Raw genomic sequence first — 51,607 nt, forward strand, 5'->3', positions numbered from 1 at the left:
TTTGTGAATTAATACTCGGTAGGAATCATGATCAATATTTATCAAATTTAATTAAGTGCCATATCCAGAGCATTCAGTATATTATTTGCATATTGCTTCACCACATCTGTTGAGGCGACATTGGTATAGTAGACAAGAGACCAGTGTAGTTGTCCTTGAACCGTTACGAGGTTGTGGACAAATAAATGACCTTGATGATGCTGGGCTGTTGCTGCGTACATGGCATATACATTGAAAATCTCTCCTTCATACTTGTCAAGCTGTTTGGCCCTCCCCATGTTGGATAAATTGAACATTGTACCATCCCTACCAGCAACTGATTCATTTCTTGACATAACATCAGTAGGTGATTTGATCTTCCCAGACTTTAATGCATGCAGCATTAACTTTATGATCTTCATAGGTCGTTTTTCATTCACAGCCATATGTACATGATCATTGAGTTCTTTGGCAAATTTCCAGAATTTATCAGCACTGGTATCATACTCCTCCGCAACGTGGATTGGCAACTGTGCTCCAGAGGCATAACTCCCAAGACTGTCAATGGGAACCTCCTTTCCAGTTGGGATGTAATGGCGCATATTGACATTAAAACCTGAGCTCAAAGTTTCTGGTTTGGTGATTTTACCCGACTGGAGAATCCTTGTTAGTCCAACTGCCGCTGCTGCCGTTGCTGCTCCATGAACAGTTGTTTGGTGTTTTCGGCATGCATTGATTAGCTTTGTTGTAATATCCTTCGATATGGCTATTGGAAAGATACAAGTTCTGACATCGCCAGAGTCACTTGCTGCCTTCAATTTCTTCAATGTTTCTTTCATCTTTGATAGGTCTTTGAATTTGGCCAAGAGGGACAATGGTACAACTTTCATCAACAGTTTTTGCCACCATGGAATTCCTAGTGCTATCTCAGGTAACAATTCCGACATTGTTAAGGGAAAAGACGACCTTTTGGCACTGTTATGTATCATTTCCTTTCCATGTTTGACAAGTTGGTTTAGTAATTCCAACAACTGGTCTATCAATGACATCATTGAAGTACCATCAACAATACCATGGTGAATTGAAAACACGAGACCAATGTCCTCCTCCTCAGGAGATGATGCAGTTTGCATTGAATCTCTTTTCTTCAGTATTGTCATACGCCATAGAGGTCCTTTCTTTGAGTCAATCTTCATGGACTGCTCTGATGATACAACATCTCCCCATTCTTCTAAACTTCTGTCATCAATTTTCAAATTAAAAGAATTCTTGCTGAACCCCTCAATCTCACGGAAATACTTCAACGTTTTACCAGACTGTGGATCTACAACGTCTTCAATTCTTGAACGAAGAACAATATGCCTTCTAACAAGTGATTCTAATGCACTTGATAACAGATCAAGGGTGAGAGGTACTTGGCATTTTAGTAACAAAATTCTGGTGATATGTAATAATCCCTGTTGATTACACTTTTCCATCAACGTTTCAATTTCATCAAGTTTTCTACCAACAAATGAGATATTCCCTTCTGAATTGCTAAGTACCTTCTTCTCTGTGCACTTGGCATTGGAATACTTATACAGTATTATGGATATGACCACTATTACCACACCAATTAAACAATTGGTAGTAGAGATGACTCCAAATAAGGTATCCATATCAATTGTTTTTAAGTTGCAGTATCTGGAAATAGAAGATATCATTAAAATAATTTTTTTTTTGCTGTATTTCATAGTGATGTCAGGCAGATAAGTCCAGTTTTTAGGCAGGCCCACTAGTAGATTTGTTTTCTATGAGAGCTGCACACGAGATGACACGAAATGAAATGATTGATTTGTATGTGATTTAGACACTCTGAAAAAGAAATATTTTCCTAGCCATTTTTTTCACAAAATGTCGTATGAGTTGCTATCACATGTACAGGGACAAAGTTCAGCATGTTCATGACTGCTATGTTTTGTTATTATTCTTGTATAAATGTCTAATTACGAAAATGTTTCAGTGTAGAAGGACATCTATGAATTGATTCTTTAACGGTTCACAACTGAGTTACTGCTTAAAACTTATTATGAAATATCCGAAAGTTTATACCTACCTCAACGTTTCTGTTAGCTGCCAGGGTTAATGCGGATGAATACCATGAATATGTAGACTTTGTTATCTAGGCTAGTCTGGATGCCAATGTGGTCTCTAACTAAACCACGTCTGGTCAAAGTCCCTCAATCAGCATAAAAAGTTGTCAGTCAGTGAACCCCAACTGTTATAGTGACATAAACAGTGTATAAGTAGCACCCTGAGCTGACAAATATACTATATTTGGACATTACATAAATGCCCCAATAAACACTAACTTCATGAGGGACTGTGTTATGGGTTAGAAGTTTATGATTGATTAACAAAGACATGATGTTAATGACTGTGTGGGTGGCTGTAGCTGAATATTAAATTGCATCTCAGGACTTCTAGAGTGCGACTTTGACTATATTGTGAGTGGAGGTGTAATTGGTAATGATACTGTATAGGAACTAGACTATATCTTGGCTGTCTCTTATTTGGTTGAAGAGTCTTGTAGTGGAGCCCCTAGCAGTGAGAGTGGTTAGGCCTAACGTAAACTAGACTGATTTGAAAGTGGCCATATGGCCATGGATGAGAAATGGGTATATAGCAAAAGATTGATAAATGGGGAACTAGCATAAGCTTAAAGACATTTTAGTTGCATGAAGCTTCATTCACACATTGTGCATAAATGCTGGTGAAGAGGGAATCGGATTGGATATGCTACGCGGATTGTTCTGGGATTGTCTGAAAGATATCGTCCTCAGACGTTATATTTGGCGTTGCTACCACTCGTCCAATATGCGTCATCAGACGATATCTATCACTAAATGATAATGCATTGAAAAGAAGGAAACTTCAGACTGGGGTATAACATGGACCCCTACACACATACCCACAGTGTATTACACCCGGGGAGGGGGCTACTCCCCTTATATGAGTATACGTCTATGTGCCGCCCTTTGGGGTGCATTTTATAGCCCTTTTGGTCTAAAATGGGGTCTGTTTTTTTCGAGTTGAAGAGTCTAAAATGGGGTGTACTTTCCATTATTTTTTATTTTGCTTGGTCTAAAATGTGGTCCACTGTCCTTACCAAATCGTAATTGCCATTAATTGCCCCAAAATGTTGCCTCCTAAGGAAAATGTAGTTAGGTCTAAACTTTCATCTTTTAGAAACCTGTAATGGTCTAAAATGGCGGTCTTGATTTTTGGTCAAAGTGGGTCTAAAATGGGTCCTGGGGTTTTCAGCACTGGCCACACACCCCTACCAGAGTTGGCCACTGGTACCGCCCCCAGGGTATTACATACCAATTTACAGAGAGGAATCTCATATACCTGTATAGTACTTTATCAGTTAATGTGTATATATCTAAAACTAGGCGATATTTATTTAATTCATATTATGATGGCTAAATGAATATATGAAAACGTATGTATGTTGTATGCAGAATTACTAAATATCCAATTATAAGCACAAAGCTGCAGTTTAAAGTCACGTTTTGCTGAAATAATTTCTTACAACTTCAAATTAAGCTGCAGTGTTCAACAAAATGCCAGTATAAACTTTTTACTGTTTTCTTTATTGATGAAAATGCTCTTTTCTAAATATTTTATAATAATTGAAGCCAGCAAGACCAATTCGATAATTCTCTCTCTCTCTCTCTCTCTCTCTCTCTCTCTCCCTCCCTCCCTCCCTCCCTCCCTCCCTCCCTCTCTCTCTCTCTCTCTCTCTCTCTCTCTCTCTCTCTCTCTCTAACAAATTTTATTCAAATTTTGCCAAAAAGTAAAGTATACAAACCACAAGACACTCACAAAAACACCGGACAGAAAGAAAAAAAGTTCGATTATTACGATCTTACACTTTTATTAATAAGTTAATAATGACATCATCAAAAAGTACAACTCAAATGACTAAAATGTTTTGTACTTACTATTTCCAGTAACTTTCCTTTCTTTTACTACTATATATTCTGATTAACATTTTTATCACATTGATATGTAAATTTTTCAAAAGTTTATGTAATTGCTGAAATAGCCTTAGTCATTTCATTCAATCCAATTCTAAGTGGCTTCCACCAACGAAAGCAAAAATTCGCTGAGTTTAATTTTCAGATATATATCTTGGTGCTATTTGAAAAACATAATATATATCATATATTCAGTAATGTTATTGCTGCTTTTATTATGCTGGTATTATTGTAGTGCTAATTGTATTCATAGTTTTCATGGAGAATAAAGCAATGATTCTTTCATTAAAATATGTGTCACATTGTCAGATAAAAACTAACACGTGCACCCAAATTCCCTATCCCATCCTCACTATTACTGGATAAAAACTACCCTGAAAGCATTTTAAAGGAAAGGCCAAGAGCCACCTTTTATAACTTCTAATGATTAATTACTTACATTGTTCAAATTTTCTTATGAAAAATATATATCATAGTACAGAATAGTCTGTAAGATACAGATATTCATGCCACGCTATCAGCCAGCACTCATCCTGATAGGTCTGAACAACACGACTTATCTAGCAGTCTAGGCACAAAATTGTTTTTGTTGATGTATTTTGCCATGTTGCCCCTTTGAAAGTGCCCTTTAGTGTTCATCTAAGGTAAATGTTATCAGATCTTGTGATATACTTGGTTAAACAGCTGATAAAATAATCTTCATACTGAGCTAATGGTACACCTACAATTCATAAGAAGTCAGGTGTATTTGAATCAAAATTGTTGCACCATATTGAGAATACCAACAATTCAGCCAGCCTGTAGTTTTGAAAGTGACCTTTTATGGTGTCTAGGGTCTAAGAACAAGGCCATATGGGTAGGAACTACCTCTACCCATGAGAGAGAGAGAGAGAGAGAGAGAGAGAGAGAGAGAGAGAGAGAGAGAGAGAGAGAGAGAGAGAGAGAGAGAGAGAGAGAGTGTGTGTGTGTGTGTGTGTGTGTGTGCTCTCAGAACAACAGAATCTAAAACATATAACAGAGATAAGTAAATAAACTGAGCTGTATTCACACATTGGCCCATCACCATGCACCATCTTTCCATTCCCAGTCAAGAGTGAGACTGCTGTGGACGGCATTAGCTTTTTAAAATACGACAAAACCAATTCATTGGTTTATGTATCAACCCTGCACTTTAAAACAATTGAAAAGTTATTGAAATATATTCATTCCGGAACAGTACATTAGAAACTATACTGATATTTTGATGTTTTGATTTGTGAATTAATACTCGATAGGAATCATGATCAATATTTATCAAATTTAATTAAGTGCCATATCCAGAGCATTCAGTATATTATTTGCATATTGCTTCACCACATCTGTTGAGGCGACATTGGTATAGTAGACAAGAGACCAGTGTAGTTGTCCTTGAACCGTTACGAGGTTGTGAACAAAGAAATGACCTTTATGATGCTGGGCTGTTGCTGTATAGATGGCATATACATTGAAAATCTCTCCTTCATACTTGTCAAGCTGTTTGGCCCTCCCCAGGTTGGATATATTGAACATTGTACCATCCCTACCAGCAACTGATTCATTGTTTGGCGTAATATCAGAAGGTGATTTGATCTTTCCAGACTTTAATGCATGCAGCACTAGCTTCATGAACTTCATAGGTCGTTTTTCATTCACAGCCATATGTACATGATCATTGAGTTCTTTGGCAAATTTCCAGAATTTATCAGCACTGGTATCATACTCCTCTGCAACTTGGATTGGCAGCTGTGCTCCAGAGGCATAACTCCCAAGACTGTCAATGGGAACCTCCTTTCCAGTTGGGATGTAATGGCGCATGTTGACATTAAAACCTGAGCTCAAAGTTTCTGGTTTGGTGATTTTACCCGACTGGAGAATCTTCGTTAGTCCAACTGCCGCTGCTGCCGTTGCTGCTCCATGAACAGTTGTTTGGTGTTTTCGGCATACATTGATTAGCTTTGTTGTAATATCCTTCGATATGGCTATTGGAAAGATACAAGTTCTGACATCGCCAAAGTCACTTGCTGCCTTCAATTTCTTCAATGTTTCTTTCAACTTTGATAGGTCTTTGAATTTAGTCAAAAGGGACAATGGTACAACTTTCATCAACAGTTTTTGCCACCATGGAATTCCTAGTGCCATCTCAGGTAACAATTCCGGCATTGTTAAGGGAAAAGACGACCTTTTGGCACTGTTATCTATCATTTCCTTTCCATGTTTGACAAGTTGGTTTAGTAATTCCAACAACTGGTCTATCAATGACATCATTGAAGTACCATCAACAATACCATGGTGAATTGAAAACACGAGACCAATGTCCTCCTCCTCAGGAGATGATGCAGTTTGCATTGAATCTCTTTTCTTCAGTATTGTCATACGCCATAGAGGTCCTTTCTTTGAGTCAATCTTCATGGACTGCTCTGATGATACAACATCTCCCCATTCTTCTAAACTTCTGTCATCAATTTTCAAATTAAAAGAATTCTTGCTGAACCCCTCAATCTCACGGAAATACTTCAACGTTTTACCAGACTGTGGATCTACAACGTCTTCAATTCTTGAACGAAGAACAATATGCCTTCTAACAAGTGATTCTAATGCACTTGATAACAGATCAAGGGTGAGAGGTACTTGACATTTTAGTAACAAAATTCTGGTGATATGTAATAATCCTTGTTGATTACACCTCTCCAGCAACGTTTCAATTTCATCAAGTTTTCTACCAACAAATGAGATATTCCCTTCTGAATTGCTAAGTACCTTCTTCTCTGTGCACTTGGCATTGGAATACTTATACAGTATTATGGATATGACCACTATTACCACACCAATTAAACAATTTGTAGTAGAGATGACTCCAAATAAGGTATCCATATCAATTGTTTTTAAGTTGCAGTATCTGGAAATAGAAGATATCATTAAAATAATTATTTTAAAGGAAAATGATAAAAATAATCTCTAGAAGCATATAATATATGTTGCTAATACCTGTATGTTCTATTAATAAACTCATGGACTCCTAGATACAATAATTGTACTGTTCGTTTGTTTTTCTATTTTTCATTTTGACATCTGGCAGATAAGTCCAGTTTTTAGGCTGGACCTAGATTTGCTAATTATTGTTGCCTAGGAAATACAAAGTCAGAATCTGCCGGGGGGGGGGGGGGGGGGGGGGGGGGCATCTTGTCACTTTTGAGCATTTTAAATATCAGCTGTTCTTTTTTTTGGCCATACCCAATCTACAATTTCACAACTGTACATTTTGAAAATCAACTTACTTACAAGTAAATTGATTCTCTATTATCCCTTAAACTGGGTTACATATGTTAGCATAAGGTGATTTGACCCTAGTGTGACCATAACACTAACTTCACACCCACTGTATTATTATTTCTACAGACTTTTATTCCCACCGCTGTGCGGCTTATGAATGATTCATAAACTTTGTGAGTGATGATGATTGTCTTAGTATCGTTTTGTGTCTCTGCATATATTGTTTTGTATATTTGTTTGTATTTTTTTATATATTGATGTATTGTATTTGAGCCACACCTTTAATTGCCCATGTCTGGGATGAATAAAGTTCTATTGAATTGAATTGAATTGAATTTTAAATAAGATTTTAAAAATTTTATACATCCAAAATACAGATACATCATTGGAATTGAGTGCACATACCAACAAACACAGCTGAACTTGAATGGAAAGTAACAACTAACATAATATAAGGCATAAATGAAAACCCAAAGTAACTTTTTAAAAAAAAAATATTCCTATGCAATGTGATGTTACTTCTATGAAGTATCACTTGTGAAAGTCTGTGAAAGTGATAAAGGAAGGTAAAGTCCTTGTTTCTTGTTGTACAGTAATTTAACAATAAGCTGGGGGGGGGGGGGTCAATGTTCATGGTCAAATGTCATTTCTGCCTGCTTCCAATGTCCTGCGTCAACTATAGTGTACTGGCTAGTGCACATGTTGACGTGTTCTCAAGTTGTCAAGATACATGTATACTCATACCGCTAAAAGAATGTATACTACAGTGTATGATGAAGTAAACTGAATCTTTACAACAACAATAACAACGTTACAAAGCGATATAGAACAACTGGTTTAGGTTGAAACATACATCGGCGAACGTTTGTAACCCCAGCCCCGTCATGCCAGTTTCACGCTTACTCACGATTTAGACATGGTTTCTTGAAAGTTCTGTGTATTCAGGGTACAAAGGCAATCATTTTCAAAGGTAACCAGGGCGTGCTTTTCAAATTGATTCCGTAAAAATCCCGAACCTGTCTAGCTGCAATACTTGTAGCGTTTGATGTGATTTTGATGGCTTTTTCGTCTGTTTTGTGCCTTTTTCGTTCCGACGTTTAACCCGAATCAAACGCTACAATTCCTCTAATACAAATGCAAATAGACAAGACCACATTGAAAAAGTGAGCGAGGGGTCAGCGTACTATCCGTTTCCACAGGGGCGTGTAATATTTCATAGATTGTTGTTTTCCAGGTCTACAGTCTAAATATAACAACCTTTTGATTGATATATATAATATTTCTTAGTAGTATAGAGATTGATACATTTGTAGCAGCAAGATTCGTACGATATTTTCCTAAGAAAACGGCATTCTAAGCAATAAGAAAACAACAATCTATGAAATATTACACGCCCCTGTGGGATGATCCGAGTGTACAAGTAAATGTTTACGTAGCCATTTTCACAAAACGTCATACGAGTGGCAATCAAAGAGACACAGTTCAACAAGTTCACTGCCATGTTTTGTGATTACGAAAATGTTTCGGACATCTATGAATTGACTGCCTAAAACTGATTATGAAATATCCGAAATTAGACCTACCTCAACGTTTCTCTGTCTTTGCAGCAGACTCGACTGTGCTGAACGTAGCAGCCACCTCGCCATCAGTTCACAGTAGCCTCAATAGCTCAAACCACAGACACCCGTGACCGTGCTCAAACTATACATAGCTTGTCCATCGGACGTACTAGCATGCTAGTACTTGATGAATATTATGTCCTGGGACATGGGAGCTGAAGCCCCCTAGCGGTGAGAGTCTGGGTAGGCCTAACCGAGACTAGACTGATTTGACATGGTGAGGGCCGGGTATGCATCTCAACAAATTGCAAAATATTAATAACTGTTTAAAATGTTTGTTATTGTACGTACAATAACAACCATTTTTGGACACTTTTAGCTTATTACAAAGTTTTGAGTTTAATACAAACACAGACTTGGTCCATTTTGTTTCATATTGATTTTTGAAGAAGGACGCCATGAAAAAATCCAAAATATTTAAATGACAAATACTAATATAAGTAAACATAAAACTTAAATTAAGCAATGTCCACTTTCAGACCCCTGTGCATAGCCAATAAACTTGACTGTCTGGCTTAGCAATGCTGTTTGTGTCTATTTTGCTAAGTTTTTTTTCCCAAAGTATGACAATCATATGAAGGGGAACACATAGCAAAGGCCAAATTTTAACATATTTAAATCTCCTGAAGCTGCAATCAAACGGAACATTTTGAAAAGGTTATATCAGGTACAATAACTTACTCATAATATCGTACACCTGAATAGTATTGAATCACCTGTGGATAAATGTATTTTTTCGTAGCTGTATATATGATAAATCGCATCCAAATATTAGCGCCCTCAACGGAGATCACGATTTTACTTATGCAATATTTGTGGCCAAGATATCACCAGTAAGTATTAAACCTGTACAATGTCTAAATATGGGTAATTTTAACAAATTCAGTGAATAGATCGTGGTTGTCTGATCGGAAAATTATTCTACAATTACAAACATGGCGACAAATTAAAAAAAAAACAAGCCTTCCCTCCAGATTTAAACTGTCACTACACCACCAATGGATAATATCGACCACGATATATCTACAATGTCCTTTTATAAGTAATTGACCAATTTCTAATTAATATACCTTTGATTACTTGATTGAAAAAATATCCCAGTTGCAACTAGTGTAGATTTAAAGGGTAATGGTAACTAGCATAAGCTTAAAAGACATATAAAGTTGCATGAAGCTTCATTCACACATTGTGAGTAATCATGGTGAAGGGTGGGGGGGGGGCTCAGATGAGATACGCTACGCGGATTGTCGACATGTCCCGGGCCGCGGGATTGTCTGAAAAATACCGTCCTCAGACGTTATATTTGGCGTCGTTACCACTCGTCCAATATGCGTCATCGGACGATATCTATCACTAAATGCATTGAAAAGAAGGAAACTTCAGACTGGGGTATAACATACTAGACCCTACACGCATACCCACGTACCCAAGAGACAATCTCCGTAGCGTTTCTCATACACCGTCCTTTTCCTTTACACTAATCATTGATAGTTCCTCTTTCAATTAGAGTCCGCCTGTTGATAAACCATTGGCTGTCTTTAAATATTCTCCGTTCAATGTAAAAGTTACTTTGTCTAAAATCTCATAACTTCTGTGTTGACCGCCGGGGGTTGACCTTTCCTGGTGACCGATAAAAGAAAGTCTGATCTGATCTTGTTTTGGTAGGTTTTTCAGTGACCTACATTGTTATAAAATATTATTTAAAACCATACTCAGAGTAGTAGTGACAGGTAACGACACACTAATTACCTAATTCACTCACCCAGCTATCAATTTTATCCAAAATTAAAGCATGAATTATACGTACACCATGTAATTTTACAAAAAAAATGAAAAGGTATTTTAATTATCAATGTCATACATACATTACACTTTTCCAAACAGAAGTACCCATTTAAACGTAAACATAAAATTGTACGAATGTTCTCATTGTTTTCTAAAAGGTTATTTTTCTTGTAAAACACGAAACTAATAGTATATTAATTTGCCCATTGCATTTTCTACTCTCGTCATGTTTATATACTCTGTGTACATGATAGAATGTATGATGTAGTTGTACGTCTTGTATGTTGCATCTCGTCTCGTCGCGTCGCTTGTGTGTGTGGCGTTGACCTAGTTAATTCAAGTCAACAAGTGGTTACACTGTTTGATACAGTGTTGCGAAAGAAAGCTGACGTCTTTACATCCCGTCTATTCGATTTCCACGGTCCCATATCGTACGCGTACCGTATCTCGGTATTTTCTTTGTTTTATTACCGCCTATGTTTCGCTGAAAGTTTTGTGTATGAGATTACGCCAACCTTGGGTATTTTCGTTTCGTCCAATCACATTCACTCTGAGCTAGCTTCTGCCAATCAGATTCATATTCACTGTCAGTGCGCGTAGTTTGAGTGCAGTCATTATCTGTACATAGCCAGACATGTCGCGGAATGCAGACTGTACATAACCCCGTGATAAAAGGAGCAGTAGGCAGAATTTTGGCATGTCCTTACGATAATATTTACAGCCACGGTTGTGTGAAGTTATTATCAACAGATACGCCGAAATGGTGAAAAATTTTGTTCGAATTGGTGAAAAATTTTGTTTGAGAAGTGGAAAAACAGGATACGGAGCTGGATTTCAATGACAAAGGACTCACTACGCCAGAACTGATCTAGTCCTGCTTCCATGACGGTGCACGAGTCTGTATTACTGACTTGACTCTACAATTGTCAGAATCGAGTCCCGAATTCCTCCGTATGCAAGCAGGACTAGAACTGGTCATGCACGGGATACTTCTTAACAGGTGGTTCGTGGCGTGACCCGAGTCTGGGTACTTTTAAGGCTGTCGTCAGAATTTACGGTAAGGAGGGAGTGGGCTGATGAGCAATTAGGGGGAAGCAGGAAAAAAAATTGAGGGTTCAAAGTTGGGGCATAAAAATTCTGATGGTCTGGAAGGGGGGGGGGCAAATATTTTGCTCATGCTTTTAGTCTGGAAAAGGGAGAGGGGCAAATATTTTGCTCATGATTTTAAACAAATCAAATTTAAATAGAGTAAATTTTGAAATTTCTAGCAGCTTCGCCACAATGACTTCTAAACACCTATATTCAGTGATGAGTTGGGTGACAGCCATGTTAATGTATTTGTGTACACGTGTATGCCCCGGGTTAGCTCTGGATGTATATTGTATATGCTATGAGGTTCGACATAAGGGCACTATATAATTACACATTGAAATATGTGTAGCTGGGAGGGGGCTACGACAATTCTTGGGTTTATTTCTGGGAGGGCATGACATTTTTTGAGAGCTTGAAGGGGAGGGGGCTGCAGAAAAAATTTGACCCCAGCCTAAGAACGAACATTTCATCAGGACTACATTAAAGTGTAAAATAACATGTGTAAAATAACACGTTTTCGACTTGTTCCGATCTCTGGACTAAAGATGCTGCTGCACAAAGTGTGTATAGACTAATGTATATGGTGAATGGCCATTGAACTTAACTTTTGCCTGACGTCAGCATGCTTTGGTATCTATATAGTACATTCATCATCTTTAAAAGTGGTTGTTGTAGACTTGCTAATGGTGAATAGTGTGCACTCTTGGACAATATCAACTTTGAACGTTGACTGAAAACACTCGGACTTGGTACTGTATTGCCAAATGAACATTTGCGTGGCAATATCCATTTGATTGCCATTGATGAATAGGTCAGCAACCGTAAGTTAAACAGAAGTTTATATACATCATTCGTTTAATTGAAATTACTGTCATTCTATTTATGTTAGAGAGTGACCACCGTCATTCCACTTTCTTACACTGTAATAGAGTAGAAGGTGTCATTCAATTTACTACATGCAATATAGGGTGTCATATCAGCGATTTCATAGAGTAAATGCTGTCATTCGTTTCATTGAAATTACTGTCATTCCACTATCTTACACTGTAATAGAGTAGGTGTCATTCAACTTACTACATGTAATATAGGGTGTCATTTCAGCGATTTCATAGAGTAAATGCTGTCATTCGTTTTTCAAAGCATTGGATTGCTGTCATTCCACTTATGTTATAGCGCGGCGGCCGTCACTCCATTTGTTTAATAGTGTAGAGGGTGTCATTCAATTAACTGAATGTAGAAAAGGGTGTCATTCCACATACTGTGAGTGCCTGTCGTTCGTTTTCTCTCATTGCCCATATATTTATCCGTTTTCGGAGAATGACGTACATTTATTATCAGCAATCACATTAGATGCATATTGATTTTCCATTAAATATGAGTAAATCAAATCGATGCGAAAGTGTTGTTGCATGCCTAAGGTTTGTATTGAAGCAAAACGCCTATTTCTAAAGAGTCGACGATTGTGAAATGGCGAAAACGAGGACAGAGGCACTATCCAAACCGAGATAAATATTGAAATGCCACGCGGTTTATTTCTGAACTATGTTTTCAGAACCTTTGAAGAAATTACTTCACCAAACTAGTATTTTACATGAAATCATGCGAAGGAAAACTTCTCTTCATTCGTCTATATATATCGTGTGATGTCTGCCATGACAATGCCGAGTGCAAGTACGTCGGAGCAAACCACTTTCAAGGGGTTGTCAACGAACCTGCTAACAAACACCACGGCACATGCCTTATCACGTATACCCCAGACATCCAATACTAACAGACGCATTTTCTGGACTGTTATTTTTCTAAGTGCTATCGGAGGTTTCTTGTCGCAGGTTATTTTACTTTTCCTACATTTTAACGAAAAACCTGTATCTGTATTTATTGACATGCAATTTGAGAAGAAACTGTCATTTCCAGCAGTCACTGTATGTAATCTGAATCCAGTCAGGTACAGTATAATTAAACAAGATCATCATATGGATGAAATACTTGGTGGTACGTCGAACACTACGGGTAACGATATGAATGGCATATCAAACGATACAACTAGTGACGCTGGCGTAAACTCTGCAAGGAAACGGAGAGATGTTGCACAATACATTATCGGAGCAGTGGAAAAACGTAAGAGAGTTGCGAGAGCTTTTTTTGGAGCAGGTGGTGGTGGTGGTGGTGGTGGTGGTGGTGGTGGTGGTGGTGGTGAACCCCTACCAACGTCAATACTACAGACTACTCCTCCCCAACCCCCTTCTCCAGGTGGACCTCAACCGACATTACCATCACCAACTGGAGCACAGGAAGGTGGCGGTGATGATGTTGATGGTGGAGGCGGTGACGATGGTGGCTGTGGCGTTGAAGAGGTGAGTACTTTATACAAGGAATTTAATTTATACATGATATTCATAATGACAACATAAACTTGAAGATGCGTGTTGTGTAAACGCAACACAGGTCCAGTACACAAGAGGTATCAATATTTCACATTCATGTTATACTTGATGAAAGATAACAAATGTATCTTACATCTTTCAACTCACCAAGCACTTGTGAAATTTGAGTTAAATTCTGTGAACAATATCTTTGTAAACTATCCATCTACTCCTCTCCTTCATTCCCAGTGTCCACCTGAATGGGAAAACTGGGAAACCAGACAACTGCGTTATATTGAAAGAGATCAGAGATTTAAGTTCATTGAGAGGGTACAAAGAGAGATCGCTTCATTGAACTACTCGTCACGCCATACGCTCGGTCATCAGATAACTGATATGCTCGTCGAGTGTTTTTGGCAGGGCTTCCCGTGTAGCCCAAAGTGAGTGAATTTTTTTCAATACTCATAAAGTATGATATTTACCTATACTTATCAGTCAGGATCCACCATCGGGATAAAAATAAACGTCATTTTCTTTTTATACCAGGATAATTTTGTTTATCCCGGATAAATGACCTTTTAACTTCTTGGTGCACGTAACAACGATATGTCATGATGCCATACGATTTATACACACAGTTGTGAAAACAGATTTACTGTCAAATACCTGTAATAAAAGTTTCTGTATTATTTTGATTTTGCAGCAATTTTACGTCATTCTATAATCACATGTATGGTAACTGTTACACTTTCAACTCGGGGATAGACAGTGACATCCTGACGACCAATAAACCTGGACCCTTGTATGGTAAGTTATATGAGAAATCACATTGAGGATTGTCATGTATAAACCTGTATTTTTCCCGGGCCCCTAAAACAGTTTCTTCCTTGTGCTCTGCATTTTTGAAGTACACATGGCGTAACACTTAAAATAAAATATGTCGTCTGCAAATTAGGTATATTTTAAGTTATATCGCTAACAGGAACACATGCGCAAATCTTACACTGCAGTAATTAGTATGTATGTATATGTGATAACCAGTGTTGGTTCTTTTGTTTGTGCGTAAAGACATTGTTTGTAAACGTACATGTCTATGGACGTTCTCAACCATCCAGGTATGAAGTTCATAATGAAGTAATGATAATCTATCCTACTGGACTTGCTGTTGTTTTGATTGGCAACAGTTTCACATCTTATCCTGGACGCTTCTTCGGGCCGACTGATAACGACGTGGACGTACAGTTCAAGTGCGTTTGTGGTGGAGGGTCGGAGAAGACTTTCACAGATCCCTTAGTATGACCCAAACACTTGTCCCGATTATTGATGATTCGTTGTTATTCTAACAGAATTGATTCAGCTAAAGTCAAATAATTCATGATTCCATTTTATTTGTATAGATTGGAATTGAAATTCAATTTAGTCCACTTAGTGACGCCGCAGTGACGTCATTACCTACAGAAACTTAGAATTAGGTAAAATGTGCTAACCAGTGTCGATACCATTCGATTATTCTATTACTATCGACATCAAATACCTTAGTTTTGTTCAGTGTGGCGTTCATTGATTTCGTTACATTTCTATGAAAGGCTCCCAGTTATTTGATTGTTATGCCGCCATTACGGTGTTCCAGATGTAAGGACAGTTTTAGTTATAAACACAGAAGATGTAAAGACTGTGGAAAGGATTTTATTCCAGATTGCTCAATCAAGTTGAAAGAGAATTTTATTTAGTTTTAAAAATAATCATAAAATAGACAATTTTCTTTTATTAAAATCATGAGAGAGCTCAGATCATTGCTCTAGGTAAATTTGAGAACAGTTATTTGTAGGTCTTGTAATGATACTGTATATCAACAAAATTTTGTCAAATGTCGTTATTGTAACAGTCGGATTTTGTTGTTATAATCACACAGAGGTACTGTTGTGTAAAATCCATATTAAAACCAGCGAGGGGCAAGCATTTACAAGCGGAACTTGTTACAAGATACAAATGAGGAGTAACAACACTTGGCATAGAGATTTTTTATTACATTACATAAATTGATAAGAACAGTGTAATGAAATTCCAGGGGAATTTTTCATTTGTGAATTTGAACTATTATCTAAAAAAAAACCACGAAATTGTTCATATCAAACAATGATATAAAACCAAAAATATAATACATATGATTCCAGTTCTCGCAACATGCTGTGCCAAGTGCTATTAGTCCAATTCATTTTTACTTTCCCTGTTTGTAACAAGTTCCGCTTGTAAAGGTTTGTCCGTGTGTATTACATTCCAGGACTGAGTCTAACGTTGTATGCTGAGACATCCGAGTACATAGGTGAAATGCAACCGTCGACTGGTTTCCGAATTGTTCTTCATAATCAAGATGTGATGCCATTCCCAGAAGACGAAGGAATAAGTGTGTCTCCCGGATTTGCTACCGAAGTTGGCGTCAGAATGGTACATATACATTTTATGTCTTGTATTGAAGTCAGAGATATAAACTATGAAATGGGGCAAATAAAAAATCGCAATCGAAAATAGGTATGATAGACACTCAGTAAACTATTTTCGTAAGCCAGGGCAGATTTTTTCCCTAACTCAATAATACGAGGCGGTGCTTCTGTAGAGTGGTGTACGTATAGAATGACATTGACCAGTTCTTTCATTCGGCGACTGTTGACATCTCAGTATATTTCATGGTTGTAATATTTTTGACCACTTTAATAGGTTACAATAAAGAGAAAACCACATCCTTACGGTGACTGCCTGGATCAAAGCGACCCCAAAGCAACGGAAAATATATTCAGTCACTTCTTTGGTACCAAATACAGCATCAAGGTAAGCAAGTCACCATTTTCATTGTGACTCAATATGTGCTAGAATCATATGTTGTTCTCAGAAGCCGAAAATCGACCATTTACGCAGAAGGAACGCCTGGATCTTTCAGGCTGCTAGTTGTCATAATTGAATAGTTACAAATTATAAGCAGAATTACTTATGCCCATCGTTGTAAACCACAGCCTCTTGTACGGAATCGTCTAGATATTTCGCAGTGCAACAGCTCTGGTTTGTGAGAATGCTCATGTCAGAATTCTCCAAATTATTCATTCAAACCATGGAGGCATCTTGCATGTAAACCTCCTTGATGTACTGTAACGGTCCAGTTAATTGAGTCATTTTTGTATTCGATATGGATTTTTCGGATCAAAACTTCTCAGTTGGTTGTTTTTAAATTTCAAGTTTGTCTTCTTCTTTTTCTTGTTTGTTGAGTAGGCCTGTGAAAAGAATTGTCTGATGGAAGCCATACTTGAAGAATGTTTGTGTGCGGACCTACGGTTTAAATTTAATGATGATATCCGGGTTTGCGGCGGACCTGCTGACGGTAAGCTGTTTACATGATATCCGGGTTTGCGGGGCCCTATTGACGGTAACCTGTTTATGTGATGTCTGGTTTGTGGGGAACCTGTTGATGGTAGGATATTTACATGGTGTCCGGGTTGGGGGGGGGGGGCTATTGACGGTAAGTAGATTACTTGATGTCTGGTTTGTGGGAACCTGTTGATGGTAAGATGTTAACATGGTGTCCGGGGTTACGGGGGGGGGACCTATTGACGGTAAGTTGATTACTTGATGGCTGGTTTGTGGGGGACCTGTTGATGGTACATGGTAAGTTGTTTACATTATGGCTGGTTTGTGGGGGACCTGTTGATGGTAAGATGTCTACATGGCACACATTAAGAAATAGACAGCTTTTGAAATTGATAACTTTAATAAGAAGTTTCCGTGAAATTTCCATTTACGAAAAACAGATGTAACTTTATCCTTGTAATGAGCCAAATAAAAACGTCGTTAAATACAAAAATAATATCTTTACATGATGTCCATGTTTTGGAGGACCTGTTGACGGTTAAAATGTTTACATGATAAAGAGAACAAATAGAGGACATTTGATTTGACTCTTATTAAAAGCAAGAATAAACATTAGTTTGTGAATGTGTTCTTCGGAATCCCATAAATTGGCAGACTCGACTACATTAACTGAAGATAGTGAATTGGCGCTTCATATCTAATGTGAGCTTATGTGTCTGTGTGATTTCTTTTATATAATCACAAACTGGTGTTTATTCTTGCTTTTAATAAATGATATAACAGAATCATTTTGTTTATAAATCACAACTTGTTTTTATTCAATTAAACATAATTTCATATTAATGTAAATTTGTAGAAGTGTGCTATAGTAAATATTTCACTTTCATTATTCATTGTTTACGTGTATTGGTCATTATCAATTTAGTACCTTGTTATTCTTTAAGCATGTTTTGTAATTTACTTGATTTTTATTATTTATTGAGTTTATAATTTATGAGTAATTTAATCAAATACACATTAAATTCGTCAATGGTTTGTTTGATGGATTCATCGCAAATACTTCCCTGGTATTTCCCTTTGGTTATTATATTACGTTACATTACATTTCCCGTTCTTCGTGTTTTCATTGCTGGGTTCGAACATTATGGTTGACAAGACGCATGCGTAATAGATGTGGAAGAGCGATACGAAGACGATCGATTGGTCGGTGGGTGTTATTGTCCACAAGCGTGTTCGTAAGTAGTGCCGTAGATTTGTGTGTGGTCAATTACGAAATATTGATTATTCAGAAACTGCCGATATGCGTTTAATTTTTATAGGTTATTTAACAATTACCCAATTTTTTCAAGCATTTATTTTGTCGCCTTAAGATTTACTCAATGCAATAGCTTATGTATTCTCCGAGTACTAATGAATACATTCATATGCTAGAACTTTTTTTCTTACTTTTTTACCCATTTGACCACGTGACTATGTTTAAAAGACATACCTGTGTGATTTTTAGGCTCGGATTTCTTTCACTTGAAATAATTAGCAGTTATTAATAACTTTTAATATTAAACAACTCCTTTACTTCGAATACGATTGCGGTGTACAAATGAACCTGGTTATCGAACAGTGACTACATCTTGCCATTGACCAATCAGTGCATTTGGTCATTAATGACCAATCAATGCATCTGACAATCGAACAAAGAGTACACCTAGCCATTGGCCAATCAGTGCATCTGACAATCGAACAACCAGTAATCAATTAGTGCATCTTGTCATTGATGTCCAATAAGTGCATCTGGTAATCGAATGGTCGATGCATATGACAATCAACCAATCAGCACTCAAATTGTTCATATAGATCAGACTGACTATAAAAGTAGGATTTGGGCAATAAACGGTCAGTTCAGTTCAGTTCAGTTCAGTTACAAATGATTGATTCAGTTAATATAGATCATGTACTGATCTGTGCTAGCTTTCGTGATTTGTTTGCAATAGTCACGTCACCTTTGCTTTGTTTTGCAGACAGTCTATATATCGATATACAGTCACTAGTTCTCAATGGCCAAACAATCATTACAAGGTAAACAACGCATGACTATGTTTTATAACTGCCTATAATAACTTGTGTGTGTGTGCGTGTATGTGCGTGTGTGTGTGTGTGTGTGTGTGTGTATGTGTGTGTGTGTGTGTGTGTGTGTGTGTGTGTGTACGTGGAGAGAATAGAATGGTACAAGAGTAGAAACTTCTTGTTTAGATGCAGTGCATGGAAGGAGTACTTTTTCTCGTCATTGTTTCAGCGACAAAGACTAAGAAAAATCGGTTGTTGCCATAGATATGCAAGATTCATCATCGTAGCTTCTAATCTTACAAAATCCAATAAAATTCATCACAAATCATAGCCGCCAAGAATAATTGACGAAATGTAGTGTATGACCTTTGACCCGGAGAGACCAAAATCCTACCGGGAAGTGCTGAAATTAGTCCTAAAGGGAATGGGCCAAAAATTAAACAAACACAAATTTCGATCATCGACAAGTACAATCTCTCTATAGGGCTATAACTTTCACTGTTTCGTCCAAGGATAATTAGCATTTCAATTATTCTCATCCATAAACAAACTATCTATGGGACTTCAGTGTTATTTCCTTATTTTACCTTTGATATGATTTTCAAATTGGGAGGTAAACCCAAAAGAAATATGAATAACGACTGACAGAACTCACTGATTAACGATCATATTATTGACGTCAAGGAGAATCACTATTATGCATGTTTTAAAAAGATTATAGTTTTTCGCCTGAGGCAGGTTGTTGCAAAGTTATTGTATCAACCATAGATAGGACGTTGTGGGAATACTTTTGACTATTGAATACATTGCGCTAGGTATCAAATATTACAAAGCAAACAGATGTTTCCTATTCAGAGAAAATGTTAAACTGTCCGAAACATTAAATACATACATATTTTTTGAATTTATATATATATTTGTGCGTGTGTGCGTGCAGTGACGTATCGGTAGGTTTGAATGTGAATGATAAATTCGAGAGAGAGAGAGAGAGAGAGAGAGAGAGAGAGAGAGAGAGAGAGAGAGAGAGAGAGAGAGAGAGAGAGAGAGAGAGAGGGAGGGAGGGAGGGAGGGAGAGAGAGAGAGAGAGTGTGTGTCTGTCTGTCTCCTTACACGCACGCACACACACACATACATACATACATACATACATACATACATACATACATACATACATACATACATACATACATACATACATACATACACTTTGGGTATTGTAATTAAAAGTGTTCAATTGGGTTTCTCCTAAAACACAGGACACAGTGTTACAGAAGATAAGCCGAATAAACAGGAAATTGAAGAAAAAAGTTAAGGAAAATCCACGCTTCCAGACGTAGGTACACTTTCTCACAATGTGTGGTAACTTGACAATGTCCGTTTTTTTCCGTTTTGATATGATACTATATAGGCAGATATCTCGACTGTCAGATAGTTGCGTAATTTTGAAGGCTTATAAAAATCAGTACTCTATTCGGTTGAAAGGAATGCTCATGTGACAAACACGTGACCTGAAATAACTTAGCATTGCCAACTATAGAAATGTCACCCGGGTCCGAATGTAAAGAATATTGTTCTTCTAGACCATCACTAAATATAGAATCCCAATAACGCATTTATGGTGAATCCATTGTGACCAGCCAGTATCTGTTAAATTTGACTTTGGTATTGATTGTGTATATTTTCAGTGAAAACGTTGCCAAGGTTACTGTATACTTCGAAGAATTGAATTTGGAGAGGATATCTGAATATGCGGCCTACACTGTAAGTATATTAGTACTAATGTATTTTATCATGGAGGTATAAAACTCCTTGGTTGTATTACATAATAAATACATTGCTTTAGGTTTATAGTTTCAGTAGTACACAGATAACAGAAGACTTGTCAACAGTACCTTTTACAAAATATGTCGCAAATATCTTGTCAACTTATAAACATTTTCTTCAGAGACATTTGAGAAGAAAGAAAAATACCCCCGATAGCAAAAAAAAACATGCAGTTATTAAAGTGCTTTTCTATGTAACCATATTGTACATTAATGTAATGTACTAGACTTAATAATACCCAAAATTTAGTGTCCGGGAACAAAGTACAAACACAAATTGGTAGAATTTCTTGGTAGTGAACGCATTAAGGTGTTACTTTCCCCGACAATAAAATTGCCTCATGGAGAATATAAACCAAGTCACGTGTTTTGGTATGTCTTCACAATGACGATTCAGACTTACAATATACAAATCCTATGAAGCCTGTAAAATGTTTAGTTTTCCAAATGTCAGGCCTCCCTTCATGTTTTGGACTTTCAGTAGCTATATCAATCTATGGCCCCAGTGTGCCACTCGACAAAGCAACACATGGCCTTATTACCAGATAACTGTTTGAGATAAAAAGAATTATGTTCAATGTCCTCGTTTTCGAAAGCACAGTGCAATACAGAAGTGTGTTTGTCATTTATCCTGCCCCGTAACGTTATCTCGGCTTCCTCTGTAAACCAATGCAATGGGAAAATGTTCACATGTACATGTACTTGTTACTCTTTACAGCGCCCTCAAACTTGTTTTGTTTTATTTTGTATAATGTGAGTATGTGATCATGCTTATCGTGATACATATGTTTTTGGGCTGGTCACTTTTAACCGACTCGGAGGACGTGACGTGGTTTTTGTTTTGGTATTAGGGGAATATTATTATTATTTTTTAATACAGTCGATCTGTATTTGAAGTTGGTGTACTTTTGTCTTTGATCATCGAATCTCGGGGTGTCCTTTCCACAGAAAACTTGTCTTCATCCACCAGGGATGAACACGTATTGCTTTTATCGGATTTAAGGTAAAGGTACCCATAGTAAGCTTGCGGACAATAATGAACCGGAGACTGGGTAGTAGGTGTGATTGTCCATAGTTCCACTTTTCAACACTTCACACATATCCACCAATCTCATGTTGACTTCTTCTCATTTACAGAGTGCAAGTTTAGTGAGTGACTTAGGGGGTCAGATGGGACTATGGATTGGGATGTCGGTATTGACTTTGGCAGAACTGGTTGAATTTGCCTTTGATGTACTTCGTTTGGTCTGGTCCAAGTTATTTAACCCGAATCGACCTGCCAGAACCACTGTTGTACACGCATTCTAACCTAGACCATTCAACACTGGAATAAAACTAAAATATAAATTTAAAGCATACAAAGAGGCCAATGTGGCTGGACAGTGCCGTAAAAGTGTATCTAGGGTAGTATGTATTGGACAGTGCCGTACAGCAGTATTTTTTTTACGACGATGGTATTATTAAAGTTTTAACCAATCATGGACAGTTTTTGTTTGAGTTTTAGCCAATCATTGGTAGCGTCTCATGATATCAAACCTGCCATGTCAGGTCATTTTCGCACGTAGAGCTATTCCATGAGTGCTACATAACGATAGTTCGATACTCAATTTTAGTTAACCAGCTTATAATTCTTAACGATTGTACTTGAAATTCTTTTACAAAGGGTTCTTTGCTGCCATACTTTTATATGTCACTGTGTATATGTAAATAATATTTACTTGGGAGTCGCAGTAAATTTACGAAAAGTAAAATTTATTGTTTAATGGCGTTTATTACTTGTAATGGAAGTTGAAAGATTTATCTATAGACATCAAAATCCGGCTATGCAAAGTACACTTCGAACAAAAGTAAGGTACAACTTGTTTTTATCGTCATAATCATTAATACCACCACCACCACCGTCGTCGTCATTAACACTATCACCACCACCACCACCACCATCGTCGTCGTCGTCGCTGCCGTCATTAACGCCACAAGTATCTCATCGCCGCCGTCGTCGTAGACGCCATTAACATCATCATCGTCGTCGTAGACGTCATTAACACCATGTGCACCACCACCACCACCACCACCATCATCACCATCTTAATGGACATTGCGGGCTAACCCTTTCTTGTCTTTTCTTTTCTCTGCTTACTCAAATATAATTACAACGGGAATACTTTATTTACCGTAATTTGTCCGAAATATGCATTGTGTAAAGACCGGACATATTGGAAAATGTCGTATTACAGGACACCTGCCACTTTGCTTCATTCTTTTCTTCGGTGATACATCCTCTTGACGGTGCGTCTTAGACGGTGTTTTGTTTTTGACATTGAATAGTGTGTGTGTGTGTGTGGGGGGGGGGGGTGTTCGTTTGGCAAAAGCCCAAGTTTAACTTCTAAATGTCGACTCGATTCAGTTGCAAATTACCTGACCCACAGGCGACGTTATTTAACTCACTTGATCTTTAGCTATAAAAAACCCCCAATGATTTGATACGAGTCCTATGACTTACACAATTCTCAGAGGAGAATTTATACTCAATACATCGCCCTCTCGTGGTAGGGACGTAGCGTGCCGGTACCAGGTGACTCTATAAAACGCCATCATTTTACAGGTACAGTGTGATGATAACAACACAACCCTGGCTGGATTTTAGGCCGAAGTCAAATTGCAATGGATCGTATGACGAGGTCATCATCAACAGAATACAATGGTTTTTCAGTATGACAAACTTTCAGTTTTTTATTAGGTAGGTATAAACCTCGCACTTTCGTTTCGGACTTTTCCTTGAGGTCATCTTGATTACGGGCGGAAAAAATGCGGAAAAAATTTTTGTCTGCATGTTATTCTGTTCCCTCGATTCGTTTTCGATTTAATATAGCCGAACACAGTACTTCGTGTATTTATTTGCTCTCAATTGAAAAGTTACCATTTGTACACAATATAAATATATTTGCTACACACTGGTTACCAAGGGAACATAGAGATAAACTATATCTATTTACTAGATAATACTTAGTATTATATTATAGTACTTTCACCCACAAACAACACACACCATCCACCAATCCATGTTGGTTATTTGACCTAGCTTCTCTCGTTTCATAAAGTGTATGCTATCTGGACCTGTTGCCTTTCTTGCAAATATAGTATTAGTTTACATTTGTAATTTTGTGAGATCAATCTTTTTATTATCGATCAACAAGTTCCTCGATTTTGGGCAATCGAAAATTTATGTCAGCGTCGGATGAATTGGATGACTGGTATATTTTATAGTATTGTCAGTCGTACTGTTTAAATTCTTAGTGTTTTTTTTTTATAATTTGGTGGCAGTGTGTTCGTGTATGATGTCATTAAGGGTGTACACAATACATGTAGAATACTTACATAATCCACAGAACAACACCATCATAAATTAAAGTTTTACAGTTTGGAAACCCATCGATTTTCAACGACCTTCGACAGCCCACTGTCTGGGTTTGGAATTTCAATCAACTAAACCTTGTCGTGTAGTTTTATCATTGTTTTGTGTTGCTCATATAAAATAAACCTTGTGTATTAATGTTGTTACAGATCATAAATATGTGGATCCCATGTTTTGAAAGTCGTCCTGGTCTCCTTAGGATACTATACCTACGGGTCACGATTCATTCCTGTCACCTACTCGTTCAATTGTCCTCGCCCTGTACGATCAACACAGTCTTTCGCCCATGCCTCTAATTATCTTGATTGTTGATACAAATAGATTTTCAAAGTATATGTATTCTTTTATTATTCTTTCTTCAAATTCCAGACCTGGTCTTCGACTCAAAAGTAATGAGATACAGACCGTTGACGGCGCTGTTTTTCTGTGCTTCCCTTACCCTCGTCGTTTGGGTGCTCATCTTCTCAGGTGTTGCTACAATAGCAAAGGAACGTATAATTGAAAGGGTCAACATTGTCGAGAGAGAGGTCGAGAAAGAATGTGTTTGTCCTGAACGACCGGTACGTGCAGTAAAAGAAAGACGGAAGCCGAAAAACACAGACTACGAGACTTTGGAGGAATGCCTTGAAGAAAATGATCAACTGTTCCTTGAAGAAAATGCCAAGATTTCAACAATGTTTATTGACTATTTTAATGATATTACAGATGCTCAAATCAAAAACTGTTTGGAGCAACGTCGATCTAATGGATTTATAAAAGAAGCGGCATTTTTGTTTACATCCTGGGGTTACAACGAATCCTCATTTCGCAAGCAAATCATCGTTGATGTTGGAGCCACTCCACGCATGCGGGGTGTTTACTTTAAAGACGCTAAACTTGTGGCGATTAGTCCTGTTACGTCAAACTCGTTACTCAGATTTTCAGCTGAAAATGAAAATCAGACATGTAACACGGATTTCAAAAACAAAGATGTGGTCTGGAAACTGTTGCCACAGTTTGCAGAGCAACGGGCATGCTCAGTGGAAGGCAAAGCAGCTTTTGTTTATTCTATAGATTTCCTCGATCATTTAACCTTTGACCCTGAAAGAGCATTTGAAGCTATGGAGAAGCTCTTACTACCTTGTGGACAAAATGCTACCATGGTGATATCAGCTGACTTCAACGATGAAAAAGATGGCAGTTATCATCACAAACTCTCGCGTGATTGGATGATCTGGATGGCAGCGAGATGTCGCCTAGTTGTTGCCAAGACAATGGAGCAGAGATTGTATATGTCTTTCAAACGGTCCTATAAAGGTTCGGGAACATCCTGGACCTATTTCTTTAGAAGAAATTGTGATAAAAGGTTCAATCCATATTAGATAAATTATCACGTGATCAGCCATAGAATATTGTCTTCAAGATGTCAACTGTATATTGGTTGAGTTTATAAAGATAAGCAGACTTGTAATTCACAAATTAAAACAAACCCTTTCTTCATTTTTTCTTCTTTGTCTTGTGTCTTGTGTCTTGTGTGTCGTCTTATGTCCTGAATTTGATACACAACAAGACATTTTTTCTGAAAGGTTCGTTTTATCGACCACGTGTTATGATTTCTATCAAATTAATTTGATTGCATTGTATGGCAGACGATTTCATTTCTACTGCACTTCCTCTGCCGCCCGTGCATGTACCCCCTTTTTACTAACCCCCCCCCCCCCATATCTCTTTTGCTCTCGACTAGTCTGTATATTATATATATATATATATCATCCCAGCCTCCGTCTGCCCCTTTTCTCAAGAGTAGTTCATACTATGATCTCAGATTTACTTACAACCCTTATCCAACTGCTCTCGAGAAGTCCAAGACATTTCAAGGTCGAGTGGAAATTCCAAGAGTAAGATTAAAACAGACAAACTAACATCAAATTATTGAAACTTTGAAAGATTTCATGTATGCAAGAGAGAGTCCCTTATCTCCAAAATCCCAAAACAGTAGATAACACAATCTAATATTTATAGGATACCATTATGCGACATTAGTTCCACTATTATTGTAATTATATGCAGTCATATGCATATTGCCAGTTGATACGTGTGATTTCCACGTTGCGGTCTCGTGCAAACCCGTCGAAATAACTAGGGCAAGTATCGATGACATTTTATAACATCATATGTATAATAACACGTATGGAAATAGAAAGAAGTTCTCAAACATTGATCAGGTGTTCGGGGTCGATTTGACCTGTGTTTTGTACAGTCAGTAACTAACTGGGGTAGTGGCCAGTAGATTAGCTAGCTTTTAAATTTGACATTTTTTGGGTAATCTGTAAATCACTTCACGTCCATTCCTGCTATTAAATGGGAGACAATTGTTATTTCTTCTCCTTCATGGCTTAGTTTATCGCGTTTCATTCTAAGTTCGTTTACAGACACGTTAAGCAATGTTATAAAGTTCTGAATTATCGTTACAGAAACCCTATAAAGTATTATGTTCCGTTTGCAGTGACGAGATCGATTGTCCGATTCAATGCAACATCGATCAAAGCCAGAGCGTTTTGTAACATGACGACTTTCCGATTTTACATCGGTTACGATTCCTATTGATATTCAAGGTAGTCATTGTACGACCGTGGCAATCGACTCTCTGGCGACAATTTTATTGCAGCTAATTTGTTTGTTGTCGACATCTCGAATTTCGTCCACGAGTTATGGTTGGAAGGTCCGCAAATAGTCATCGAAGACCATTTATTTCGATCTTTCTCTACGGAATGGAACACGAGAGCTGACCTGACCCCCGTAAATCACTAGTAAAGGACTTTTTCCTATCATACTCTACGAGATTTCTTGTTCTTTAATGTTTCCTTAAGCACCTTTAGATCACCGACGATAAATTTCCATCCTGACATTTTCAAACTGGAAGACAATCTCAGGTCTAGGTTGTTTTTTCCTACTATTATCAACACCTTTAACAACTTGACGTCATGCTTACGTCACATACGACTTGTTGGATAATGAGAGAGAGAGAGAGAGAGAGAGAGACAGACAGACAGACAGACAGACAGACAGACAGACAGTCAGTCAGTCACACAGACAGACAGACAGACAGACAGACAGACGGAAATAAAGCTAGTGAAAGATATACGCAGACAGAGACGGAGAGAGATATGATTATTGATATGATTCTTGTCAATGGCGTTTTTGACGAAAGATGAAATAAATTGACGAGAAAAAATGTTGAAAAAAAAAGTTATAATCAACAGACAGTCGAGTGTTGCGAGTGCTATTTTGTTGAACGAAGACACACAATATTAGGTTCCATAAGCACCAATCATTATCACTGACTTGTCCAAACAACCCTCGATGTGACTTTATCCCTACATCAAAAGGTAAAGGTGATGATTCAAACGATTTACATTCTGTAAATTTTACCGATAGAATCATGTGCTGGAAACAACGCTTCGTTGTAGTAATTGCGTTTAAAAACGGCTGGCATGTCGCATGTCCGACGAGTTTAACACCTCACAATTTTTGACACAAATGTCAGTGTCATTACGCGACACCGTGGCCTTTGAATTTCATGAACACCCCCCCCCCCCCGCATATTCACGCATAAGGGAAGAAACCATATGCGAAGTCATGAGTACCAACATTTACGAGATAGCGCCCTCATGCGCTTCATACTCTCCAGTATTTTTCCGGATCCGCGCGTGTTCCTATTCGACCACTCCTCGTTGCATTTTAAGGTACGAGTGTTGTTAGATAGTATGTTTAATATCAATCATTTAAGGATTTGTCAACATTTCTTCTACAGGCGTTATTTACGCGAACGTTTCATTTAGCCAGTTATATGTTATCATATTATCAAAATGGTGACACTCGATGACAATTCACTCACAACACAGACACGGAAGAATTTGTTTCTGTGCTCAAAAGTACACACTGTAGCGAGCCAAAGTGATTTTTTTCCGTTCTTGCGAAATATTGTCATGAACTAGATAATGCATCACGATCGCTACGGAAAGACTTTTTACTGTTGTCGCAAGGAGGCCTGCTGATTTTACGATGACAGTAACTGTGTCCATTCGATCGCACTCCTGTTCCAAAAGTTTGTGTAGTAGTGAATTCATGAAAACTTTTTTTGTTCACCTCAGGACACGCAAAGTAAATTCTACCGGGACTTGCGCCCGAGATCTTTCAAAGCATTAATGCGGACCGTCAAGCATTCTGTAATATGGGTGCTGTCTTATAGTTTCGTAAAAATACAAATGTACGTTGTATTAAGTAGTTACTTATCTCTAGCACTAGATTCATCTTGAACCGCCCCGCTAAACCATGGCCTATACAGTGTCAATATATGACCGTAAAAACTACCAAACATCTTTCAATCCTACGAAATTATTCCCCAAATGCGCATTATTTTTCCAACACTGCTCTAAAAGTAATTAAATATTGACGAAAATCTACTGTCATATATCCAAAAAGATAAAAACACTTGAATTACGTGTGCACTTTCAGTTTGTTGGAGCACTGTCGAAAATTTACCACCCGTCGTAAACCTGCTCATTTGCTTGGACTTCTAAGCAAGGGTAAGAAACTCAAATATAATTGTGGCATAGAGGTTTTGAAAGCACTCTGCTGCATGTACTACTCACAGCCGATATAATTCGTCAACACAAAATCTTCCCGCCAATTTAGTTCGGCACTAATTTTCGTTTTACCGCAACTTTTCGGCATATCTCGTCCTTCTCCTAGTCTAGCACTACAAAAGATAACGCCCCTCTCTGAATTTTTGTAAACTTTTTAGTAAATAGATCGTATAGAGAACATCAAAAATATACATTCGGTCAAATTTTGTTCCGTGCCTAGGTGTCTTATTTCATCAAAAAATATCTCGCCAACGGGTGAGAAAGTGCGGTATACCGCGAAAACGTTTTTTACGCTATCAAATTCCCTGCCTCATCATTGATATATTTAATTCACACCTATGGAATTTCGTTTCCTTTGCAATAATCCGAACACTGAAAAAATTATGAAGTGTCAGAGAGTGGATGACGTCATTAAGTTTCTCATAATATAGGGAGCGCGGGAACGAGCATGGTATAATTCGTTTTCGTTAGTCCCCGAATCACTTGCGGTGATAACATACTAGTACTATCAAAATGTGTTAATTCTAGTGCTGCGATTACGTAATAGACTAAAAATTACGTTATTCGAATATGTTTTCTTGACAATTTGATAGGTGTCTTGTCAGTAGCTGATAATTGTTAAGTAAGCTTAATATAATGTAATATAATAATAATATAATGTAAGTTAAGTTACCATTCAAATGAAACTAAAATAATCAAAAAATAATATAAGATAAATAAAGCGCAAAAAACTACATGAGTGAAATAAACTGAAAATCCCAATGAAACCATCTAGAGTTGAAAGGGGTTTATATTCTGCCCGTCTGTCTGCCTGTAGTGTATGTCTGACTGTTTGTCTGAGTTCGTTTAAGAGAAGTTCAAAAGTTGAAATATAGTATGTTTATTATATCACTGTCATGTTTAATTCGTGTCTGTAATACAGTGTGTTCTTGTACGTTCACTGGCTATCAAAGATCTCAATTATGTACTGACGTCACAGCAATGTAGAGGCAGACGATAACATCCACAGACCCCCCCCCCTCCCCGCCATGAACTAAATTCGTCATCTATTTACACATAAATACACTTTTTTTACTGGTTTTAGAGTTGACATTGTATCTAAAAATCATACGCTACCCACAGATGACCTTTTACCGTTGATGAATGTTTGATCAACATTCAACCGGGCTTTTTCGGATAAACTGTGTATTTTCTAGATAGTTAGGTTAAAGTGTAAACCATTTCATATCCATCATGGAGGAAGTGACCTAAAACATTTTACAGTATGGGCACAATAAATGTTTCAAGCTCCGAAGTCAATGGCAGGATGAGATGGGTGGTTGTCCGTCCTTTTATTAACTTTGTATGTTTTTGACTTCTTCACTGAAACCGCTTACCAGTTTGCAATAGGGAACTTGCAAACCCGCCATGTTGAATGTTGCGTCATGGGAAATGTGATAATAAATACTAATGAATTGGTATTCTAAACAATACTGTTACATTGTTTGCAACCACGAATGATCAATTCATAGTCACCCTGACCATTGTGGGAGGTTTATTTTATCGGTAGCTCCACTGAGATTAGGTATTACAATAACCACAGATAATCCCATAGTCCTTTGCGTCTGAGCATGCTCAGTCTGAATTGCAAGTTCCCTATTATATTTGATGATTTAGTATACATATTTATTCATAAAATGATGATACCTGTCATTTCCTATTTTGCTGATTTTTCTCCGAAACCAATCACTAATAGTTTGCATCGATACTGGTATGTGTATATCTGCATATATGATAGAATCTATTAAGATTTATTCAGGGTTGGTGATTGTCATTGTATTCTTTGTGATTTTGTTTTTGTACTTTTAGTCCAAAATTATATCATAATAATTGAGCGTATTTCTTTCCTTAAACTACTTGTCGGTTTTATTTTATATATGACGATTGACTTTATATACTCATGGATAAGTCTGTTCAAATTCTTCATAAAGAAAACTATATCTGGCAATATCTATTTTTAGAAATTCTATTATTTTCGTATTTTGTCCAAAACATTTCTTTTTACTTTCGGAAATCCAAATTGGTATATTCTGCTATTTGATTAAGCCTAGGTTTTTGTTTATTTGAATTTTTATAATAGGAGGGTGTTGGTACATTTTCTATTCATATTTTGTGACATTTTCTGTTCAAACGATAATCATATCTTTATTTGAAGAGAAATCGAGGTTTTATTTATTATTGAGTTCATAGTCAGTATGTTGTGTTTGTAGTTTAATAAATTAACTTCATTTAGTTTACTTCGAACTTTTACTTTTCATCAAAACCACCACAGTGGAGCTATTCTGATCAACAGATAATTTGATTACACAAAGCAAACAGCTAAAACATGTGTTTTTTCACAGTAGTATCGAAAGTACACTGTAGCTACAAGCTGGTTTTGAATTTAAAAAATATAGTAAATAGTTTACTTATCTCTTCTAGCATGGAAGTATAAGTTATACTTCCATGCTTCTAGTAAGGATGGCATATTAGCAAAGATGGGTGGATGTGACTGATGAAGTAGATGTGAAGGAAGGGGAGATGATAGGAATCCGCCCTACTTGAAAAGAGTTTTGAAATTCTAGAACTAAAATAATGGCAATTACTAGTACCCCTGACATAAGCATTTCTAAATTGTTTTTTTAATGAAACAATTGCTAGATTGGGATGATTTCAAATGCTGAATCCCAGTTGAACATAAAGTCGATATTAGATCGATCCCTGTCTGTCTGTCTGTCTGTCTGTCTGTCTGTCTGTCTGTCTGTTAGGTACCATTTGTGTATGTATGTGTGTGTGTGCATATATATATGTGTGTGTGTGTGTGTGTGTGTGTGTGTGTGTGTGTGTGTGTGTACGTTGAGAGAATAGAATGGTACAAGAGTAGAAACTTCTTGTTTAGATGCAATGCATGGAAGGAGTACTTTTTCTCGTCATTGTTTCAGCGACGAAGACTAAGAAAAGTCGGTTGTTGCCATAGATATGCAAGATTCATCATCGTAGCTTCTAATCTTACAAAATCCAATAAACTTCATCACAAATCATAGCCGCCAAGTATAATTGACGAAATGTAGTGTATGACCTTTGACCCGGAGAGACCAAAATCCTACCGGGAAGTGCTGAAATTAGTCCTATAGGGAATGGGCCAAAAATTAAACAAACACAAATTTCGATCATCGACAAGTACAATCTCTCTATAGGGCTATAACTTTCACTGTTTCGTCCGAGGATAGTTAGCATTTCAATTATTCTCATCCATAAACAAACTATCTATGGGACTTCAGTGTTATTTCCTTATTTTACCTTTGATATGATTTTCAAATTGGGAGGTAAACCCAAAAGAAATATGAAATAACGACTGACAGAACTCACTGATTAACGATCATATTATTGACGTCAAGGAGAATCACTATTATGCATGTTTTAAAAAGATTATAGTTTTTCGCCTGAGGCAGGTTGTTGCAAAGTTATTGTATCAACCATAGATGGGACGTTGTGGGAATACTTTTGACTATTGGATACATTGCGCTAGGTATCAAATATTACAAAGCAAACAGATGTTTCCAATTCAGAGAAAATGTTAAACTGTCCGAAACATTAACACACACACTTTTTTTAAATTTATATATATATTGGTGCGTGTGTGCGTGCAGTGACGTATCGGTGGGTTTGAATGTGAATGATAAAATGAGAGAGAGAGAGAGAGAGAGAGAGAGAGAGAGAGAGAGAGAGAGAGAGAGAGAGAGAGAGAGAGAGAGCGAGAGAGAGAGAGAGAGAATGTCTGTCTGTGTCTGTGTCTCTGCGTATGTATGTATGTATGTATGTATGTATATATATATGTGTGTGTGTGTGTGTGTTCGCGCGTGCACGATTTGGTCTGTAACTTGTGTTGTCTTCTTTAATTTCGTCTTATTTTATCTCTTCATTTACTTTATTAATCTATTTCGGGGTATCATCAGTTCCACATTGCAAATGATTCCAATAAGCGGCTTTGGGTGACCAGTAATACCAGATTTCGAACTCCCATCGTTGGACAAGCACACAACCTTACCTGCCTGTCAAACATCTGGCATCCCACAGTGTCAAGTGCAGGATTGAATTAGATGAAATAGAATAATTAAAAGATGTGTAGACCTACAGACAACTGTCCAGTGTCATGAGATATACGATACTAACAACAATGTGTACCTTAGAGCAAACTTAGTTACAGTAAACCATGGGGGAAATGTACCATGGGCATACCTATGTAATGCCCTGTTAGTTTAACAGTAAGCATAGCAGTTCATAGTACAAGTCCAAATGAGCTGTGTCAAATTATAGCTGTGATTTTTTTTCATCTCTCTGAGACGTATACGGAAATATATGCTTTACAGTAGTATGTGTTCTAAGCAAATCGGCTTAACGTGCCAATAACTTATTTGTTTTCTTTCAATGCGTGATCTGAAATTATACCATACGTCCGGCGATCAGACGAAATCACCCTTCCTAAAATATGAGACTAACATAGTGTCGGCGACGAACCGACTGAAATTATCGAAAGAAGGAATGACATTTCATTTTAATGAAAATACAGAGTTATGTTGCATCTTGAATAATTAAAACACGCCGTAAAAGTTTTAACTTGGGAAAATTGAGTTTATGCCAAAAGGGTATTGAAAGTAGCAGAGATGCGCAAATAACAATAACAATGCCATCAAACGTTATTACAGTATGGAAAATGAGTATAATTCATTTCACGGGATATATTTCATATCATCTTATATTTACGACTTCCCATGGAAAACAAATCACTCATTGTGTGAACATCACATTTTCCCGAGAGAAATTCACACGAATTTATGCGACGGAGATTGAAAACTCGTTCTTCGTGTGGTTTTGGCGCCAAATCGAAATCGCCTTTCGTGATGGAATTCAGATGACGACCAGAAATCAGAGACGTATTCATGATACGAAAGTAAATTGTGAAATAGGTTCCTTTGTACGGTTACACTTTTATTGCTACTACGTCGATAAAACTATTAATCTACCAGGGTCTGAATTGTTGTCTTTTTTTTTAATCACTTACTCTAAGTTTGTTTTTGTACAAATGAAAGGCTTAACATAGGTAACCTGAAAGTCAATTAACAATAAGGAATATTATCAAATTGTTTTATTGTTAGTTCTTTGTCGCACTCTGGCTATTTTAGGGATATTCCCAGCTTAGCTGATTTCAAAATGTACAAATAAGGGACAAATGAAAAGAAAGTAAGAATGTGGAGTAAACAGAACAAACGAGACAACAAACAAACAAAACAACGACGACGACGACGACGACGACGACGACGACGACAACAACACAACCTAATGTTGTGACTTTATGGAAGGTCTACGTTACCATAGTTACAGTAAAAAATATATGTACCACTACAGAAAGTGATTACTTCTTTAAACACGTGAGTACTATTCGCGTATTTTGAAGTTTAGTCACACTGCGTAATCTCTCAACACATCACGATAATGATATTGATAAGAGTACAGACTTTCACACCTTCCTTGGGACATATCGCTCAAGAATTATGTATCTTGAATAAAACTACAATAAGCTTATAGGTGTAAGTGAGATGCGTTTTCATTATTATTGCATCACTTCGTTTGTAAAATACATTGTGTGCTATTTAAAATATTGCTATGTTATATTGCATGTCGTTAGATCTATAATTCACTAAAGCTATGGTAGTTGGAAGAGAACGTCGTTCTTATATGAAACGCAAAATCAATGGTTTATTTTGACCCGTAAACTAAACAAAAATTAAACAAATTACATAAACCAGGCGTGTTATCAATCACATCTTCACTTACTCTCTGATGAGTGTTAGTAACGTGTTTAACTTGTCAATTTCAAAACAAATACTTGTGTATGTTCGGTAACCGTTTCTATACATATTAAATACTCAATATCTATTTTGAGTTATGTCTCAAGGTATATTTATCATATAATACATCTTGCATTACTTTCATCGCTTGTCTTGATTTACTTCAGGGGGTATTCGAGTTCACTTGGTTATCTTACAGATGTTCCTTTCCGCCTCCCTAAAAATTGACATCCCACTCATCTTGAAATCCGAACATCTGAGCTTGATATCATCATAGTGCGTATTACAGAGACAAACATCGTCAGAGATTAAAAACAAAAAAAGGACTATTTTTAACGTTTGTGTTTTTTACCAATCTATCATGTAAAACAATCTGATCGCGGTCGCTTTGAGACAGCTAGGCGCGTTTTATCTTTGATTTGATGAAGTCTACGTAATTCAGATTTCGCTACTCCATATATCATTGCAATGAAACCAACAACGTTAATGAAAATGAATGTTCCGATCATAGTAGAGGTCACGTCTATTGATGAACAAAACAAACTAAAGGCAATTTTACGGAGATATGGACTACGTGAACGTTTCCCCTAATGTCGATACATTTTTGCTTTAATTTCACTAAGCCATAACTTCCCTCAGGCCTTGCTCGTATATTTTTTGCGTTGTAGCCACGTTTTAACACGAGATCCCTGGTGACTTGTGCAATGATAATATAGATCTAAGCAAATATTTCGATGGTAGAGAAACGAACCAGACATTCAGAAATGAACTCTCATTTGGCCAGATTTTATCTTTGTTTTTTTATGCTGTTTTAATGGGCACTTTGTTGAATCCGCTCCGAGAACAATACCTAGAGCGCATTTGGCATAGACCGAGACGACGCGACCCCATTAACTCATTACTCAAGAAAAAGCTTCAGCAAAACTACGTTTCACGCGACCTGAATCTTCTTCATTATCATTATCATGGTCAATGCTCATAATTATCTTTATATGGATCACCCCTAGATCTTAAACGGAAAGCCAATATTCGCTGACAGGAGATTGGTTTGATGGACACAGGGACGGGGAATTAAAATACCAGGATTTAGAAACTGACATTGATTTTGTGTTGTTAGCAGTTCGGTCGGTCTCAATGTGCCTCACAGACGAAAGAGATAACACAAAAGTGATATATATTGAAAGGGCGGAAGACTGCACTGAGTATGTTTTCATGTTAGTGCTTATAAATGCATCATACTGCTCTCGAACACCTGCGTCACCGAGCGAAGATCAGGAGATTGTAAAGGACGCCCTCGTGCGGTGTGTTATGGTTAGCTGGAACGGTTTATGCAACCTGCCAACGAAATGGTTTTTGCGCTGCGCTGACGCGCCTCACTGTATTTCCTATACTTAGACAAGTACAGACTGAGAGAGAGCATACGGTTGTGCCTGGGTCGTCACACCTTTTGTAATTATTTGACGGAATTTCATTTAGTCACCTCCCAAAACACCTCAAGGAATCGCAACAACAAAAAACCACCACAATAACAAAGAATTCGTATCAATGTGTGTGGAGTTTAACGTTATAATTGTTGTTGATAGAGGCATGCGTTGGAAATCATTACGTGCAAGAAATAACACCAACCTAAGATGCGGGTTGTTTTACGAATAACTTTCATAGGAGTCCCCCTTCCAGTACATAAAATCATCCTCTCAATTACATCTTACGTATGATATCTTTCCAGGCGATGATTGAGAAATGACAATAATTATTGCAATATCTTATCGCCATATCTTTTTACGCGACATATCTGCAAACTAATTACAAAATTAATTCGCCTTGCACGATTTTTTTAGATTAATTTATGACGTAGACATAGCCATTTTAGAAATTTAGAAAAGTGGGACTCTTTGAATTCAATTCTATACCGTTTTATGTCTTCGAATTGCGTGTTAAATTCTAGCCATTTTATCATATAGATGACACTGTCACTGTTCACAGTCTTCGCTGTTGATTATATCGACTGTTAACGGTGACAACGCGTCGTCTATGTGACAAAATGGCCCTAAACGTCAAATATAGTTAACGAACATTACGACGCGTAGACCAAAGGTATGAAATACTAATAATGAAATGCTACAAAAAATTACATAAACTAAAGTCATTTACTTCGAAATTTCAATATCATAACATTCTAATTATATAATATCATATTTTGAGAATGTAAGAGTATTTGATTGTCCCAGACTGGTGATATGACGATAGTTACTTTGTATGTATGTATGTATGTATGTATGTATGTATGTATGTATGTATGTATGTATGTATGTATGTATGTATGTATGTATGTATGTATGTATGTATGTATGTATGTATGTATGTATACTATGTATGTATGTATGTATGTATGTATGTATGTATGTCTGTCTGTATGTCTGTCTGTCTGTCTGTCTGTCTGTCTGTCTGTCTGTCTGTCTGTCTGTCTGTATGTATGCCTGACTACCTGCCTGTGCGTGTGCTGCCTGCTCGTCTGTCTCTCTCTGTATATATCATAATCACAATTCGTCTTTCACCACGATGCTGCTTTTAATAATTTAATACTTTTACCGCTTAGATTTCTTTGACATGTAACCATCATGACAATAAAACTTAGTGGTTTAATGTCTTAGTGTATAACTAGGGTTACACAATGACAATTAGGTATGCGTGTAAAAATATACCAGTTATAAAACAACGCAGACCCCCACTTCTTGTATCCATAGACCCTCCACTAACGTTAGTGGAGGGTCTATGTTGTATCTCAGTTCCTGTTGAAGGTGTGGAATCTGAAAGTGTTTGCAAGTACAAAATTAACACCCTTTAGGTAATTAATTAGGACCCAGAAGATTTTGGCGTCGATGAAATACAAATTTCGAAACCGATCTAATGATACATAAACTTTGATATGTCCCAAAGAACGTCTATGGAAGACAGAAGCCAGGATTTCCACGACTTTCAGTATCGTCGTTATAAAATATAAAATCGAGTGATGTTTCTACAAGAGTAAACTTTAAATTGCGAAGTGTTATACCAGGGATTATATCATTTATCATACCCCGTGAGATCTATTGCGTATTAATATGAAGAAAGCAACTTCAAGGTCTCATTTGCTAATAAGTAGAGATTACGTACAAAACACTCGTACACGCCTGAACAATGAACTTTGAAGATCTAAGTCCAACTTTTAACGGATTTATACCCAAACTGTACCAAGCCCAAAACAAACCACGGCAATCCTAGGATGTTACGGGGTTATGTCCGTTAATGTTACACGTAGGACAGAACCTTAATTCAACGGGTGTACGCCAACGGGCATTCCGCGGTCCGTTCACATCCCTCCAAAAATCGAATTCTACGATTGGACTATGTGCAAGTATTCATAGCGTTTGCAAGGGCTTCAAGAATTGGGTGATGTGTGTCTTTAAATCATTGCACTCGTCATTAGTGAAATGTTATATATAAGTTAAGAGTAATGTGAAAAATAAATTTTGCAATGACTATTCCACGTACAAGGTCGATCAATACCATAATCAGATTGTATGCTCCCTTTATCCTAATACCTTGCAAGGTGATAATTTATCCCTAACAATAACTTAATTTTCGATTTGCCTTTCTGAATAAACAATTTGATAAGGTTTCAATTGATCTTTTGTTATTAACTTGAAATTAACGCGTTTTCCGTTTTTTTAATTTTGAAATGGATCTCTTTTCTATTCATGGCGGGATTGATGAGACGGAATGGAATAAAATTTGCCACGTATTTGCCGGATGAATTTAATTCTGTTACATCAGTTAAAGTCAACTTAGCTATACAGTTTGAAGGATAAAACGGTGACGACGCAAGCTGAGGAATCGATCGTACTTTCAGTTGTAAATTTGACCGTACAATTGTATCTATTTCGTGTTATCAAATCGTAATGAAATGTTGAATGTTCAATTGCCTTACATGGTACGGCAAAGATGACATCAAGCAATCGGCCTAACGCAGACAATTATCGCAATAAAACACAAAAAAGTGATCACATCGCAATAAAACAACGTCTAATGAATCCAAGAAGGCGTTTGGGTTCAGGTACGTGTTATATACTTGGCCCCGGGGTGAAACCACGCTCCGATCTCTTGATACATGCTAGATACATCGGTGGTATTTAGTGATGATTGGAGAATATAAAGATACGTTTCAAATACTTGCATACGGTTCTAAAGCAATTTTGTCGTCGACAACTCTTCTTAACGTTGTTTCATCTACCGGGGTAATCGTATCGCGATTTCGGAAACGTTGCTCAGATAATTCGACGGAATTTCATTCACTTACGTCCTCCTCGTTGCAAATTTGGAATTTTATCCGCTCAATTTCGATTTACTCGTGACATCTTTTCTTTATGAAATCATATCAATTAGAGATATTCAAAACTAATTCTGACTCGTTCCTGGTGTATTTTCTTCTCACGATCCCACTAGGGACAGCAGTTTCCCTTCACTACGTCTTTGATGTCGTAACGTAATAGGGTTAGTAAATGCTAACTCGAGATTTTAATATGAAATATTGAATTTTCTGTTGATAGTCAAATAAAATTGTTTACGAAATGAGGGTTGAAACCCCTATATATCTCTATAGACCGAATCATCTTTCACCGTATTCACCGAGCCGCAGGCCATCACCCGAACAAGGCAGATAACATGTTCGGGTGAACATTTCCATACGATGTACTCATGCATTCGTCTGTTCAACCAAATCTTGTTACTCGCTCCCGTCCAAAAATAAGTATAATTATTTGTATATTTCACTTTGTTCCTGAATGTATAATTTCGTATGTTTGTGCTGAAAGCATGAAATGGACATATTTCGTCTTCCAGACGGTTATGTTGTGTACGTTTCATTGTAGATGTTCTCGGCTGATATCCAAATGCTGTCTACTTTAATAAAACGTATTATTTGAAAAGTCTTTTTATTTGAATGTACCATTTCTCCACTTTGGCCCTAAGAAAGAATCAAATAAGCTTACTCCTGTGATTTCGTATTGAACATTCTGGTCAACGCAACTTGTACTGTCTCAATGACGTATTTTCCCCGGGTGACGGCTGTACTCACCCGTTTCCTATCCTGCAAAACGGAAAACAAATCTTAAGTAGTGAAATCAGACCTAAAGACAAGAACAACAATTGTGTATATTTCCTTTGCGTCTATGTATGTTTCCTGTCAGTCGCCGCGACTAGTGTATGTATTTCATGCGGATTTCATGTAGAAAACGGCCGGGACGAGACACTTCCCCCCGGCCGCCTTTTCATCTGTGAGAAGAACGAGAGCGGAGATCCAGTTGTCTAATTACAGGTTTTAAAACAATATGTTTAGATATATGTATATGTATATATACTGCTTGACGATATGTATCACAGGTCATATACGCAATATTATTGCAAAACTTTGTTTTTATGTATGGAAGATAATTTTCATACCCCCTGTTGGTACGACACAACGGGAGACAGACACTTTAACAGCCTACATCTGTCATTGAAATTGTAATATTTAGATCGCTGTGAACTTTTTTCCCCACTGAGATGCGATTGTTTGGAGTTTTAGTCTTTGATGAAGTAATTTGTAAAAAAATATTGATTGTGATTATTTGGATGATATAAGGACACTAAACAATTGCCTAATTGTGAGAATTTGTAATAAATCATTGGTTTGTTTATATTAACATTAGAGGGTGACAACATGATGTGACTGCCAAATTATCCGATTGTATGCCACATTAAAATAACGTTAAACAATGACTGTTGTTTGAAGTAGAACCCTTTTAGCCTCAATAATTGAAGATTTGCGCATTCTTTCGCTTCATTATCCAATCCCAACAATTTTTCTCCATATTTTTAAATTTAATTTGAAAACGCGGGAAATTCACAATGCGTGATTACTGCCAATATAGTTTAGATCAATCGTGTTCCGCTAAAGTAAAAGGTTAAAGTAAACGACATTTTCGCTCTTTGCGCTTTGGAATCTGACCACGAGTAATGTACCTAATCCGCCTATGAACCTTAAATTCATAAATTGTTTCATTTTCACTTAAAATTGGATAACCCGTATACCGTAATTTGTCACCGACTAGTTCAGAGTGTATTGAATGAAGACACACACTTCACATGTACTAATAGGTGACTCTTGTCTTGCGGCGGTTGTTACGAAAAATTGCGTCTACACATTTTGACTATTATCAGCACTTGGTCTACAGTCTGTCTAAGCTTTTTTTCTCTTCCAATATGTGCCCTCAATTTGAATTCAACAGGAGAATTGTGTATTCTAGTTGATCAGCGTATCTCCAATTAAGTTAAGTCAGGAACCGTCGGGGACATGCCCTCACTTTCATTAAAGGTCGAAAGTTAGAGCAGTGTGCCTGACGGCTCTCATGCGTTACCAACCGCAGTCGCATGAGGGCGCCCCTGTTATTCTTTGTCTCCATCAACCGTGTGTACAATGTGCCGTACATAAAACCACCGAATGCCAACTACGCTACAAGTCCTCTGAACTTACTCCCTGTCCGCGTATCACACGACTCACAGTTTTCAACTTTCATATTTTTCATCTTGTCATCTCTATTTTTCTTGTGTATACAGCATAAAAAGGTGAGTGGTAATTTGTTAGTTGTGGATAACATGTTTTTACCCTTTCCTGCTTAATTTCCCGACTAAATTTAAATTGCGCATGTTTCATTTAATCTTTGATTTGCACTGTATATAGATACGATAGATACAACTAACACATCATTTATTAATTACAAACTTGTCAAAGTTTTCTGAATTGGATTTTCAGCAGCTTTGTGGTGTTCGGTCCAATGGGGGCAAAGTGAATTTTATTGAGTTTATGTCAGTCATCCTTATTTTTAAAAAAATGGACATGTACATATTCAGACATTCGTGAAACTGACATCGTTTTCGACTTCGTACAGATATATACAAACATTAACTCTACTACATCGCTAATTGTTGATTTCATGCGACCGTTTGAAAAACATGAAATGAAGTCACACTTATTATTTTTGTGAGAGAACAGCGTAATGGGATTCGATGTACAATCGTGAATTCACCCTCAAACGCAGATGCTGTTGTACGCGGTTTAGTGTATTGTACATTCACGGGTGTCCACCGCGTATGCGTGTATCCACAACCTCGTAGGCAGGATCCCGGAAAGAATAAAATAAAAATAAAACACAGGATAGCAAGAATGACCATCGAAATAAGCGAAAGCACACATGGAACTGAGAGTATTGACAATTCACGTGTATGTTTGAGAGCTGGCAAGTCGTTCACGGTTGCTCTTTTTTTGGATACCCCTAGTGCACTGTGAATGTCCCTAATGGATGTGTATTTGAGAGCAAACCAATTGGGGTTGTCGACAGTTTCCGCCAAGAGATTTCACAAGGTTTTATTCAACTAATTCAATCAGGCAACAAAAGTTATTGCTCTTGTTAGGGGAAATAATGACAATATTAGAAAAGTAAGCCCCTGGTTATCGCGCCACGGTGTGCGGCAACCACACATTCCGTTATACTATAGTATACAAATTGGTTGTATGGTGTTCCGCTCGTCAAAATTGTTGAAGGGAAATTGTGTCGATTACTTTGAAACATGGCGTGTAGCTTCGGCGTTGTTTGACGAAGCTTGACACCGGGTCTCGACATATGACCAGCCCGATGGATCGATCGATTCTACGGTATGCGGTTGTACCTAACGAGAAACTATGTAATCACATAAATTTGATTTTAATACCCTTATCTGGTAAAACGAATCTTCTCCGGGAACAGCCTGATTGTGTCGTCGGGGGCACCGTAAATGTTGGATTGTCACAAACGTTACACCTGTCACAGAATAACGACTTGGCTTGCTATCAGATAGCTCCAATTCATAGCAACTATAGGTACAGTATGTACTTCTATTGAATACTTGTATGTATTTTAACTTATGTGATTGCTCGTAAACGCTGGGACACTCCCATAAGATAAATTTCAGAGACAAACGCTGGGACACTCTCATAAGATAAATTTCAGAGACTTCTCTCTATAAAATGTATATAATAATTCCAGACATGTGGGCGAACTTTATTTTTAGTACAGTTTTCAATACTCGTTGTCAGTGTAAAATTCTTGTCCATTTATCCTGTCTCTCCCTAAAATTTTCCATTATACTATACAAGGAGACGAAAACCAACCAGAAATATTAATTTATAACGCTCAAATATTGTTTTTAATGTGCGTTTGTATAAAGTCATTTCAGAGGTACCTTTAAAGGCTTAATTCATCTGATCAATCGATCGATCAATCAATCAATCAATCAATCAATCAATCAATCAATCCATGAATCAATCAATCAATCAATCAATCAATCAATCAATCAATCAATCAACCAACCACTCAATCAATCAATAAATTAATTAATTAATCTTTAAATGAATGAAGCCAAACCAGGAAAGGAATCCTTACATTTTTTTAAACATGAAGTTTTTACAACTTCAACTAAACTAACTGACTCAAGGTCTTCGTTAGGACTGAGTCTAGTGCAACAGAAGACCAACAAGACAAAACGTAGCCTTCGTAGTCTTTGTGGGTCGTTCATTGTGAGTTTCAACTTCGCCGCAAGCTACGATCTTACATTGGACATTTCTGAAAAGGTTACACATACATCCTAAGATTGTGTTTTCCATTTAAAACTACAACATATATTTCGTTTAGGAAGTGAAGCAAGAAATATGAATATATACGTATGTATGCTAGATAAAGCGTAAAGTTGAGTACAGTTCCTATGTTCATTTCAATGCAGTGTTTTGTTCATATATGTGTTATCTAACTAACAACACCGTGCTACGAGTTTCATACGTTTAGTTGACAGTCTTATATATAATATCATCTCGTTTTAAAGTCTAGATCTGATCAAACCTTCGTTTTGTTCTTTATCTCTTCAACAATTAGGAATGCTATTTATTGCTCACCGTGAATCGTTTGGAGCTAATTTAATACTTACATACAGTAGATGAAACGCTGCAGGGAGGGTTAATGTGCCTATCAACACCTCCAAAAAGGATAATTCGTCCACTGTGGGGATTCAGTCCGTTTGATAATGATACATTTCCGCCACGTCTATCATCTAGGGAGACACCTCAATTGAAAGAGTTACAAAAATAAGTCAGAAATTGTCATCGAACTTGAATTAATTCATGCATCGCTTTGGCCCCCTTCCGCCGGATAACCGTGTATTCTTTTTAAAAAAATATAATAAACATTAAAGTCAATTCAATTACCTCAGTCAATACTAACGATGATGTTCGCCACGTGTGTTAAATCTCGAGATGATTCCGGTGTAAATTATTGTAAAAATAGTTTTATTTGTCAAGGCAACGGGACAGGAAAAAGTTATATTCATAACTTCCTTTCTGAAATGACTCGGATAAACAGAGGTAAACTAGGAGAGGATGATACTAAGAGACAGTGTGAAGCAAAGTTGTTGAACGGTTGCTATATTTATTTGATGTTGGCTTATGTTACAAGAAAGAATCTTCACAAATACGAACTGTGGAGACCTGTTCAATATTGTTTATAGACATTTTTCAATTTTGTTTGATCAAGGACCCCTTTCAGTTCTAAGCAGTGTGACAAGTTGCTAGAACCGAAGGAAACCTGATCTCCTTATACGGCGGCCTTCTACCTTCTGTCAGTTTACAGAACTTCACAACCGACCACACTAAGCTGTCTCAGTCCCACCTGTTAACCGTTGCATCGTGTCCATCATCCAAGCAGACAACGCTATTATTTTCTCTCTCATACTATACTGTTTCTTTCATAGGCTAAAATCGTCTACGATTAAAAAAAAATGTTCAACATACAAAATGCGACCCATATACATTAACATGAGGGTAATAACAGTATAATTCGGACGTCAGGGTATCAAAATAATTATTTCAAATACAAAAATGTAAATTCGATGTCTGATTAAGTTGAAAGAGTATATTGTATAGCCAGCCAGTGTCCTTCGATGTTATGTATATATTTACTGAAGTGCAAAAACAAGAGTTCACTTGTGAAGGCAAAAATGATGACGAGAAAGGAATGAAATATAATACACGCTTCCATTAAAGAGCGTCCCAGTTCTAATCATCGTGGTAGTACAATATTTTGTAACAGTATTTCATTGGATTTGGAGGAGATTTTAAACCCAGAATCATAACGTTGAAGGCATTGTGAACTTTGCAAGATAACCGAGGCGTTAGCGTGACAAATATTAAGCGTTAAAATTTGGTGCCGGAAATTGAGATGGTGATTTTATGAACTATGGACGGATGATATTCCTAAAAGCACGAACGTAAAAGAAACGCGAGACCGCCCTCCCTGTTCTGCGCGACAACCTTCAATAACACGATAATACACACGCCGCTATCCCTTCCACACAAGTAAGCTTATCATGCAATATAACGTTTTAGTTGGAAATATTTAATTCAAATTGAATTCGGGATTTAAAAGCGGAAATTATACATAATACTTGGATATTTTCTTTCTCATGGAAATAAATAGTGGCGCAGAACGTTGAGGAAAAGTGTGCAACCGCAATGCATACCATATCGAGAATAGTGACCGCGGCCAATACTCGAAAGACACGGGCATTACAAAATTATATTTTCTTGCAATATTGATGATGATTTCAAAAATTGTAAGATATATTTTTAATAAGCAGAAGTCAATAAAATTGTGAACGACAACAGCGATGACAATTGGGTGCGAGATAAGTACGAATTCCTATAATTCAACCTGTACGGCAAAGCAAGGTTGTATGTTTTGTTCGCAAAGTTGACCTCGGAACTAAATAAACGAAATTTACAAAACCTCGCCATGTTTAGTATCAATTGTCACCCAATAATTATCCGTTTGCTCCCAACATTACCTTCCAGACTAAAAATACCGCTTCGAAGTATTTGGCAGTTCCAGTGGGGTGATCACAGTGATCCGATTGAGGTTCTAACAAATTCCTAATATATACATGTAAAGCCACTACCGTGTTTTCCCTGTTTCTGTCCCTTTTCAAAATTGACGCTATGCTGTCGGGGTTGGGGTGGGGGGATGACCACATTTGCCCCAATTTTAAAGCAATGCTCTGTTTAATTTGTAATTCTGGATAGAAATTGAAAATAACTGTCAGCGCTTTTTGGCGGGAAACACGAAACGACCGTGACATATATAATAATGCATGACCGTAAACCTCGGAAGGGACGATCAATTTCTTAAATTGGCGTGACACAAAAAATCATAATATGGAAGTCAAACAGTCTTTTCAGATATAAAAACCAGACGCTGATTTTGAATACGGTTGATATTTTTTCTCTCCAAAAAAAAGCAAGAAAATTCATCAATTTCAGATTTATGTCAAACTGAGTTCCAGTGAGCGTGGATTTGGTTGGTCGATACCATAATTGAAATACGTTATGTTGGTTTAATTCATTCCGTTGGCTGCGTCAGATAGATGGAGTAACGGAACAAATTTGACGTGGCAAGGGTACAGTTCCGCTGTTATCTCTCACAATAGGCATGACAATTTAGATGGCCCGCGGCAATGTCTGACTCCAATGCTCTCTGCTTTGCCCCATGTGCACATTACTGCCATTTTACAGGCACACAACAATGCTAATCGAATTGGGTTTTCAAATATATCACAGGTTGATGGATTTTAAGTCGTACTGACGGCACCGTGGCCGTCGGTAGTGTCCCAACACTTCATCGCTCAAATAAAGCCGACAACCGGACAACCGTGTCGAAGTAAAATCAGATCTGTCGAAAAGTCCGAATTTCATGGGACCGATTCATTACTAAACCTTAACGAGTTTCCATGGAGATTTACAAGTAGTGTCATAGGAAAACGTTTACTCATACTAATTGGTCAACGATCTATCCGATGCATGAAGTAAACAGTGGTCAACGCGAGCTGGTAACCATGAGCAACAGAGACCATTGCGTCTAACCCTATACAATACCTGTTCATTTCTTACACAAGATGCACGCACTCGACACTGCTAATTAACCGATTCCAAAAATAAATATTGTCAGAGGAGATCACACTATTCAAAACCCAAAGGAAGTTCAATTTTCACTCAACTGGCCAAATCAGACCATTCCAACACCCCTACCAATTAACAAAGGAAGGACAGAAAAAAAGGTAATCTCCTTCTTTAGTCAAGCTAGTCTTGTGGGTTCACTTATTAAAATTGTGTACGTCACGAATTAAACTCTGGAGATTTGGTTTTAATTTGAAACTAAACTAAACATTTCTCAACCCACATATCTGTGTGTTTTGTACCTACAATTGTGTGTACATCTCATGGATACAGTATACTCATGATAACAAAGGAACAAAAGGCGGACAGGGCAGAATATGATACACATGGGTGTTATTGGTATTTTACCTAAATGAATATATATATATATATATATATATATATATATATATATATATATATATATATATATATATATATATTTGTGTGTGTGTGTGTGTGTGTGTACATATATATGTACATATTCAATACAAACATATATACATATTCTAAATAAGTATATCGTATATATATCATATATAGATACTTGTGTATACACATAAATTGTAAATTATATCATATCCATAAATGAATACATATATATTTATACAAGAACAGTTGACACAAACAATACACAAAGCTTTTCGACCAATATTCAATATTTTTTTTTATATTCAAGATTGAACTGAAAAGTTTTCAGTATCTTTATCTATCCTATCCAAAGCGAGACTATTAGCTCCGAGGCAAGGGTGGGTAACATTGGTATCAAAAGTTTCGTATTTCTAATATCGGCTTACTAGTTAATGTTGAATATTAAAAATGTATGATTATTAATATTGGATACACATAAGCCAGTAAATACCGTCATCGACACGCCATATTTGTGTCAAATTACCGTAAGTCTGGAGACAAAACAAAAAAAAATTGTTTCGATCTTTGAGCTTATCCTTAACACTCGACACCGTTTTCAAAATTTGAAGAAAAAAATGTATATTAACTTTCACGGCTATTTGTCAGGGCGGTGGATTTTCTTTTTAAGTATTTAAAAATGCTGTAAAAAGTGATATTTTGAAATTTATTTTATTTAATACAGCCTTATACACGTATTGAGTTGGTCAATGCAGAGTTGTGAATAGTCAAATTTATATGGTAATTGGAAATGCATAGTCTACTATCATGATGTTGCTTTCTTGTTGCTTATTTTAACTTAGGTTACATTTCGAAGTTGCTATGAGTATTTCCCCCGCCGCCCTTTATTGCACTCGCTTGCATTTCCAAAGTACAAAAGGGGGAATGCGGAACGATTTCTCATTCTAGTAGAGTCACTTTACCATCTATCATCTCCCCAAAAAGCTTCCAAATTATCGAGCAAATCTTAGGCAAAATTTGCCCGCCGGCGAAGCTATAGGCGCTTCGGAAATGCCTCCCATAGGAATGACCATCTATATCGTGATAATCTCGTTGTGAAACCAGTAAGACTAGTAGGCGTACAACTTGTACAATTCCCGAATTTTATTAAATCACTGCGAAATTTCGCTGTCCTTTTTGTTGTTGTCCGGTTTTACATAGTTACAAAGCATGCGCGGCTAGGTATCGTCGAGGCGGTACGATATAGATTACTACCCTTATACCAGACTACTGTTTGTGCCATGTATGCGATATATACATATATAGGTACTAAACTTGGAAACTTGATGAAATAAAAAAGTTGTTATTTTTTGAGAGGTTTTGAAAGATACACCGAACCTAAATGACCTTGCGTAGAATGAGTATTCGCACCTTGAATGAGCGTAAGCCGAGATCGTTTATTAAAATTGTTGTGAAGGCATAACTGTTATTGTTCGAAGCGTTGCATTATCCATTAAAGTTTGCCGATAGACCTGTTGTTGTTATTGCGTTTCTTAGCGCGCTAATCTGCTAACTTTTACATTTCCGTCTTTAGCACTTCTGAATAATCGATGTAAACTTTCACTAATGTACTGTACATTATTTTATTAAATACAATTACAAATACACTCATTTAAATATATACATAATATTTTGCCAATTTAATAAACTTGTTTACTAATCAAAGAAATCTGCAGAGAAAGTTCGAATTGAAAACTTCGACTAGTAACCTGTAAACTTCTCTTATATAATAAAAAAAATTCTATGCTTCGCCTATCTCATTGAAAATATAAAATTGATAAAATGGAACAGTTCGTCCGTTTCATTAGAACTCCTCTCACTCCGGCGGGCCTGTGCTGTTCATTTCACTTGATCGCACAGTCACGTGGCCACGACGTATAGATTGTGTAATCAGTTCAATTTCAACTTGAGGTGTCCGTCACTTTTGGACGGGGGGATGGGGGGGGGGGGTTGTAAGTCAGGCGACCAACTGCTGTCAGTGATTTTACCGGTACCAGTGTTTGTATATCCGATCCAATCCTAGTACACGGTAAAACATTACGGCATGTACTGTGGATGATTATTTTGCGTGTGCTGTCGTTACTTATATAGTTCAATGGTTATGTATTAAATTAACCATTGATCTGCTACCGTAACGACTCAGGCTGTTGTGAAAAAAATTCGCGAAATTATCGGAGAATTGTTTTTATATTCTCTAAAACGCTTGATAGCCGGGAAATCGATGATGGTGGGGTTATAAAATATACGCTTTAATGGTACGAATGTGTATGTACTTTGCTCCCTTCGATCCTGCTCGAGTAAAACGATCAGGTGTCGGTTTACATGATATGAATGTAGTGAATCGTGAACTACCTGTATATATTGTATATTTCGAAGAAACGATAAAAAGATATACTATGTCTTTGATGAAAATAAACCCTCCAATATTCGTGGACAAACGGTTACAGTCTAAGAAAAGAAAGAAAAATATAAATGGAAAGTTTAAAAAATATATAATACCACCATTTTTGACACATTTGCCTGACTTCCAAATTAGCATTTTCTTTGTTTTTGATAAATTTTACAAATAAAGCTATTCCGGTCCATCGTCCGTACTTCAGGGGTTTGTTTGGGTCGAGACAGCAGGAAGCAAACCAGAGATAAAGCGAGGTTGCGCCAGAGTGTGTTGCATCTATTAAGCGTGATTACTAATTTGTCACGACAATTAGCATAATTTAATGTCACCAGTGACAGTCTGTTGTGTTGGAATAAGGATTTACCTTAGTATAATTCTCGCTTGCCCCCGATTTTCATTCCACGCTGACTGAATTTTAATCGTAGTCGGCTGTACTGTGCGAACGCCGGATAATGTTACATATTGTTCATAGAAGTTCAGTACGGCTATGACTGAATTATGGAAATAAATCGCATACTCCGTGATAGTGTAAATACTATAGTAACGATTTAAAGATATCAACTAGATTTCAGTTTTTTCTGTCCTGATGTAATAAGTTTTATAAATATGAAGAAATGAAGTATGATCACAGAGAGATGATAGTGAGTGAAATTTATTCTAACTTGGACTAGATTCTAGATTCGAGGAAATATGGTACGTTATGGACATCGTCATAGAAAAATAAGCTTATATAGCTGTATGAAGACAACTCTCACTTCAATTTAAAAAAACTACGTTTCTATGAAATTTGATATTGAGTTTGGATTGTGAATAGGAGATTTCGTGTCTCCTACCAGAAAAGTACGCATGTGCACGTGTGTGTATGTATGTATGTATGTATGTATGTATGTATGTATGTATGTATGTATGTATGTATGTATGTATGTATGTATGTATGTATGTATGTATGTATGTATGTATGTATGTGTATAAGTGTATAAGTGTATGTGTGCGTGTGAGGGTGTGTGTATGCATGTGTGTATATAAGTGTATGTGTGTACATATGTGTGCATGTGTTTGTTGTGTACATGTATGTAAGCCTGGTATGTTTGATCACACAGGTGAGCTCACTTTCGTGAAATTATATGCAGACAAATGCATAATCTTCACTATCGTATAATTTTAATCATGGGGAATAAAACGCAATGGGTATCAGTCCCTATCCCAATATGGTATTCTTTATTTCGATTTTCCTAAATAATCTAAGTTTGTATGTTAAACACACGAAAGTCAATCGTCGGCAAGTGCCTCTTTTCGACTTTCTGACCGCCGGACATCATCGTGACGAAATTTCCTGAGAAATTGATGCGATAACATGACGCAGATGGCGAGGGCAGCGACGCTCGAGACTGATTCATCATTGTACCTTATGAGCACCGCT

General features: G+C 37.1%; 1 protein-coding gene across 1 annotated transcript; it reads left to right on the forward strand.

Moving 5' to 3' along the window:
• Positions 1-14,116: 14,116 nt before the first annotated feature.
• Positions 14,117-22,866, forward strand: LOC144446288 (epithelial sodium channel subunit alpha-like). Its single transcript, XM_078136037.1, has 11 exons — positions 14,117-14,139; positions 14,398-14,478; positions 14,852-14,955; positions 16,430-16,593; positions 16,864-16,974; positions 17,410-17,518; positions 18,662-18,740; positions 19,521-19,578; positions 20,823-20,899; positions 21,252-21,327; positions 22,527-22,866. Exons 1-11 carry the CDS (start codon positions 14,117-14,119, stop codon positions 22,695-22,697), a joined length of 1,053 nt encoding a protein of 350 aa, XP_077992163.1. The 3' UTR covers positions 22,698-22,866.
• The last annotated feature ends 28,741 nt before the right edge of the window (positions 22,867-51,607 follow it).

The sequence above is a fragment of the Glandiceps talaboti genome, chromosome 15 (genome assembly GCF_964340395.1).
Source record: "Glandiceps talaboti chromosome 15, keGlaTala1.1, whole genome shotgun sequence".
Classification (NCBI taxonomy): Eukaryota; Metazoa; Hemichordata; class Enteropneusta; family Spengelidae; genus Glandiceps; species Glandiceps talaboti.

Coding starts and splice junctions, on each gene's coding strand:
- LOC144446288 (XM_078136037.1), top strand. CDS start 14,117: ATGGTGGCTGTGGCGTTGAAGAG. Junction 16,975..17,409: donor GTACCAAATACAGCATCAAG/GTAAGCAAGTCA, acceptor TTTGTTGAGTAG/GCCTGTGAAAAGAATTGTCT. Junction 17,519..18,661: donor TTGCGGCGGACCTGCTGACG/GTAAGCTGTTTA, acceptor ATGGTTGACAAG/ACGCATGCGTAATAGATGTG.